At 34.3% G+C, this 72089-nt stretch overlaps 1 protein-coding gene across 3 annotated transcripts; it reads right to left on the bottom strand.

Annotated features, from left to right (window-relative positions):
- Nucleotides 1-36484: 36484 nt before the first annotated feature.
- Nucleotides 36485-71888, bottom strand: LOC149579799 (uncharacterized). 3 transcript variants are annotated; one of them, XM_089786922.1, is made up of 8 exons: nucleotides 71040-71888; nucleotides 41035-41214; nucleotides 39092-39190; nucleotides 38708-38818; nucleotides 38180-38287; nucleotides 37950-38087; nucleotides 37412-37783; nucleotides 36485-37292 (listed from the first exon to the last, which is right to left on the bottom strand). In XM_089786922.1, the coding sequence occupies exons 1-8, from the start codon at nucleotides 71493-71495 to the stop codon at nucleotides 36936-36938; spliced, it is 1821 nt and encodes a 606-aa protein (XP_089643048.1). In that variant the 5' UTR covers nucleotides 71496-71888; the 3' UTR covers nucleotides 36485-36935. The 3 variants fall into 3 exon arrangements, with proteins under 3 accessions (XP_089643048.1, XP_089643039.1, XP_089643054.1); XM_089786913.1 differs by lacking the exon at nucleotides 71040-71888 and adding an exon at nucleotides 44425-45462; XM_089786928.1 differs by lacking the exons at nucleotides 39092-39190; nucleotides 71040-71888 and adding an exon at nucleotides 44425-45118.
- Nucleotides 71889-72089: the final 201 nt, after the last annotated feature.

The raw sequence follows: 72089 nt of genomic DNA, 5'->3' as shown, positions 1-72089 counted from the left end.
TTAGAGTGCTTGGATGGGGTCTGAAAACTCAACAAAAGGGTGCTAGAACAGTTCCAAGTCTGTAGATCATGAGCTAGCATTTCCCAAAAGTGGTTATAATAGCCAATCAGAGCAACAGTTTATGAGTTATGGCCTTCGAAAGTTTGGCTACCAAAATTTCTAAAATAATTTGTCAAAGATGTATTTGGCTGACTCTATGTATTGTTAGGGTTTTTCAGCCCTAGGCATTAAGTTTGAGCATCTAGAACCTTCTTGGGTGACATAAACCTACCTATTTAAGAAAGGCCCGAGCATTGTCTAGGGGAGCTTTGGGTGATAGTTCGTAGCAATGTCTTACAAATTATTGTAATGAAGGTGCCCATTTGGGTTAGCATATTCTAATTGAGAATTCTATAATTCTACATTTGCGGCAATAATAATAAGTTCATATTTTGTTTCTCGCATTTGTTGTTGTTTTTTTTGTTTTGTTATGAGTTTGTGGTATTAAGGGGACTCCCCTACATTAAGTGGTATCAAAGTGAGAGTTCCTAAGCATGTGGATAGATCATCGAATGTGAGGCAATTTGCACCAGTACTGTGGTTTGGGCTGAGCATGTAGACAAATTGCCCATTGTGAGGTAGTTTGCACTAGGGTTTTAGTGGAAGCGCAAAAATGCCTCCACAAAGAGAGCATGATGGAAGAGTTGTAGGTGTTACACCTAAGGGTTTCTGAGCCCTCCAAAGGAAAATGAAAGCATTGGAAGAACAAATTCAAAGAGGAGCACGAAAGCAAGGATGAGGATGAAGTAGAAGAAAATGCCAAAGTAAAGGTAGTTATAAATCTAGAGGAAGAGAGGCTTTTTAGGGCCATCTCCAAGATTGGAAAAAGACCTAAGTTTGAGGTTCCCACATTTTGAAGAAATCTTAACCTAGAAGAGCTAATTGATTGGATCAATGAACTAGAGGAGTACTTTGAGTATGAAGATATTGAGGATCTAGATAGGGTCAAGTTTGCAAAGGCAAAGCTGAAGGGACATGCAAAGATCTGGTGGCAAGAGGTTCAGTTGGAGAAAAATAGAAAGGGAAAGGACAAAATCACCAGATGGGATCTAATGATAGCTAAAATGAAGTGACAATTCATTCCTATGGATTATGAGCTTGATCTGTTAAAGAAGATGCAAGGAATGAAGCAAGTGGGGAAATCTATTCAAGAGTCTACCAAAGAGTTCTACTGAGTTCTCATTAGAACTGGCCATGCAGAAGCTGATGAGGAGAAAGTTGCTTGTTATCTTAATGGGTTAAGGCCAAGCATTTAGGACGAGCTAAGTTTAGTTCGAATGAGTAGTAATGAGGAGGCATACCAATTTCCCCTAAGAGTTGAGGAGAAATTGAGCAAGAAGTTTGACAATAAGAATAGTGGAAGAGGTCATGGTGGAAGATCTAGTGGATGATCTTATGGAGGCTGTAATGATTATCAAAAGAACAAGGATGAGGCTAGAAGTAGAAACCAAAACCAAAGGGGAAATAATTCCAATCATTTCCATGATCAAAACAATAGAGATTAGAGAGGAAGAGGTAGAGGACAAGGATCTAGAAGAGGAGGCTTTTGAGGAAAATGTTTTCACTGTAGAGAAGAAGGGCATAGAGCATTTGAATGTACCCAATGCCAAGGAAGGACAGATTGAAGAATAGAAGGTTAGGCTAGAGTTGCACATGATATCCTCATATTCTAAAGATGCTAAAAGAGGAGAAGTCCTAATTAACAGAAGATTCAAGCTGAGTGGTGAGAATGAACCTGATCAAAGGAGTTTGTTTTGCACGAGGTGCAAATGTGAAGATAAGTGTTGTGATGTAATCGATGACAGTGGAAATAGTAAAAATTTGGTGTTAGAAATGAAGGTCACTAAGTTGAAGCTGAAGAGGTATAAACACTCGCGTCCATACTATATTGCTTGGGTGCAAGATGACCACAAGGTCATGGTCAATGAGTAGTGCTCAGTGAAGTTCAAGATTGGAAACTACCAAGATAAGGTACTATGTGATATGATACCTATGGACATATGTCATATGTTGTTGGGTACGCTGTGGCAGTTTGATAGGCATGTTGTGCATGATGGGCGAGAAAATACCTACACTTTAACTAAGGATGGAGTGAAACATAAGCTGAAGTCATTGAATGATAAAGAAGAAAAGGTATGCAGTGCTTCCAGAATATGTTTTGTTGATGGAAAAGAGTTTCTTAAAGGTATGAAGTAGGAGCATATGTGTTTTTCTATAATCCTAAAGATAATAAGGAAGAGGTAGAGGAGGTACCTACAAAAGTTACAAATATGTTGAGAGAGTTTTCTAATATTGTATCAGATAATGTACCTAATGGATTGCCCCCAGTAAGGAAGATCAATCACCAGATGGATTTGGTTCCAGGAGCCAGTTTGCTAAATAAAGTAGTGCACAGAATGACACCAGTAGAAAGTGAAAAGTTGAATAGGCAAGTTCATGAGTTATTGTAGAAGGGTTCGATTCAAGAGAGTATGATTCAATGTGTTGTACTAGCAGTATTAGTACTAAAGAAGAATGGAGAATGGAGGATGTGCATAGATTCTTGCACTATCAAAAAGATCAAAATAAAGTATAGATTTCCATTACCAAGGATGGATGATATTATGGATTTTTTGAGTGGAGCTACGTATTTCACAATGATAGATCTGAAGAGTGGGTACCATTAGATTCATATCAGAGAAGGTGATGAGTGAAAGATTGCTTTCAAGACAAGGGAAGGACTGTATGAGTGGTTAGTCATGCCTTTTGGGCTAATCAATGCACTAAGCACTTTCATGAGGCTAATGAATGAGGTACTAAAGGAGTTTCTAGGTAAGTTTGTCATTGTTTACCTAGATGATATATTAATCTTTAGTAATACATTGGAGGAGCATTTGATTCATATTCGTAAGGTGTTTGAAAAGTTGAGGGAAGAAAAGTTGTTGATAAACTTGAAGAAGTGTAAGGAGTTGGTGTACCTAGGATTTGTAATTTGAGGAGAAGGTTTGAAAATGTACCTAGAGAAAGTGAATCCTATCCTTGAATGGACTACTCCAAGGAGTACGATAGAGCTAAGATCTTTTCATGGACTAGCTACATTTTATAGAAAGTTCATAAGAAGTTTTAGCAGTATTTGTAGACCCTTGACTGAAACAATGAGAGGAGATAGGAAAGAGTTTACGTGGATTGTAGGAGCAAATAAGAATTTCAATCTGTTGAAACAAAAAGTTAATAAACAACCTATTTTATCACTTCCTGATTTTAACAAGGTGTTTCAAGTAGACTTTGATGTAAGTGGTACTGCAATAGTAGTTGTTTTGAGCCAAGAAGGTAGACTTGTTTCTTATTTTAGTGAGAAGTTGAATGATGTAAAAAGAAAATATTATGTTTATGATTAGGAATTTTATGTTGTAGTTCAAGCATTGAAGAAGTGGAGATACTATCTTCTTCCTAAGGAGTTTTTTTTGTACACTAATCATCAGGCTTTGCAATATTTGAATAGTCAAGGAAAATTGAACCAAAGGTATTTAAAGTGGGTTGAGTTTTTGCAGAGTTATACATTTGTTTTGAAACACAGAAGTGGGAAGTCTAACAAAGTTGTAGATGCTTTTATTAGAAGACAACTTTTGCTAACAAAAATGTAGATAGACGTGGTTGGGTTCAAGGAACTCAGTATTTTTTATCTAGATGATCCTGATTTTGGTGAAGCGTGGAAGGCTTGTACAGAACCTATTACACTTCACAGGACAAAGTGGTTTGATTTCATGATCTAGGATAATATGTTATTCAAAGGAAGCCAGTTGTGCAATCCCAAAAATTTAATGAGAGAGAATCTCATCAAGGAGAAGCATAGTGGAGGATTGGCTAGACATTTTGGCAGAGATAAAACCATAGCTTTGGTTGCTAAAAATTATTACTAGCCATATTTATAGCAAGATGTGACAAAGTTTGTACAAAGTTGTCAAGTATGTTAGATGACAAAAGGAGTTAAGTAGAATACAGGGTTGTATCAACCATTACTTGTACCAAAGAAGTCATGGGAGTATATCAACATGGGATTTTTTCTTGGATTACCAAGGGCATGGCATGGGCATGATTCTATTTTTGTGGTGGTTGATAGGTTTTCAAAGATGGCACATTTTATTCCTTGCAAGAAGACTAGTGATGTTATTCATGTAGTAGAGTCATTTTTTAGAGAAGTGAGATTACATGGTCTATGAAAGAGTATAGTTTTAGATCGAGACACCAAGTTTGTTGGGTATTTCTGGCATACATTGTGGAAGAAGTTGAAGATAGATTTGAAGTCCAGTTCATCACATCATCTGCAGATTGATGGATAGACAAAAGCTGTGAATCACAGTTTGGGAAACTTACTAATATGCTTGGTTGGAGATAAACCAAAAGGATGGGATATGATTTTACCACAGGCAGAATTTGCATATAATAATTCTGTCAATAGGAGTACTGGTAAATCACCATTCCAGATTGTATATGGGAGTAGTCCCAGAAATGTTTCTAAATTGAGGAAATTGGATAAGGGAGAGATAAGTAGTGCTAAAGAAGAAGATTTTGTTGAACATTTGAAGAACATCCATGAGGAAGTGAGGAAGCACATCATAAAGATGAATACATAATATAAGGCTAAGGAAAATGTGAAAAGGAGATATAATGAATTTCAAATTGGAGATGAAGTCATGGTTCATTTGAGAAAGGAGCATTTTCTAGTAGGTACATATAATAATTTGAAGATGAAGAAGTTTGGACCATGCAAGATAGTGAAGAGGCATGATTCTAGAAATGCATATGAAGTGGAGTTGCCTACTTAATTGAATATTTCACCAGTATTTAATATTTCAGATTTGACAAAGTATTATGAAGGAGGTGATGGAGATGAAGTTGCAGAAGTGTAGTGGAGCATTCCAACAACTAATTTGGCTACCAAGGAGATTGAGGAGATACTAGATAATCATATTGGAAAAAGTACTAGAAATAGAACTTATGTGGAATATTTGGTCAAATGGAAAGGGAGACTAGTTGATGATTCATCATCACTAGCAAAGGAGGAGGTCAACCATCTTGGTTTTCCTCTGAACACCTAAGACATGATGGGGTTACTTCTCAAATTACCCTAGGTATCTAATGTAGGAGCATCCTAGTTGTAAGGGCAATCTTGCATCACCCAAAAATATTTTATTTTCAGCCTTTTTTATTTTAATAAGGATTAGTAAACAGGGTGGTTACTATTTATGAAAATTTGCTATTTTTAGTAAGTTTTTCGTACGAGCTCAAAATGTTCTCATTTTCTACAAGAAGGTTCATTTTAGAGATATAAGTTTACCATAAAAATCTCATTGCTCCAGCTTAATTATCAGAGAAGTTATTGCAGATTTTCGGTGCAAAAAATTGTAGAAAAATCTTCAAGCTCATCGTTGGAGGCCTTAGAGTGCTCGGATGGGGTCTAAAAATTCAATGGAAGGGCACTAGCATGTTTCTAAGCTTATAGATCATGAGCTGGAATTTTTGAAAAGTGGTTATAATAGCCAATCAAAGCAATGGTTTGTGAGTTATGGCCTTCAAAAGTTTGGCTACCAAAATTTCTAAAATAATTTGTCAAATATGTATTTGGCTGACTCTATATGTATTTTTAGGGTCCATCAGCCCTAGGCATTAAGCTTGAGCATCTAGAACCTTCCTGGGTGGCATAAAACTACCTATTTAAGAAAGGCCTAAACATTGTCTAAGGGAGCTCTAGGTGATAGTTGACAACATTGTCTTGTAGATTATTGTAATGAAGGTGCCCATTTGGGTTAGCATATTGTAATTGAGAATTTTTTAATTCCACATTTGCAGCAATAATAAGAAGTTCATATTTTGTTTCTTGCATTTGCTGATGTTTCTTTGTTTTTTTATGAGTCTATGGTATTAAGGGAAGTTCCCTGCATTATAGAAGAAGCTAATCACATGGTTAATCATGTTGATTATTAACCTCAATCTCTGATTTCACTTCCATCTAAACCTAAACAATCACCTCCTATCACCTTTAGTCATTCATATATATTTAAGGAACCTAATGGTCCTCTTTACATAACTACTATGGTTTCTCATAATCCTTCTCGTGGTGTTTTGATTGATCCTTCTTCCTCTATGAATGTGATTATTAGAGATGCTCTTAATAACAAAGGGTTGCATAAAGATACCTATGACACTTCTAGTGTGTGGATTCAAACTTGCAATGGTTTTCTATATCGACCTCAAGGTTCCATCACTCTCTCTATTTAGAGGGAAAAGGGTGACACTTAAATAGGATTGTATATCTCTATCTTTTTCAAGCTAGTAATCGTTTCAAATATGTATGTAAGGGAAAGAGGGAAATATCCACATATGATTCCTCTTTATAACCCAAATTAGATTAGCTAGAACCGAAAGGAGAAAGGACACCAATTACAAATTTGAATTATAAAGGAGAATGCAATATAAGGAGATACACTCTTTGACCCTTATAGGATAATGTATATATAGAATTGAACTAATTGCTTAAATAATGTAGATTTAAGTCCTAAGTATATCCAATTAGGCTAATTAAAGTATAAATCTAAGGTAAAGATATGAAACAAAATAAAATATAAAAGAATCACCTTGAAATATATAGTAGAAAATGTTTTTAGTTCCAAAAGTCATGAATTTGTGCATATTTTTTAATATCCAATTGCAACTTATTGAATAAAATTACAAAAGGAACAAAACCCAAAAATCGTTCATCTAGAAAAGTAGTAGAGACCAGGTCAACCTAGAAAGATGGATTCCCCTAGAGTTAACATGGTCTAGAGGCATTGTAGAAAATTCAAACCAACTTCTCCAAAAAGCTCCCAAAGATTTATTTCCAAATCTTCATGTGAAATTCTATTATCCTGCTCCTTTCTTAAAACCCTTGTCAATGAGGATTTTATTTTGTAGTGTGTTGTAGATCTTGGTTTAGGTAAAGGAATGTAGGGTATCTCCACATTTTCCAATAGATCTACCATAATCCAATCATGGTGCCATGGATGTAATTTTGCATCAATGTAGAAGATAATAAATGCTTCAATGTAGATCTCCTCCCATGATGGCCAACATTAAGCTATATCTTGAAGAGGAAATACCCAAAAAATGACTCTTAATGTTTGATAAAAATATCCCTTGCTTGAATGCTTGAAAATGCTTGATTATCTTAAATGCTTGAAATCCTTGAATGCAAAAGATGGAAATTGGACTCTTGTGAAATATTCGATGGTGATGGATTAATTGATATTGAAATAAAGCCTCCAAGTCTCCTTATATATGAGTTTTCGGGTGGGAAAATAATACAAGTCTGCTTGAGAGTAGAGTTAAACCAATTAAATGCTCAAGGATTTTTGGGCCTCGAGCCTCGCAATCTCTGGGGACAAGTTGAGTTGGACAAGGTCAACCTAGGTTTACCTAGTCTATTTTAGGTTGACTTAGCTCAACCTAGTCCTAGAGGTTAGGATAAGAGAGCCACAAAGAACTCAAGTAGTTGCCAAAAGGAATAGAGAAGAAAGTGAAAGAAAATAGGAAAAAGAAGACATTGAGCACAAGTTCATCCATGGTCCAAGAAAGGCATTATGGAAAGGGTGTTGAAAGGTCTTAAAAGGGAAGTATATCTATTTTAAGACAATACACTCTCTAATAGAGTTATCTAAACTATCTTTGTTATCATTCTGAATTCTGATCAATTTCAAGTTAAGCTTGGTATCCCATGGCTTTCTTCAATGCAATTTGTAGCTTCTCTCATTCTTAAGTACATTGAATTTCCCTATAATAGATAAATTGTCATTGTTAATCATTCTCTATATAAGCCTTTGTGTCCTCAAGATTGTGTTGAGATTGTTGTATTGGCCATCTCTCCCTAAAAAACTACCTACTAACCCTTATCACCTTTATCTCTTCTATCGAAAATGCAATGTATCAAAGACTCTTGATCTTAGCCTTACTAAAAGTGATCCTCCTATACCTATCTTACCTACCCCATATGTTCCTATAAACTACTATTTTTGAACCTATTTTACCTTTTCCATCTATTTTGTCAACTACTCTTTATGAACCTATAGTTGTTCCCTCTTCAAAACCTATGGTAGTTGGTCCTAATCCTTCTAGTTTATCTTGGAATACCATTCATAATCAAAATTCCTATAAGAATAGAAAAAATCGCCAACCTAATGCTAAGGCTCATTCTCTTTCTTCTCATCTTGCATCTTCATCTCATCCTTTGCCTTCCTTTGATCAACCTATGCTTGAGACTTCAAAAGAAGTTAATCAAGGTAAAAGTATGAAAATGGATAAATATGATGATTTTATTTATATTTTAGATGCTATTAATCTATATATGGAAGATAATCTTGATGGAAGATACTATTGATGATGAACATGTTAGTAGTGATGATTAATAGATTATGATTTTACTTACATGACTTCTATGTAGCTTACAACCACTTCTATTAATGAGCATAGTGACTCCCACTAGAGTCATTTCTTGAAGTTGGTTGTGATTCCTACTATGTTGGATGTTGTTCCTCTTGTGAGTCACCATCTATCCCATTGTGTTTTAGACTGAGATGGGGAGGCATGTATCTAATACTTAAGGTGAACTTACTTTAGCATGGTAGTCTTTATGTTTTTATGTTGTATTTTTTCCTATGTTGTTCTTTTCATTATATGTTATGTTTAAATTTCTTTAGATGGTCCTTGTTTCTCTATTGGAATAACAAAATAAAGTAATCCAACCTATCTTATACATTCTTCTATTTTGTATCTTTGTTCTTCTATATGTTGTTATATGTTATGTTGTACACATGTTATTATTCATATTTATGCCCGTGTATAGTCTTCTTGGTTTCTTATGATATGGTAGCACTGATTCTTTTCGGTCTCCACATTGTTGGCCCTAAAAGACTCTTCTTTATAACTCTTACGACTATTTTCCTCCATTGTGTTTTAGTTATACTTCCTTTTGGGAATGATGATATTTCATACTTGATATAATATTATATATTATCATTTGATCATACTGACCCCAAATTTGGAAGAACCCTTTGCGGTATCTCTCTCTTTTTATCATGTGTTCCTTTCCCTTGATATGTTATCTCTCTTGGGGACATCTCATTGTAGAAACATCCTTAATGGATGTATGCTTTTCCTATGTTAAAGTTAGTTCTCTCATTAATTTGTTTGCAATCACTTTAATGTAGGTCTGTACTCTCCTCTCATCTTTTTAATCATAGAGTAGAAAATATGGATTCTGAGTATGGCTTGGAGTATGTTAGCCTTGTTTCTTGGTATTATTTTTGGGTTATCCAAAGATCTATTCTCTCTCTCTCTCTCTCTCTCTCTCTCTCTCTCTCTCTCTCTCTCTCTCTCTCTCTCTCTCTCTCTCTCTCTCTCTCTCTCTCTCTCTCTCTCTCTCTCTCTCTCTACTATTGGTTTCCTTTGAACTAGTGAAAATTCGTGGGAGCTTAGTTTTTATTATTTTTTCTTTGGACCACTTTCTACACTACTAATAGTTTGGGAGGTTGGATACTTGCTTGCGGTCCTTCTTTGGACTATCAATAGTTCAGGAAGCATGGTCATAATTTTGATTCCTTAAGGACATTCACATCCTTATGCCTATTTTATTTTTGTGTTCTTCTTGTTGGGACATGGATTTCCCTTGAAGTTGAATCCTTCGATAGATTTACTATGATGCCACACACATTTTCTAGAAAATTCAATTCATCTTCAATGGGTTGATGGTTATGGCTCAAACACTTGCTAAGCTAATCAACATTGTCTCCTATACCGACACCCTCATTTTCTTTTTCTTTTTCTTTTTCTTGTGTGGTTCACAATAAGACACACAAACCTTATTGGGTGAATGACTACAACCCTTTTGTAGCGTTATATATCTTATTGTGATTTTAGATATGATGAAGACTCAAGTCTCTTGGGGGCTTGATGGTTTATTGTTCTCCTAAGTCATGATAAGATCATCTCTTTGTGTTTTTTCTACTTTACCATTATTTTAGGGAAAATTATACTCTCGCTAAAGTAGGGGATAAATGTTTCATCTTAAAATGGGTGCACCCATCTTGTAAGACCTTTTAGCACCCATCTATTAGATTAATTATATATTTCCTAATTAACTCTAGTTTGCTTAAGCTAAACTTTAGGCATCTAATAATCACTTATTTAATTAATCATTATGGTGCAACCTAGGTTAGCCCTTTTTAGGGTTTTGATCTCCTTTATAAGGACAATCTCTCTTTGTAATTATTAACTGATTCACTTTTGATAATAGAAACCTCTCTTTTTTCTCATCAAGAATGTCTCATCTATGGATTTGAGAATTCCATCCTCCATAGCTTTTGCTTCTCTCTTTCTGTGGTAGGTGTTTGCATGTAGGTGATTCTTGGGAGTTATGGGGTTGATCTTTCATCAACTTCAACACTGTCTCATACTAACTTCTCAGACCATAGATGGATTTGTGCTCGATATCCTCTTTCTCTTATTTTCTTCAACCTTTTCTTGATTCTATCTACACTCCCTCTAGGATTTCCCTAGGAATTGGTTGACCTCTTCCTTGGTGATTATGAGGCATAGGGCTCAAAGTGTCTCAATGTTCCAAATATTAAACTCCTACTACTCAATCGGGTTGTATTATTTTCCTGCCCAAAAATTAGTATATAAGAATATTTGGATGCTTCATTTTGCACATGTCATGCCTAGATTTATAACGAAAGACACAACTACAATTTTTTTTAATATATATTGAAAGCTGAGCATAGAAACTACATATTAATATGTGCATGTTGTAATTAGGTCTTTAGTAATATAGGCGAATAATCATGTTAGGTGTACCTATAGGAAGTAGATGGATTTAAAATCTAATTCTAGATTAATTGACACTATCAAGTGATTTGTTTCTTAGTACCCAAAAATTAGGGGGAGTCTTGCTTTATGTAAGGTTCCACAATTCTTTTATTTGTTAGAATCTAGGTTATAACATAAGTACCATATGATGATAGGATGTAGCACTTGTAAGTTCTCAACCTAACTAGTGACCATGTTGATTCTGTAAAGCATCGCGTAAGCACATTTCAAAATGTAAGTTTGCATTAGCATTGCTTCAAGTGGAAATGAATCCATGATTGTATTTTATCTTGAACATTGTATATAAGTGTTGTCATTCATTCCTCATTTGAATGATGTTTACATTAAAAGATAATATTAAGGTATATAATATTTTGCATTGAAAATATCCTATTCTAGCAAATGTACCTACACCCGTGGTGATAGTAGGGTGATAATAATTTAGTGGTTGGTTTGCCACACACTAAAACCATTTTATAATTAAATAAAAATATATTAACTTTATTTATCAATGATCTTATTTATCTCTTAAATATTTATTACCACTAACTATTTATTACCACTAATCCCTTTAAAATCTTACTTGACTATTCCATGCCCCCATAATTCAATTTACTAATATACTTATCAAACACAAATTAGTTCCTTACCACTTATAATCTGACATCTATACCACCAATTTATGTTCCTAACACTAACTATTTTTTTTTCATACTAACTTAACAAAACAACTTAATTTATCTACTAATTAAATATTTTAATTAGTAATAAATCCCCACTAACTTTATTTCCTACCCATACTCCACGTGACCTCCTCCTAACTAAACCAAAAACCCCCTTTCCTAACTATTCCTTCCCTAGGCCAACCCCATGCTCCCTTGATCCATGTGCTCTATGCTCTCCCATGTCACCCCTCCCTTGACCCACATGGCCAAATTCCTCATGCCTACCCCTTTGGCCATTTAGGAGTGAAGGTTTGAGTGCCACTTTTATGAGTGTGGGCCTTGGGCCACGAGCCATGCTGGGAATAGAGAATGGTCAAATCCAACTTCACTTGGTATAGCCCCCTCTTCCACACTTTCCCATCATCTCTTACTCTTCACCAATATTGAGCTTTAGGGCCCGTTTGGTTGCAGCGATAGGAATTGAGAAATGAGAATTGTTATTCTAAAAAAAAATATCAAGAATAGGAATTTGTTTTCTCTATTTGGATAGACAAAATAGAAATTAATATTTGAAAATAACAACAACCACCAGTAGAAATCTCACTCCGACCCAATGGACATTTCCAATGGCATTCAACACTGATATTGATGTACTGTGTTTATCACTAGAGGAGTTTGATATCTACATAATATATAACAAAAAAAAGATAAAGTTTAAACCAAAATTGCTTGGAACACCTCTAGAGAAAATTCCTTTCAACTGTGCTAATTGTTGTACAACTATTCTTTGCATAATTATATCCTATAATTTTCTTCCCCTTCTTAGCTCTTATAAAGAAAAGAGGAAACAATAGACATAGAGGGAATATCACACCTGGGTTGAAATGACTCTAATATTTTTTGAGGCTTCTTCTAAAAATGAAGCAATGTGAGATGGAGAGGGTAGATCTACTCGTACAGAAGCCAACTTGGCCTTACTGGTTTGTTTCCCCTACAATTGAAACCTCATCATCAGTTTGAAAATGGCCATGATTTTTCATTTTGGGGAGCTCCAACAGAAAGTTATAATGAAGTGGATCTATAAAAAATTTCAAATAAGAAAAAATCAAAATGGGAATGGGAATAGCAATTCCAATTACAAGTATTTTGGAGAATGGACATATGCTCATTTTGGGGCAAAATGGGAATTCATATTCCTATTCCCAATTCTGATTTGGCGCACCAAACAAAGAATTAAAAATGAATTCTAATTTTCTATTCCTATTCTGATTGTATTCTAGCAACCAAATAGGCCCTTAGAGAAGTGGGTATGCAATGTTTGACAAGGAGGCAGAGACCTTCCCATGTATAAGGTGAGGTAAATTGCATCAATGTTGGGGTTGTTTGCCTATAACATAGCATCCCCTATTTATTGATATTTTTTCTTGTTTGATGTGTTTGATAAGATGAGGACCACTCTATCTTATGTAAGCCTCCTATTAAAGTTTCTCTTTACTTTGTTCTTTTAAAATTGATTTGAAAAGTGGTTTTATACAAAGGGAGTTGATTCCTCAAGATATTTTATTTAATTTCATGTTGTTAGAGTTAGGCAACTTCACCACAAAACACGCGATTCTCTAGGCTCTCCAAGGGATGTCTAGGATAAGTACATTCTTTCTAGGTTATTATTTTTTTTTGTACTAGCCATGCTTCAATCCTTTAGATAATGGCTTAGTGTTAACATATACCCTAGAATTGTTATTTTATTAGTATTCTATTTATGAGATTCTAGGGCATATTCTTTCTGATTATTATATTAGTCTGTAATAAGTAGAGATTTAATTTCTCATTCTCATACAAATTCCAAAGAACAATTACACACCTACAAATTGGTTTGTTATGCATTTCCTTCAGTGCTATGTTTTCTACTTAGTTTATTTTTCTCTATTCAAATCTTAATTTTGATGATTAGTTTGATATCATTATCTACCACTCTAATGAGTATGTCAAGATTGACAATGTTGTTAAATTCACTTGAAAACATTGGAATATAAGCTTACATGGACTAAAATTTGTTCATATAAGTTACTTGCTAGACTACATCATTTTCATCTATTTCATTTAAACAAGACCCATTTAAACACACCTACCAACACAATACTTATAATGAAACTTTATATGAATATACTTATCAAGCTAATTACATAATGGATCTCCTATGCATGAGCAATCATTATTGAATGTATTTTCCATCTATGATTCAAGGATGGAAATGACTCAAACAATGTCTAACAATTCCTATGAGGTTTAAGAACACTAAACTATCTATTTGAAATGAATTATCTTATAATCCAATCTATATCATTACAATCATTACATTTCTAATATGAAATAATACTTCAACAATACAAATACGATGCAAATTCATCCATACAATGCAATGCACAAATGACAAGTTCTCTTTCATGTGACATCATCACAATAAGCAACTCCAAGCTTTTCCCATGAAATCATTGAGCACAATATCTGCAAATACATCACAACAAAACAACAAAGACCATGGGTACTCTCCTTCCAACCATAGGCCTCCAAAGAGACCACCCCCAAACTCGGGGAACAAGGCTTAATCAGGGTTTTCATTCCAATGTCACAATGCATATATATCACATTACAACACTTGGACAATTCCATCCCAATGATATTTCACAACGGTTCACCAATGGAACCCTAAACATAGGGTGAAGGTGTGCTTTTCAAATGGAGACTTGCCATATCAAACAATATCTGCAATAAACAAATTTCATGCCCTTTCAGGGCTTTCACAAATCAAAAAATTACATGCCCTTTTGGGGCTTTCACAATCATCCTCCAAACACACTACCATCAATTGTAACTTCCTTGGAGCCCATACTCCATAAACTTCTTTTCTATACCATACTCCCCTTATCACCCCCAACAAGATATGAATGATTATGGCAACACAATGGAGCCCATACTCCAAGGTTCTCAAATACATTTTCAAGCCCAACTAACCCCTTCACCCTGGACATCTCTTCCCTTCTCAAAGGGTGAGTGAAGTCCTTAAACCCATAAACAACATATATAACAAAATGGAGAAACAAAAAGAAAATCAAATGCAACTACACATTTCATCTCAACCCAAAAAAATCACAATCTTCCAACAACATGAATCACATTCATACATTTATATGCATACTACATCACAATCGAATACGATGAAAATCTACTTACAATATGAACTCACACTCCTTCATGCTCATGAATGCAATGCCATTATGCAAGTTTGAAGAAAAATACTACATGGGCAAGAAGAACCAACCTTGAATCCTTCTTACAAAAATGATAATGAATGGTTTTATAAGAGCTCCCTCCCTATATTCCAAACCCTAAAAGTCTCTAAATTTAGAGAGTGGGTAGACACCCAGTAATTTGATCCCAAGTCCTCTAAAAATGATCCCAAAATTCTCACTATCTAAAAATAGTCATAACATAAGCTTCCTTTACTTACACCATTGGCTCTTTCTAAAAATTTAATCTTGAACAACTAAAAGGTTATGGAAGGAGTCATGTGACACTCCTAATTTTGAATTGCTTTGAAAGTGATCTAGGCCTACTAAAGGTTAAATTAAGACCCCCAACCCATACTACTATCATGTGAGCACTTATTTTTCACCAAAATAACACCCTAGGACCACTTTTTTTATCCTTAAAAGTTAATAGGAAGTTTGAATTCGAATTTCCCTTGATGGAGACTTCTCTTAACGCTCTACCATAAGGGGTTAAATTGGGTATTACATTGGGTTAGGTTTAGGTTAAGTGACTTTTGCCCAAAACCCTAAATGACAAGTCATTAACACATGGACAACACAAGTGTCAAGTGACACATAAAAATAACACATTACATTTATAGTGACATACCTCTAATTATATATGAATTAAACTATTACACACCCATACAATTCACATTTACAAAAAAAAACCCATTACAATGAGGTTTGAATCTTTTCCACTGATTCAACCTTGGCTATGTCATGTTCACATGGGCTTGAGCCTTGGTTCCCTGTTAAACCCCATGGTTAAAATTTTGCACACTAAACTTGAGCATCATTAGTCCAAGAAAATCATATAAGCAATATATAAATAATTGCAATAAATCGCTTTCACATTCAACATTAAACTTGTGTATTTCATCATTTCCAATTAACTTTACCATTTCTAATCATTTTCATGTAAGACATCATTCAAAACCTTAAGATATCAAAATCTGCATATCAATATTAACCTTTCCCTATTACAACCAAATTAATATTCACATTATATTCCATTTTCTATCATGGTGATGAAAATTTGAATCTATATTGTTAAGTCAACCGTCATGAAAATTAGTTATGAATACATATCTTAGGTCAAAATCACCAAAATGTAAACATCATGACTATTATCCTTTGATTCAATATAGTTTTATTACTAATAGTATCTCATAATCACTATGAGATAAAACACATGATAAGGTGTATCAGTTATGTCAGGAAAATTAGGAGGTTTGCATAGCCACATAGTTCTTGAAACAATCATAGAATATATCTATTACATTTTATTGAGCCATAAAATAGGTCCTCATGAATATCAACATATCCACCTAATACTACTTGTACAATAATTGTCATATTGCACTACATCATACTGAGTTCTACCGTGGAGACCCTTATCCAATTTTGATAACAATTTTCATTTGTGACTAATAGTAATGTTCACAAGGTTGCATAATGCTTTATCTTTATAAAATTTCATTATTCTAATAGCCCATACAATATCTTGAACTCGTCAACATAGTTTCCAAGTTATGGTATCTCAAGCCTTTATTCCATAGGTCTTAGCTTATCAACCTAGTGTAATTCTGAATATGATACTTAACACAACAAAGACTAAATTGTATATCAGTCCCAATAAGATCTCAGGCTCCTTATTGATAGGAAAAATTCCAATCCATGCATACTTAGATCCTTGAACCTTCTTACCATTTCTCATTCTTAAGGTATAAGGTAATAGTGCACAATTCACACTCTACACACAAGGCACAAAACATGACCTCTCATCCCCTTACACTTCCTAGCTCTAACTATATTCGTGTTATTAAGTTTTTATAATAGGTTACTAAGGAAGGGGCCTTATAGCACAACACACATACATGCAATATATGAAAGATATACTTAGACTTTTCAATCAAGGAATTCAAGGCATTCAAGCATCTCAAGAATTCAAGTAAGGAGTTTTCATCAAGCATTGAAGGATTCTTTGTGAGTATTTCCTCTTCAAGATCTAGCATATTGTTGACCATTAAGGAAGATCTGCATTAAGGGAGAATATCTACATTAAGGCATTAACTATATTCTTTATTGATGCACAGGGATATCCATGGTTCCATGATGTGGTTATGGTAAATCTATTACAACTTGTGGAGATATCCTACATTTACATACTGAATTCAACATCTATAACATACAACAAGGAAAAATCCCTATTGAAAAGGGTTTTTACAACCAAGGTGAATACTTACATTTACATTTTCATTCCAAGGTTGATTCCTCAATCTAGGTCTTGACCATGGAAAGCCCTCATCCACCCAACAATAGAAACCCCAATTTTTGGTGTGTAGGAGAAAGATAGTAAATTTGTAATTGCAAATTTGGAAATAACTCCCTAAAATACTTTTGAAAAATCTTGGACAACCTTGTTACAATTCACCAAGAAGACAATGACTCCATAGAAATCCTTTCGGAAGGATATCCACCAAGTCAACCTATTCTTTGAGCCTCAGTCAAAAAATCAATTTCTAGGTTTTTCTGAGTTTTTTTTTTTCTTCAAGAATCTATAGTCAATTTTTTAGTTTTGAGTTTGAATTCACACTTTTCAAAGAAAAATGACATCTTCCTCTACATATTATAAAGTGAATCATTTATCTTTAATTTCCATTCATAATTTTAGCAAAATTATGTGTCTTAATTGGGTTGATTGTATCCACTTGACATCTAGATTTATATTTCTTAGTCAATTAGTTGAATTTTGCATACATATTATCACACATGGGCTAAAGAGAGTGTTTCCTTGTATCATATTCCTTTCCAAAATTCAAATTTAGTATTGGCATCCCTTCCTTCATTTGGGACTTTCTAATCTAATTTGGATTCAAGAATGAATCATTTTTGGAGATTCTACCTTCACCTACACACATATTTTGAATGTTGTAGTGTGTAAAGTGGGTGCCTACATCCTATTTTTCTTCAATTATACCCCTAAATAGATAGCTTATGATAATGAAAAATGTGAAAAATAAAGATCACAAACCTCCTTTTATACTAGTTTTTGGGTTGGAAAAATAATGCAGGCTAACTGGAGATAAAAATAAAGTAATTGGAAACCTCAAGGCCTCTCTCCCTTGAGGAAGAGGTCGACCAAATTGACCTGTTTCTAGGAAAGGGATTGAAAAGAGGTCCAAGAGGGAGTGTAGACATAATTAGTAAAAGTGGAAAGAAATATGAGAAAGAGTACATCAAGCACCTATCCACCCATGGTTCATAGAGGTCACAATGGGATGGATGCTAAAAGGTCTTCAATGGTAGTTTCTTCTATATTAAGATAGTACACGCATCATCTTTGGAATGCCATTGGTATGTTTGTGAGCATAATTATTAGAAACACATTCATTTGTGCAATGAAAAGGTGATCACTCCAAAGAAGTAATCGGTGGTGGGTTTATAGATATCTTTTAGATTATTCCATCCTCTTATATACAATTCTTAACAATATTTGATCAAAAGGTTTATTTGTCATCAATGTTGATTAGGATGACAACTATGTGAACATGAATACTATCATTTCTATGAGGTTGGGAAAGTGAGAAATGTCATTTTGGGGTGAGGTGACTATAGATAGACTAAAGAAGATGATGTTGGCTAATCATATCCTAATGATTCAAGCTAGCATGAAGATTATTAGGGTGGGGATTTTCACGAATGGAAGATAGATAGAATACTATTATAGAGGTGGTGGGAATGCTTATCACTACTGTAATACAGGTTGAAAATGACAAAAATATAGTTGAGGAGTTATGAAGGAGAATTTTTAAAAGAAATATATTGGAAGATTTGGATACGATTATGGAAAAAATTGATGATAATAATTGCATTCCTTACATGAGGCACTATATATAGGGCTACAAGAATTCCAATTTTGATATACATGGTCTTGATTATTAAGAGCCTCCACTAGTATGAACATAGAATTCCAACAATTAAAAGGAATCTTGACTTCTTAATGAAAATAACACATATTAGGATGAGTGTGGAATAAAATTGGATGGATAAGTTTATTTTGGAAGATAAAGTGAACCATAGTGATACAGCCTTCAATTTTTACTGCACTGAATGGGAGCCCAATTTTGATCCAAGAAAACACATCCAAGATAAAACTCTTATATGGTTACTATTGTGTTTACACAATGCACGCCCCATTTCCTAGAAAAATTGGACCCCCTATTTTGTTTTTTGGCTTTTGGACGCCTAGTTTGGGATTCAAGCCATTTTTTGGTTTCCCCTAGTCCCCTAGGTCATGTCTAGGTCTTGTCAGAAAAATCCTTAAGGTCAAAAATCCAAGACAATTTAAAGAAAAGGCTAAGTATTAGGAATTTCTAGTGCAATAGGTGCACCTAAACAAGTGTGCTAGTGTGCCCAAGGTTCAAAAATAGGCTTTTAAGCTGCACAATGGTGCACCTACACCTATACCAACAGTCACATCATGTATTAATAGGGGGGTCACCCTCCTTTTTCACTTTTATTTTTGCATGCATTATCGCCCTCTCATCTACCACACCGCATCTCCAATTCTTTGACCCCACACCCTCTAAGCAGAACATCCTTTCATCCTTCAACTTGCAAAAAAACACAAACAAAGAAAATGAAGTTAAAACCAATACCAAGTTGGGTATGCATCAGCACACCTTACTGGGTGCACTGGTGTGCACCCAACCTCCATTTTCAAATCATGCGAAGTTTGTAAATAAAAAAAAAATCCACCAAAGTTAAATTTTAGGTGCACACAAGCCCACCTAACATGGTGCGCTAGTGCACACCCAACATTGTTTTAAAAAAAATTAAAAAAACAAAATGAAAGACAAACAATATTCAATGCAAAATTTTAGGTGCGCACTAGTACATCTAACTTGGTGCGCTAGTGTGCACCTGAAATTTTGAAAAGAAAAAAAAATAAAACATAAGGATTTTGTGTACTAAGTGCACCTTCCTGGTGTGCCTGGTGCATTATTTCTTTGTTTTAGAATTTAAAATTGTTTTTTCCATGTTTTCAAATAGTTTCATTTTGTGAATCTCGTGCAACTTAACTTTAAGATTTGAATGCATCAAAACCCCTTCAAATTCTAAACTAATGGGTGTCTTTTTGTGCAAATATAATGGAATCCTCATCAACTTCTCTTGGCAAGAAAATGACACTAAAGCTTGTCATCTTCAAGTTCCAAAGCATTCCCACAAAGTCAAGGTTTCAAGATGATGACTCGGAAGTTAAAGATACTAAATTGGGGCATATAGACTTGGGGGAATTCCTAAAGATTTGCAACAAACCTACCAAGAGGTCACAAATGGTTTCTACACTCATCTAATCAAGACTTGTCAATGCAGCTTCACACCCAATGTTGATACAATCTTTAGAGTTGGTCATGACACTTTCAGAACACTTTGTCCCTGAGGAGAGGGTTGTGAAGAGTGTTACAGGAGAAATTGTTCTTGATCTATGCCCAAAGAATATTGAGAAAGTATTCCATCTCCCTAGGGCAGATCAGTTTATCAGGATCACATATGAGAAGCAGAAAGGTGGTATAGGAAGCATGTTGAGGAAGCCTCAAAGATCATTCAATCATCGTACCTCATAGAGAAGACTCCCTTAGGAAAGAAAACTGGTAGAGTGGATATGACTAGAGGATACATGATTGAAGACATTGGATATTTAATCATACTTCTTAGTAGAGTTATGGGTTTACCTATGGTGGGACATCTGAATATCTTCATGGTGCATTTTATTGAAACAATCAAGAAAGCAGAAATGCCACTAGATTGGGCTTCCACTTTGAGTCAGAATTTGTGTGAGAAGCTAGTAGTGGGAAAGAGCCAAAGGAAGTTTTATATGACATCATACCTAGTACACTTGTTAGCCACAAGAGCAAGAGACTATCTAGGGCTATACAAGAGAGGCAACATGCAAGATCCTAAAGCATTACCCTATATTGTCTATTCTCAATTGGTGAAGAAGGGACTCTCGGAGTAGAGAAAAGAGTATAGAATTGTTAATGTGCATTTATATTTACTATAATAAGAGTTATAGAAGGGGATTATAAAAAGAGTTTATTTGAGGGTAGCAGGTACAACAATGAACCCCAAGAAGCTCCCAAGGTACCTTTGTGACAGACTAGTTCTCTTGGAGATTTCTTGACAAATCTTGTCTGCCTATGACGGGGTCAGAAGGCAACATTAAAAATGTTGGACTTGGTCATTGGTTATAGGACCCTTTTGGGTAGATCAAAGATAAAATATCCCCTCTTTTGAGTGTGAAAGGGATCAGTATCCCTTGGAAGAGTACAATTCTCCATTGCCATGTTTTGACAACATCCAAAGAGTACAGTATTTAGTCGGCAAAACATTTACCGATGAAGAAGCTATTGAAGACCATTGGATGAATGCAACAAATGACTATGATATCCAAATAAGGGATTACTGTAGAATGACTTTGTATCTGGCAGAAAAGGGCTTAAAAATAAAAATTCCTTTAAAGATATTATAGCAAGATTCTGAGGAGTTTCTTGATCCTGTATTTAATAGGGATAGGATAGGTGATAGGCCTATTATGAATGCTGAGGTTGACAGGGAGGAGAATTCAAATATCAACCATCGGGAAAGGAACATCATTAAAATGATGCAGGATTGGATCAAGAAATCATATAAACTTTATCCAATACCTGAAACAGTAATCTTTCATGCACAAGCCCATCCAACCAAAGGTAGAGGGAAGAAATTCACCATCCCTACCATTGTAGCTCAGTCACCAATGGGCCTGAGATAGTGCATCAACTTGATAGGTCGGTGGGATATTATAGAGATCAAAAGAGTGGAGGCTAAGGCAAGAGGAAAAGAAGTTCCCCTCAAAGAGTTGAGCTAGAAGAGGATAAAATCCCAGCACCTCCGCAGCAAGGAGAAGAAAATGTGCAAGGGTCAGAAGATATTGGAGCTTCACAAGTCTAGTTAGACCCTCAAGTGCCACCAACTACACCTTACCAAGAAAAAATAGAGGTTGAAATTCAAGAAGTTCCCCTCCTTGGAAGATAGAACAAGCATACCCTTTTGCACCTAAAAAGGGAAGAAAAATTAAAACTTTGGTCAAAAAGAGGCAAAGGGTGATCAGGAAATTATTTCTTATCCCATCAATCCCGAAACCCATTCTTGAGGAAGATGAAGAAGAGGATGATGAGGATGATGTATCTTTGAATAGGAGAAACTAGCTAGCTAGAGCCATGGAATAGGAAAGAAGAAGCTCTATGGTCATGCCCCCATTAATCCCAAAAGAACCTCTGCAGACTACCACATCGGAGTATGAAATGCAACAATGGATTGACGAGCAAGATGTTGAGGGGACTAATGTCTTTAAGATGTCATATTTTGATTTTATGCCCATAGGAACTGAATTAGTTGGGGGTAAGATCTGAGATACACCAACCAATCAACCTCAACAAGAGGATTGGACTCAGATGCCCCTAGGGTCACAAGGACTTGAGATAGTTCCTATATCCACATGCTTGTTACAAGTTGTGGTTTGTGTTGACAAGGGATCGATTACTCCTCCTTCTCCAGGGACAAAAATGGAACAAGTCCAAGTAGGACCTGAAAGGGAGCCACAACAAGTATCTACCGATAAAGTAATGGAAGAAGGATGGATAGGTGAGCAACCTCAACAAACTTCCTAGGACATAGAGGTGAGAACTGTGGGCTCGATTGAAACAGAGAATGTAGGAGAGACATCACAAAGGGAGAAAACCCTGGAAAGGAGTGATAAGGGAAAGGGGGTAGCTGAAATGACTTCTTCATCCTCAAAAAGAAAAACATCCATAAAATAGATTCCAAGATGGTTGTGGAAAGAAATGATGAGAAATAAGAAGAAGCAATTCAATGCAGATGAGAAGGACAAGATAGAATTGATTGAGGTTCTTTAGAAACCTAGGTCTCCACCCAAAGAGGCACAAACATTGGCTTTCATCAATAGTGACCAGAATCAAGATTTGTTTGCACAAGTGGCTATTCCTCCTCTTGATACAGAATTAGAAGATTTGACTACACAAGACTATCAAATTAGAGAGGTTATGCTTGGAAAGCCTACATTGGATTTAGCAAAGCTAATGGTCACTATGGGAATGAAAGAAGTATTCAGAAGTTTGGAACAAGAAGGGGCAGAACTAATAATTCTTCGAAGACAAAATGAAATCCTAAAGGAATATTTAACCGAAGTTGTTGGTCCCTTAGATCCTGAACACCCCAAGGAGACCCTAAATGCAGCAATTGAAAGAAGAGATAAGGGAGGGGTGCAATTAGATCCATTTTTGAATGTGTGTCAACAGTGGCAGGAAATTTTTGAGGAGAAAGGTGTTCTTATCATCCAAGGAAATCTGAAGCTACTTCATGTTATGCAGGATAATGTGGATAAAATGATAGCAATTTTGAATCACGATTTCAGTCTTATGGATGAAGTACATAGTTGGCGAAAGCATTTACAGGTGTTTTAGGTAATAAAAGCTCAAAGATATAGAATGCTCATGGATGTATTTACTACGAAAGAATAAGATTTAATTGATGATTGGATAGAAAAGATAGCAAACAATAATAAAGTAATGGAATCATTACATGTGGAGATCCACCAGCTCAAGGACCAAGCTCGAGAGAAAAGTTTGGAAGTAGAGAAACATAATAGCAATGCATGTCTGGACATTTTTGAAGACAATGAATGGGAGAAGTTGATACCTATAGAGATAGTAGTCCAAAGATTCAAAAAGATTTTTGAAGAAGTTTCTAATGATGAAGATATTTGGTAAGCATTTAGAACAGAAGAAGCCTTGCTAGAGCTAGATACAAAACTCAAGGATTTTGTTGAGACCCGTATAGAGGTAGATAATTATTGGTAGAAGGTCAAAGATAAATATAATGCCTCAGATTTATTGGATGTAGAAAATGTCACTGAAATTATTGATAAATTCAAGGGAAAGCACCCAAACATAGCTTTGGTATGAAGTGGGACAAAACCTAGATGCTAGAATTTCATTTTTGATACTCAGTGAAATTTTGCATTTTTGGACCCTTGAGGTGCATTGGTGCGCTGATGCATTTTTTGTCACAAAGTATTGGAATAATTTTGAAGAAGTCAGAGGTGTGTAGGTACACTGATGTGCTTTCTTTCGAGGTGCACTTTTTGAGAGGTGCACCTACAGTTAACTGCTAGTTCCAAAATTAGAGCTTTCCATGCACTAGAAACGCATTCTGACAACAGTTTAACTTCGATAGACACCCAGTGAAGGTTGAGTTTCTATTTTTGACACTTCCACATGGACTGAAGTCTCTCTTATTCTTATTTTCTTATTATTTCTTTTTTTTAATGACATGTAAAGGTTCATGCATCCAATTAATGATATAAAAATGGATGGAGTCCTACTAAGCACCAGTTAGTTAGTTTGTATATAATTAGTTTGTTTTATTAAATTAGAAGCATATTATTTCATGAAGATATATCTCTCTCAACACAAATTGAGGTGATGATTTCATATAAATACGGGATTGTAATATGTAATCAAAGTCATCGCTATTTTGTAATAAAATATGCTTTTGGTGCTCGCATTTGGAGTGTAGTGATTCTTGCCTAAATGTGTCATATTTTTGTGAATGTATGTTCATGGAATGTGATTAAGCTAAAGGTTTATTGCATTATTCCTGGTTGTATGATCTTTTAATTATGGTGTTTGCTATGGTTTTACAAATTATGCTGACATATCTAGTTTGAGGAGAGAACATCCATTTTTTTCCTTCATAGTTTTTTGTCTCACATGAGCACACTTTTCGTGGCCTTGCAATTTGATGAAAAGTAAAATATCTCACAGTTGCTAAAAATTCCTATCGATGATTGCATCAGTGGAATTAAGGAAGCGTTGCTCCTACTTTCATTGGTTACCCACTGATTTCTTCAAAGGCTTAACTTGCAAACGTGTTGTTTTTGTAGCTTATGTCTATTAGGATTTTGCTTTCATGTTATTTTCTTAAGTTTCTTGTTACCTTATCTTTGTTATTTGCTTTATTAACCTCTTGTTAGATTAGGAACTCATATTAGTTGCATTGTTAGATTACATTCATTGAAAAATACAAAAAATATAGTTCTTTTGCATGTTTTTTTTTAAAGCAACAAATAGATTTTAATCATATCCAAGATCATCCAAACCAACAAAGGCCTCCTCATGAACAAAAAACTTATATTCAACTGAGTAGATTCTAGTAGGTCACAAGATCACCCAGAACCTTGGAGTTGATCCACAAAGATTGACTTTTCAAGAGAGGAGTTTGAAAGGATTCCTGCCATTAAGCATCGTGCAAAATGATAGCTCAACAATTACAAATAAAGAACTTTCCCTTAAAATATTGAATGGAAGCCCTAGAGAAGATAGGAAATGTAATTGGATCCTTCATTGAGGTAGAGGGGTTTTTTGTCCTTTTGAAAGATGGATGCAAATCAAAAATACATGCCAATGTGGATTATGCTTTTGACCCCATAAATCATAATAGAAAAAGGTATATGGTTTCAATTATCCACTTATGTTGATAATCCTAAAGGAGGACAGTGCAGGATAGGGCTAAGATTCCACACAAATTTCTCATAACATAAGATTTCTACGAATATGAATGAAAAGCCTTCCCCAAGTTCAACTACTTATGAGAGCATCCAAGAGAAGGGAAAAGAGATATTAAAAGGATTATAAGAGGGAAAAAATACCAAAAGATGAAATCATTTTTCCAACCTCACATTTTGACATTGAGATTCATAATATAAATAAGGAGTTTGGAGTTTTTGATAGGGACATTAGTCTTCTTCCCAATAAAAAATCAATTGAAATGCTTATAAGAAAATTGTCTATTCTATTGAAGGAAGAAAATACACTCAAGACATAATAAACCTATAATTAAAAGAGGTGGAAAGTGTCACGATTTCTCCTAAACAAGATGGCCCCCTTAAAGGGGTGATTAAAAACTCAAAAAATATCCCAAACAAGGAGGGATAGGGATAGAAACCTCTCTAGGATAAGGAGAGACTAAGTGGAGGGATGGAGTAGAAGTCTCTCTAGCATAAGGAGAGACTATTGGGACATTTGAAGAAAGGGATAGAGCTTGTAAAAATAAGATACTAGAAGATTGGGAACTCTCAAAAATAGAGTTAATTTATGCATTTTTGAGAATCACTTGGGAAGATTCTAATATTCTTGAGGTAAAAGAATTCTAACCTTAAAAAGTGAGGCAAAGAAAACAAGTCTTCCATCAAGAACTATTAGTAGAAGGGGAGAGAGAAAAAATCAAAATACTAACATTCTGTTTGTAGAAAAGAGGCTTTGATTATATGGACTGGGAAAAGTTGAGCATCCAAAATAAATAAATCCAATAAGGTGAAACCATATTTTAGAAAGAATTTGGTTAGATAAGTAGTAAGGAAATCCCTCACTAAGATAAGAAACAAATATGGGGAAGCAAAGGGAAAAATCAAAATTATATATTAAATCCAATAAGGTGAAACCATATTTTGGAAATAATTTGGTTAAATAAGTAGCAAGGAAATCCCTCACTAAGATAAGAAACAAATATGGGGAAGCAAAGGGACAAATCAAAATAACATATATAATGATAGAAAGGAAGGGAAGACTCATTCCTAACGTGTAATGATGTTCCTTTTGTAGAAGTGTAGGGGCTTAAACACCCCCTAGAAAAAGGATTTGGGTTGAGCATAAGGTGGGCTTGACCAAGATTAAATAATTTTGTTGCAAGAAGCAAAATTCAACTCAGGAGAGATGAAAGTTTTTACCAAGATGTCAAGAATTGGAAAGTATAAACATTATAATAAGATGGGGCCTTATAAGGAATAGGAATCATTTAGAACCTAGCCACCATCGTTCCTTTCCCAGGATCATTAAGCTTGCCATATTGGGAGATGAGAACCCTGCAAGGTCTCCTATTTTAATTTTGAAAATATTTGGTTTAAGGATGCAAAATTCTTAAGCCTATAGAAGCTTGGTTGGAAGAGAGGTGATTTGTGGGTTTAAGTTGTTCTGCTTCATGTCAAAACTAAACCATATAAAGAAAAGATCTCTTGAGGGAAACACGACACATTTTATGAACATCTTCCAAATGAAAGATAGAAATGAAGGTTTGAGTGAACTAAATGAAGAAGTGATTAGAAATGGTATGATTACAGACAACTATCTAAGAGAATATGATCTAATGTTGAAGTATGAAAATATGCTATTCAAAGAAAATAAAAATTGAAAACATGAATCCAATTAGAAAAAGAAGATGGAACAAAAAGATCCCAAAACTAGAGAGGGAATATGGTTCTCAAATTTATGATTCCAAGGAAATAATGAACAAGATTGTAATTTTTTATTAAGATCTTCTAAAGAATTGAGATGGTTCATGAATCTCTACTCAAAGTGAGATCCTGCAACATATTGCCAAATTAATTAGTGTAGATCATAACAAATCTTTGAGCACTCGCTTCACTTTAGCAAATGTTGAAGTTGCCCTTAAAAAGCTTCAGTTGAATAAGACCTTAGTTCAAATGGTTTTTATAGTGGATTTCTTTCAAAAGTGTTGGGATCTTTTTGGTCAAGAATTGACATATGCATTAGAAGCAACAAGAACCTTTGGTAGGTTTCTTACAAGGTAAATAAAAAATTGATTGCCCTCATTGCAAAGAGAGAAAGATTCAGAATTCATAGATTATAGGTTTATACCCTATGCAATACATCATACAAGATCCCAGCCAAGGCTTTGGCAGATAAACTCAAATCTCTATTTACTAACATCGTCTCACAAGAACAAACTAGGTTTATTCCTGTGAGATTGATTTTGGATGGGTCACCATCACCCAAGAGGTGATTCATTCCCTTCAAAATACTTGAGATGTTGGAATGTTGATAAAATTGGATGTTTGGAAGGAATATGATAAGGTTGATTGGAGTTTTCTCTGCAAGGTTTTGAATACCTTTGATTTTAGTAGACAATGCACCAAATGGATATTAGAATGTATCTTGGGTCCCAAGTAATCTGTTATGGTAAATAGCTTTCCAGAGGGATTTTTTTTTTAAGGCTTCAAGAGGCATGGGGCAAGGGGCCCCAATCTCTCTCTTCATTTTCATTCTCTTGGCAATGACTTTAGGAAGTGTTGTTAAGAATAAACAAGAGTTTGAGCTATTAAAAGGAATTGCAATGACAAGAAATGCTACAATCTCACCAATAGTTTTTCAATGAAACCATGCTCTGTGGAGCTACCAAAATGAAACAAGATTGTTTTAATTAAGTAAAAACAGGTTTTGAAAGGACCCGAAACCTTGTACAAAGGGAGGAGAAAGATATAACAATGAGGACCATAACATAACTGTGGAAAACCACTCAACAAACTAGAGGGACATAACCAAGTTCCTACAAGAGGGCAAATAGCCCAAGAATCCAAAGACCATCAAGATTTACATTTTGGTCCTGACTTTTGAGAACATAAAGCCATATCAAATGAGGGTTTGGTGGAATTGCCTTTTTTTTCCTTTAATTGATTTCCAACCATTCTCCACCTTCCCAGTAGCCTTTTGCCAATCCCCACTAACCCCCAAAAGCCTAGCTACAAGAAAATCACTAGTCACAGAGTTCTGGCCAAAGTTAGCAACAGAAAAAGGGCCAACATCAACCTTCTCACTCAAATCTGCCAAAGGGACCGTAATTGGATCAACAAAGTTAGCAGTAGAAGAAGAGCCATCAACAAGAGAAGTGACAGCAATCGAAGGGACAACATTCAAATCACTAAAGACAGTATCTAAATCAGCAAGAGAAGAGCAATCTGACTCATCTACCTCTGTGGACACTTTCTAAAATGTATAATGATCATCTGGAACCCCCAACCACCAAGAAGGTGATTTCTTTGAACGAACTTTGTCAGAGGAACAATGCATCACTAGATGGCCAGTCATATGACATTTCCTGCATCTAAAGGGGATACCCTTATAATCAAGAAGTTGAATCCAAGACCCATGAGGAGAAGCCAACTTTATCTTTTCTGGAAGCCCCTTGGAGACATCAATCTCCACAAGGATGCAAGCATACATTGTCCTATAAATGTTGGTGGAAGCCACATCAACCATCAAGAAATCCCCAAGGGTCTCCCCCACAATCTCCAAGACTGAATCTAGTCAAGAGTGAAGGGGAAGGTCCAGCAACTGAACCCAAAGAGGAATCGTATTGAAGGTTCTAGTATTTGGTTTAAAAGTCAGATACTAAGGCTTAGTCATTGGGGGAAACCTTTCCTCCCAAGAGAAGCCACATCCTAGGATGGAATTTCTATCATCAGCATTAGCAAATTTCACAATAAAAAAATCCCTTGCCACAGAGTAAATTTGACTATTTTAGATTAAGGTAAAAACAGGTTTTGAAGGGGCCCCGAAACCCTTTACATCAAAAAGAAAGATATACCATGAAGCACTACCAAGTTTTAAAAGGACCTAAAACTAGCTGAACATCTAAACTAGGTTTTACAAGGACTTGAAACCAATAGATGTATCCAGAAAAAGAAACCAGAAAATACACTGGAACCTAGAAAGTAAACAGATTGGAAGGCAAGGCAACCAGTAAAACCTCCCAGACCAGTAACCAACGAGCCAGAGCCACAACCCGCTCACCATCACAAAAAAACCAATCAGAACAATGGAACTTAAGATTTTCCTTTTGATTTGAAGTTTCCCTTACGCAACCAAAGGTTCATATCTAAAGGGGGAGCAGAAGGCTTAGTTCGCTTACTCTTTACCACTATCCACCCGTCCTCAATCTTCGCAGCCTCAACAACCCAAGCCTCAGAGGAAATAGAACAGTGTAACCCAAGGGGCACTGAAGCCGCAACAATCTCCCTATGAGAATCAGTTGACAACTGGCCCTTAGGAAGAGCATCCGAAACAGGGGAAGAGACCAAAGAGGGGACACCCTCCTCTTCCGCCGGCTCCAAATGATCGCCAGGAGAGACCTCAACCACAGAATCCACAGGAGCATCTAAGGATTGTTTCACCGTATAGTGCTCAGAAGAGGCCCCTGACCACCACGAAGGTGGTCACCTTGATTTAGACTTCCCAACAACACACCGAGCAGCAATGTGACACATCGAGCAGCAATGGGTAAATTTGACTGTTAATTCTTGAATGAGTTAAAATTGCATGCCTCAACTTGAGGACAAGAGATCAGCCATGATAAATTAGAAGATTTTTTTCCTAATAACCTCAAGGAAAAAAGTGAAAATTCTAAATACACTAAACTTGAAAAAAAAAAAAAGTGTCCATGCTCCTATATTTCTTTGTCAATAGAAAAAAGATTTAGAAATTCCAACTATGAGATCCTCTAAAGGACAAATATGACAAGAGAATGAACTCATGGAAAGGGTAGTGGTTGCCTTCGGTTGGTAGAGTAGTGATGCTGAAAAGTATTGCTTCCTCCCTCCCCATTTATCATTTTTTCGTACCTCAGTCTCACTTTCATAGGTAATACATCCTTATCTCAAAAGATGATATGATTCTTGTGACAAGTTTTGGCTGAAAAGGATAAAGTAGCCCTCATTACATGGGAAAAGATCTACAAACCTAAAGACTAGGTGGAGTTGGCCTAATAGACTAGAATGTAGAAACTATAACACTTGGGGTTAAATTGGTTTGGAAAATGCTAGAGGGGCCAAAGTTGAAATGAGCTAAATTGGTCATTATGAACCATGTTTTTTAGGATGTTCATTATGGCAAGTTTTCTCTATTTTGGGAAGATTGGGGGGTGGGGGTGGGATGGGGTGTTGGTATTTGAGCCTAGATGGAAATATTTCTAATGAGAAAACCAAAGCTTTCCTCAAATGACATTAGGAGAATAAAGTAAGGGATGATATAGCCTTTTTCCAAGATGATACTTCCTTGAGTTGGAAATGCAAAGATTTTTCTAATCTACCACTTCCACGAGAGGAGATCGCTTTTCTGACAAAGACTATTAAGAAAAGGGAAAAAAATCTAGAAGGGTTGTGGACAAGTTGATATGGGCACTAAAGAATACTCTCTATAATACTAAATATTGGTATAGAATCTATGCTGGCTTGAAGAATATGGAAAATATGGATATTCCTCCTCAATTGTGTTGGAGTGAGCACTCTATCCAAAGTAGGGTCTTTGCTTCCGTTGCTATCCAAAATAAAATATTGATGACAAAGAGATTAGGAAAATGGGTTTGGGGTCCCTCTTGGTGTGTATAAAAATAGGAATAAATGATATAGTGTTTGTACTTTAGTGTTGTTAATCATACCTTGGGTAGGTCTCCTAAGCTACTTGTGGTTCATTTGTCCCTCTTTCCTGATTTAAAAGATTTGGAAGGAATGCAATAGGAAAATATTTGATGATAAGGAGATGTCCAATCGACTCTTTTGAGGAAAAGGTGGGCTTCCATTGTGGAGATCATGAATAGAGTGTGTTCTAGTAGCAATTGGAGTAGTGAATTTACAAATTGCACTAATCTAATTAGATTCAATTGGCATGGAATCTGAATACCACCTCATGTTGTGATAAGGGTAGATGTCTCTTCCTTCGGGCGATTGCGGACAAAGTGACTGTTACCAAAAATATGTTGGTTCGAAATAAATTTTAATGGTCACTCTCGAGAAAACGCTAGCCCCTCATAACTAGGATGCAATATCAGAATATGGAATGGAGATCGAATTGGAAGACCTTTCATTCCTTCAAATCAAGTTAAAAATAATGTAGCAAAATTTAACACACTCATCCATTGGATGCTCATGTGTACGAAACTTTTCTTGATAAAGTTGAAATAGAGAGAGTTTTTGCACTTTTCATCAATGCTGTAAGACCGCCAGACTGGAAGTTGAAGCCAGTCATAGATAGAGTTTTAGAATTGATAAAATATTTGGAGGCCTTTATTATAAATCATATATTCAGTAAAGCCAACAAATAGACGAATGAATTGGCTAACAGGGCTACAAATGGAATCGAATTTGGCTCCAGTGACTCAAGATAAAATATATTTTGACTTAGTCTCATGTCCAAGGGGTCAAAAATGGTCAAAAATGTTTGTGCATTTGGCTCCATTGCCAAGAATCTATCCCACATGGAATATGATGTGGAATTTTTTATCATCAAGTCATGATTTCATTTTGCAACACTAGCTTCTATTATGTAATTAAACAACATATCTTTAAAGACGAATGAATTGGCTAACAAGGCTACAAATGGGATTGAATTTGGCTCCATTGACTCAAGATAAAATATGTTTTGACTTAGTCTCATGGCCTTGAAGGGGTCGAAAATGCTCATGCATTTGACTCCATTGCCAAGAAGCTATCCCACATGGAATATGATGTGAAATTTTTTATCATCAAGTCATGATTCCATTTTGCAACACTAATTCCCATTATGTAATTAAACAACATATCTGTTTAGCAGTAGGATTGCACACTAGGTTAGCATAAGATCAAGGAAAAGTGCCCATTAATTGAGTGGGGAGTTCTTTGAATAATGTACATTCCAACCAATTGAAAAGACAACAAGCCTTATAACAGAAATTGATATTATGAGACATTTAAGATGTTTCTTCAGGAGATGACAAAGCAACATGAGGTGTCTTTCTATAAATAAAGCCTCTTTGATAAGTAGTTGATGTATTATATGCTATAGACTTTCTTTCTAGATTCCCTTTCTTTACAATCTTGATCTCTACTTGTATCGATTAGGCTCGTTGCAAACAAAAGGCATAAAATGCAGCCTAACCTCAATATCGTTGGCTCTTCGTCAACTCCTGCTGCTAGAGAGAAAGGAAAGGCACCAATTGGTGTATAGGGGAGAGGACTCCTTACTTGAGCATGTTCCAATAGTTGTGATAGGAGTTGTTCATTTGATACCCACACTTAATGATTTAATATCTATATTTATTATCGTAATGCCCGACATTTTTGACAATATTGTACCAATAATTGTTACTTTAAAGCTGTTAGTACAATAATAACTACCCATAATTGAATGAAATGTACCCTTATAAAAAGAAACCAATGATGTGATGTCATATCAGCTCTGCAAGTATGAGAATCCTCTTTGCATGACCAATGGTCTCAATTTTTATTTGGGTTGTTTTGGACAACTTGGCAAAAAACATGCTAATGTGGCATCATAATTGATGATGTGGACTTGAAACCTTAGTTATAAGCAAATGACTTGCCAAGTAAGCTGTTGTAGAAAATTGAGATTTTTCTGAAATTTCTACACATGGATAAGCATGGGGGTGCTCAAGTACTGGATCCTCTCCCCTAATATGTCATTGTTCCATTCAACATCATTTTCTATAACTTCACAGATATATTGTCATGTACAGATCTTAGGTATTATGTTTTACAAATACTAGGACAAACAACTTAAACATCACATACTAAGGTTGATTTCTAAGCTAAAAGTGTTAAATGGTCAAAGTTGACTTATTTTTCCAAACTTAATTTCTTCCTTAGTATGTGATTTTTAAGGCTGACGATACTAGGATAGTCATTGGTTTTTCACTCATAGAACCTTGCTAATGGAGGTATTTCATATTTTAAAAAGTTGCGATAGATTAGGCAAAAAAATTGACATAGATTGGGATCCTAAGTCATGCTCACAATTTGTCGATGCAATACTATTTTTTTAATATTAATATATATCCCCCTAGCACTATTGTGTTTTATTCATTTAAAAGTTGCATAATAGTTTATTGAAGGAAAATTGGAGCCCAAGACTAAAAGAAATGTGTTCATGTGACATCTTTCTAATATGCATTACTTTCTTATTTCGAGCCTTTCTCTTTTTTTCTCAATTTTTAAATAATGACTGCTTTACACAATAGAAAAAATCAAACCAAAAAAACTTTAAAAGAATAATATGAGGATAAGGCTAACTACTCTAAACTTTGACCATTTAGGTGGGCCGGTGTGGAACCATACCTTTTTCCAATAGACGGATTCTATGGACCTATTCATTTCTTTAATATGTTTTTGTATTTTCTAACTCAAATTTAAGTCTCATCTTTATAATTTGAATTCAAACACATTTTACATTCTCATATAGAAGTTTGCTAAAATGCTTTTGGGTAGATTGTGTATCAATTTTTTTACGTCAACATTCTGGATCATACTTCATAATCCATCGTCACAATGAGAGAGTTGAAGGATGCAAATGATAAATCAAATGCTTACAAATGCTCATAAGCATTTGGGGGGAATAAAATAAATTAGATGGAAGAAATTATTTTTGCCTATCTCATGGCTATAGTATTTTAGATATTATAGTTTAGAATAATCTAGTAAAAATGTAGGCAAAATGCAAAAGCATAAATATGCTACATGAACTCTTTAACCCAATTCCTTAAAGAAATATGGTCACCTGAAATGCTATGATCATAGAATATGTAAAAAATGCTTTTGTTGAAAAGAATTTAGGAACTTCCATCAAATGCAATAGAAATGTAAATCCAACTCTGTAACCTTTTCACCATAAATAAAAGCTTTGGAATAGAGTGTGAACATCCATCACAAGATAAACAATCAAAAAATGGTGTGAGATTTTGTTGTTGCAATTGCTTTGGTACATGTGTGCAAAATGTGCAAGCATAGATGAGGCATATGAATTGTTTGACAAAATGCTATGATTGTACATGATATGCAAAATGTGGAAGCACAAACAAGGCATATGAACTATTAGACAAAATGTCAAAAAGAGGCTTGCAATTTTGATTGAAGAGTATTGACAAATGGATTTGTCGAAAAGGCTCTAGAATCTACCAACTAAATACAACTGCCATGTGTAAAACAAGACTAGAACCCTTTCTAGCATCCTCCCAACCTATGCCAAATGGGAGCCTTGGAACAAGATATAGATATCTATCAAAGCATAATATACAAATAAGTTTTAAAAATAGTTGCAACTATACTAGTAGACATGCATGCTAAATGTTACTACATATATATAATAATTTGCATGGCATACATAGTTGGAGCTAGAAGTCACCAATAAATACTGAAGAATGTCTAAGATTAAGGGGATTAAGGTAGCTCAAATAGGTTTTGATAAAGTGTACACTTCAATTAAAATCAATGAAATAATTATTGTATAGATGTGCATCATGTATATCCTATTTGTGATGTTATCAAAATTGGAACAATCTGTCTCTTTAGTTTCCACTCATAATCTCTTCCACTCATAATCTCCTTATGAGACCTTTATAACCTCCCTATGAGACCTCATTATCTCTCTAATTTTGTTATCCCTCACATCACATCTTCCCTTACCTCTTTATGAACCTTACTTTAATCCAAAACTTTGTAATATATAACATCCACAAGTTTTTATAACATGATTAGTTAGCCACAAGATGGACCAAATCCCAATACCATATATAATATGTATAAATTTTTATAGTCGATGGTAGATAAACATCCTTATAGTGTTCAACACTTATCCTCAATAGTTCAATAAATCTTTGCCGATATTTTTTCATTGATACAAATTCAAATAACTAGTCACAAATGAAAACAATATTACCTGTTCACAACTATTCATTATGTAGACACTCTCTTGAACCCGTTGAACCCATTAGGTGAACCCATTAGGTATCATTTTCCCATCTAATTATTTTTACATATTCAAACAAAACTCAAAAATAAAAACTTAGCCTTATACCAAAACTTCTAAAGCCAATTTCAAGCTATGGTTAAATGCAATAACTTTTTTTTTAGCATAGACTACTGACTACAAACTAGTGTGGAGATAAACTAAACCACTTTTCTAGAATGGTGCAAGATTAGCACACGTCATAGGATCTTCCGATATCACACTTAAAGTTGATAAAAAAATGAGTACCTCATTTTCTAATACAAGCTACGGACCTTAGAAGTCTAGCTTAGCAATTTATCAAAACATTCTTACCCATATACTAATTCCTTAATAATTATTTGACATTCAAATCTATAAATCATCTTTTGTAGTATATTCCTTTGTCCTGTATTCCGCAATATTTTCTATCCTTCAAATCTGTTAGCCTCCTTTATGGTTGTCATACTCTTCTATTGCGTTCTCTATTGTTCAACGTTCCTCAATAAAACACATTATCCTCTTAGTTGTCTACCTCGTCCTTTGGGGTAGAATTCTATCCTCACATTCCCTTATCTATGGGTACCCCTTTAACATTTGCAATGGTATTTGCCCATAGAACCATAGTGCATATCCTTGGAATCAATCTGTATCACTTCTCTCCAACACGATTATCACCTTCTTACACTCATGGGCATCAACATGTATCCCTAGACGTCTATTTGTATGGTGTATCAAACTGCGCTACAGCCTTTCTTGACAATTAATGATCTACGATCTAAATTGGCAAAGGGAGATCGTCAATTTGAGTAGCATCCGAATAAGTAAATTGACTTTAGAAAAATATCTCAAATATCAAGGATATGCCAACCATTAACTATTATAAAGTAACAATCTAGGATGTCCTTTTGTGGACCTCATCATATATAAAATACATAATGAATCTTATATGACTTTAAAAACTCCTGAAACAATAGTTGTGGCATTAACAAACAAAATACTATTTGAATTGGTGTGTTTTGGCAATGGCTCGAGTACGTTTTAATATAAAATAATTCCTCTGCATGCATCCGCTAGTTCTTTTCTTCTTTTTTCATACAAAATATATTTTTCATCCAGCTGAACTATCTTTGTCAACTACATATGCAGAAATCAGCAAAACTGATTACATATACTGGCATCTGCACTGCTGAATATGTGCAAAAAATTAGTGTGTCATCCATCGAGCAAGAATGTGATACAAAGTTATGGCAATTTGTGAGGAATAACAACTGCCATCAACCTTCCAATGACTTGATTGCAATACATCAAAGTTAAACCACTGCTGGACTTCATTAGCGTTGTAGACACTACTTCATCATGAGATGTTTCCGATTTCACAAAAGATTTGTACAAAGAATAATTCCTCCAGATTGTATTCGACTTTCAAGCTTCAGTTTTTCCATGAGGATAGCTTCATTATTCACATGTAAAATATAATCATCCTCTTGATATGTAGACTTCGCAAATTTACCATGATTATGTAGCAGCTTCACAGAGCCCTTCAGGCTGCTGCTATAATTCTGACTTCGAATTTCTCTGGAATTTCTTGTAGAAGACAAGTTGAGACTGGTATCAACGCTAGAGCATTTTTTTGAAATATTACGCTGGTAGTTGCTATCAGGGGTCCAGCTTGCACTAATATAATTGTTGCTTGTAAGATTGCAATCAGAACTGCTATTACTTCCCACTTCCTGGCATGCATGTTTCAGATGAAACATAAGGCACATAAAGTAAGACGAGAACTTTAAGTTTGAGAATTTTTGTGAACATTTAAATTAAGAAAATGTTCAAGCTTGGGACCAGAAATTACCTCGGGAAATTTATCTTTAATGGTATTTCCAGTCATAACTGCTTCCAAATCTGCTCTGCTAAATTGAGGTGGACTATCAGGATTGGTTTCCCATTCTAACCAAGGAAGAACCACACCATCATCTTCTCCCAATAAAGGAACATGTTGAGTGCTGTGTGAACATTTCTCTGTATTTTCAACTTTTTGAAGTGATTCCTGACATACTCTGGTGTCTTCTACCCTTCTGCCATGAGAAGTGGCATTATACTGCTCTTCTTCAAAGGATGAGGAGAATTCAGAGTCTTCCATATTCGGCATAGATAAAAATTCATCAATATACTTCTGTGCTTCTTCATTCAAGGACTTTGATAACTGCTTCCTATCTGCACTATTCTGGTGAGGAATGAAGGGAAACCAGTAATAATTGTTTATCAATCTTCCAACTACAAATCAAATTAACTAGCTTATTCTACAAAATCAGCAAACAACTAATAACAGGAAAGTGGATGCAAACAGTAATAAGCTTTGATAAGTAAAGAAAGAAAAAATAGATGTTTACTCTTCTCCGTCGTGATGGTCTTTCTGTTTGAGCCGGTTTTGGTCCTGAAAGCAACTCTTTCAGTATTTTTGCCAGTTCCTGGCGGCGTTGTTCTTCAACAGCCATCTCAGTTCGAAGATTCCTTGTCCGCTTCTCTGACTGAATACATAATTTTCTATCAGGGATCAAAAAACATTTCAAGCAGAGCCAACAAGTAGTGTCTAATGTAAATTTTGTTATGAAACAACCACCTGCTCTAGCTTGGATGTATAATTTTTCCTGACATCAGCACTCTTTGGCTTAGGTAAATCATTGAAACCCTTTGAAGTAGCTGACTGACTATTCTTCTGTACACCAGTCTGTAAATCCAGCCACATAGATGATTAATATATATCAAAATACATGATACTGCAAAAGTGAATCTACAAAGAATCTATTGCACAGCTTCTATTGATCCCCATTAGAAACATCAAAGTTAAAAACGCAACTCTACAAATCTTGACAATAAATGATTGATCATCAAAGTAAGCAATAAGCAATTTGCTACTTTTGCACCTAGATCCTACTTATGTTCTGGCTTAAAGACTTGGCTTACAACAACTTGCATTATTATACATCATCAATCAGTGAGGATCAATAGCTCTGAAATATAACAACAATACGTAGTTCTAAAACAAATTACAAAATTGTCAAGAATGGCTGTTTTACTCTCTTATATTTTGGCCAAATAACTTAAAACTCAAAGCAGGATCAAAGAATTTTTACCATTCTAAACTTACTTGTTTTATTTCATTCTTAAGTTCAGCAATTGCATTCCTTACTTCCGATCGCATAGCTTCTAATAAATCAGCAGCATCCATTTCTCCTGTTGGATGGTCACTCCGCAAGGACTGCGAGTAATGACAATTCTTATCAGAACTATGACAATCAGATTCACATCTAAATGAAAGAACATCAAATTACATAAGATATAAATCTAGCGAGCAAGAAATTAAAAAAATTCACATAAATTTCTTTCATAAAGGAAAAACAAAATTAGATAAACGCAACGCATGCCGACAAGATGAGATGATATCGTGTGAACTTAAATCAGACATAACTCTCCTCAAGTATAGACCTTTAACTCTTTTTGATAAGAATAAAGGATAGTTCAAAGTTCAAACCTTCATTTGAGCATACACTGCTCTTATTATTTTCTCCTCTCCCTGATCACTGTGCGTCACATCCAGACCCTCATCATCAGTCAGTGACGATCCATAGCTCTGAAATACAACACCACCACCATCACATGTGTCATGGTAAGGCACTTGTGAAAATTCTTAGATACAAATACACGTGCAAAGTTCTGGATAATATGGTCACATTTTGATGGGCAAGTTTAAGATGTCAAATGTTAATATATAAATGATGTCTTCCGAGAATCATAGGTTCATATTATGACACTACTTAAACAGATCCAACCATCTAAGAAACCGTCAGAAACTTGTAAAATAAAGCCATTGTTTCAAAACTCTCTTATGCTGTCATGCAAGATACACTAATCGGCATAGAAATGACAAGCAATATCCACCATCTTAAAACTTAAAAGTCTTAAAGAACACTATAAGAAAATAAAGGTCATCCCAACTATGGAAAGAAATGGCCTATTTATCTTGACAAAGTGTTTGATTGGTCTGTTATGTTCAGTTTTTCCTCATGCATGAGCTCAAATGCCTCTATTGAAAGAAAAGTGAGACATATAGTTCTTAGCAAGGCATGATGCCTCTTGGGATCCTCAGGTATAGAATGAAACCATGAATGACTCCCTATAGGCTATAAGCCTATATATAGTAGGTTTTGTGCAAAAGCATGAACCAGAATCCCTATCATCTATATGGGTTCACCATCCTTCCATCCAATCCGATCAACCAACTAAATCCCTCATATTACCTTATATAATTAGGGGCAATTCCACATATGAGCACATTAAGCCTGAGCTTTCTGCGACACACCTCCCTACCTCAGCTGGAATTATGAGAAAACTGCAATCTTTGGAGAAACAGCTGCCCCCAATCATATCTTTTAGGTTTTAAATTTCATACGACTTCTGGAAATTTGGACCAGGACCTTTATGTAACAAATGAGGAATATTAATCATCATCTATAAAATTATGGAAATCTGCCTCAAAAGGTAGGCTAGGTAGCTAAACTTAAGTTTGTAAATACAATGTTATTTCCAAATTGAACCACAGTTACCAGGAAATCAGGACTGCTACACATAGAGGAGATGGGCATAGATAACATTACATCATTATAAAAAAAAGGGTTGGAAATGGAAAAAAATTTTAAAAATGTCTATGTATCATATACTTTACATTAATACAAATATAACAGTAAATTGTGTGCACTTGAAAGAACAATAAATTTAATAATACTTGCTAATATTTTAAAATATTACAATAGAGATCAACAAAATTAAAGATTATTTATATTAAGTAATAATCATAATAATGGATGATTAAATTCTAAACCATTATCATCTAGAGATGGCAACCAGAGACTGAAAGGAGAATACCACCATTTTAAAAACACAGTACAAGGGTGCTCATACAGGTTAAATTTTCCATCAATTGATAGAACTTCAGTGCATGTACACTTAGGCTTCTTATTGTTCTCTCATATGAGACCATTACGACATTCCTTTACTTCTTCAAGTTCTCTTCTACATATCTGCTATATGAAGTTTTCCAACTTTCAAGGAATGCTTTCAGAAGACACACAAGGTCAAAAAGAAAATTCATCTAGAGTCTTCTACTGTCTGCGGTCTGTACACAACTCCAAGTAGCTATCATTAATTACATTTACCAGCTTATGGCTTGACTGGTCCAACTCAAATTGGAGACAAAATATTTGTACTAGCTTTGTTGTAAGTATCAAGCCAATATAATATTCAATGCACTATAAACAGAATCAGAAAGGTCAGTTTTCTTGGAAATGGCCCATAGAACACATGGGACATGACCTCAATTATAAATTAGAGATATATAACACATGAACAAACAGCTGCTAGATACCTATGAACTAGTAACTGACATTTTTCAAAGCAAGTTCAGTTTGAATGTCTTACAGGATCATTATTATAAGGTCTTGATAAATCTGTCTGACTTGAGCATCTTCTTAATCCTCGTTGAGGCTTAACAATATCCCTTCCTGATAACTTCTCAGAAATGTGTCTTTGACCATCAACAGCAACATTACTTTTCGGTCTGTTTGATGTAGCCCACTGGTATGTTGGATCCATGTCACTCTGAAATGACAAAGTGGGAGAAAAAAAATCATAGATAGAAAATGAGGCATTGTAAACACTTACATTAGAAATTTGAAAGAACCAAAGAAAATCAGCATCACTAGCACAGGAACAGTATAAAGAAATTTGTCACAATATCGTAATATCATTTGGGAACTATAATTTGCTAATAGCCAATTTTGAGAAAAGTTGAATTTTAAATTTACATAATAGTTTTTAAAAATTCTTTGATATTTCATGAAAATACTGATCAATGTTTGACATGCAACTAAAAGCATATGAAATATCAATCAACACCAGATGGGTTTTATTATCTTATATTAACAAGCTCAACAAAAATCAAGGGTCTCATTTTGGACAGCCAGAGAGATTGTCGACAGGTTCAATCCAAATTATAGACCTATTTCGGATGGTAAAGAGAAAGTGTGAAATTATATATACAATTGATGAAAGAATGAAATTAACTCATAGCAACAGCATGTTTTATATCTTACTACTTAGACATAAAAATAGCAGCAGGAAATAATTACAAATAACATAGATGCAGTTTTTGTCTTCTTAGGTGATAATGAATAAGATAAAAAAATTCAACATTGGTAAAACAATTGATCAAAATTGTAAAATGCATTGTTCAACATCACTGTCAACATTATATTGATCGAGTACTCGGTAAAACAATGCTTAACTTTAGACTGTGAGGATTAGACAAATGATATGCAAAGAAGAAAGAGTGCAGTCTCTAACATTGCTTTGCAGAAGTAACAACGATTGAGTTGAAGTTTAGCACAGAACATCCCTTCAAGGGATTGAATGTGTTCATTATTTCATACTGCCATGTGTGGGAGCTGGGAACTAACTTACAGGGAAATTTAGTTGATTAAATCCATATCACATACAATGTTGTGTGAATGTACGGACAATTTTTGACTGATTTTTTTCTAGTTTAATTCTAACAAGTTGCTTATGTGCTGGATGCACGTATAAATCATGATGCAAAAGGATGCATTCAGGGTTTAGGTTTATTGACTTTGCCCTAAGAAATCACTTATGCTGCAACATAAAAAGTAAAACTATTCCACCTTTGGACATCATCAATTAAAAATAGAGCACAGGAAAAAAATTCAAGAGCTCTAAAATTAAATTATAATCAGTAAAGATTCACCTTAACACAAGCTAACGTGGGAAAAGAGCCACCAAAAGGCTTAAAATGCCAGGACCCATAAATTTGGACCAACATAGTATAATTAAAGTTGGAGCTGTACCATATCACTTCTATGTTTAACTTGGTTATGTTGTCAGCTGCTCGATTACTCATACATTTAACCCAGGCAATTTGACAACTATCAACTCATGTTACGAGGGGTTCATCCTACCACGGATGTGCCTTTCAGCACAAATAAACTTAAAGAGTTCAGATGCATAATAAATGATGTTATAGACTCAAGAGGCTTATGCAGGTTCTGCTATGTGCACACGATGATTACACCTTGTACAAATGTAACACACTGAAGCAGAAAGTAAGCCATTGAATGATGTTATAGACTTAAGAGCCGTATATATGTCCCACGATGTGCAAGGCAGGCAATCTTAACTTATTACGTAGGTGAACCACTGAATAAGGAGTCGGGATATCAATTAAAATAATATTCTGAACCCTTTTGGTATTTGAACAAGTTAGTTCTAAATGTAACACACTGAAGCAGAAAGTAAGCCATTGAATGATGTTATAGACTCAAGAGCCTTATATATGTCCCACGATGTGCAAGGCAGGCAATCTTAACTTATTAAGTGAACCACTGAGTGAGGAGTCAGGATATCAATTAAAATAATGTTCTGAACCTTTTGGTATTTGAACAAGTTAGTTCTAAATGTTAAGAAAATTAACAAATGCAGAATCCTAATACAGAACTGGATATATGTTTTCATTTCATGTTTATAACTGTATCTATTGTATGATTATTACAGTGCACCCATACATCATGTTTAAAAATTATTAAGTGTGACCAAAAAATAAATAAAATTCGGCTCTTAAAGACCAAGTGTAAAACTAAAATCTTCTCTCTGACCTACTAAAACTTGCTGCACATCAGTCACCATTTTGAAGAACGAATCTTATTTGATTATATACACATCCAGAAGGTTTTAAGCCTACATAAAAACACCGATTTGTCTATCACAAAATATACCAAAAATTTGCCCCAAAACTCCATATATTCGGCTCTCAAATTCTCCAATTCAAAAAATCAAAGATTAGTTGGGGGCTAGTTAAGCATATTAGCATATGTGTTGAAAATCACAGAATAATTCGTATGATCATCGAAGTAGAGTACACATATAGCACAAAACTTATTGAAACTCAAACCCAATATACTACCACAAAATATGCATATCAACTTATATGTTGAAATTTATTTAAATTAAATGAAAATAACTAAGGCGTGGCCATAAATATGTGGAAATAATAAATACATATTCGAATATTGGACCAAAAACAAATTATATTCAGCTCCTAAGAATTATGCAACAAAAATTCACTCTATGCCTAGCTCAGAGCCATGAGCTAATATGATAATTAAAATACAGTCATTACAATAAAATTGGCTCAAACCCAGTTAAAAATGTTAGCCTATATGTTTGCAATGGGCAAATATCGTATACTCTAATCCTGGTTTCAAGATACCGTGAATCAAGCCCAGTGAGATCTGGCAGCTCCAGCCGAATCAGAATCAGGAAACTTCACTACCCAATATAAAAACCCGTGCAGGTGGTAAACTGCAATTCTTTCCTTCATTTTTACATTTAAATTTATGTTTTGCCATACCGAAATAAGATTTACATAATGCCTGGGACTCGTTGTAGTGATTTTTGTCAATTTTAGGCGAATTTGATTCTGGCTTGCAATTAATATCTAGAGTTAAAGGCTCTGCCGAGTCCTATCTTTGAATACTAAGCTTTGTATAACCATCAAACTGCATCCATACATCTAATCTAAATATTTTCACTTCTGCCCCAAATATCGAAGTTAAAAACAGTGAAAAACTAGCGGCAAGCATATTAACGTCTCTCCTGCCCAATAACATATGCGATCATAAAAAAAGAATCCAAGCACTTCACACAAAACATTGAAACCTTATCCCCTTTAGCTCAAATGAAGCCCTAAATCTATTAAAATCTGGCTTTATACATCATTTTCTTTAAATCAAATCCTACCTCAGAAGTGGAGTCACTGTAGTGATGTTGGCGAACCACAGACACAGAACGCTGCCTCCTCCTTCCATTATCAGAAGTGTTTGCAGTGTGATTAGAGGCACCATTTCTAATGACTGACCGGCCTCTCCTCTGCAACTTTTCCACCTCGGAATTCTTATCAGAAGCTATATCCGTCTGGTGACGCGAAACTGACCGCCCCCTTCTCGTCGCTGTGACAGGCGGGGAATCAAACGGTGCAGCGGAGCCACGCACCGTATTAACGAAGCGCCCTACATCACAGCCCCTGATGGGGCTGACATTAGAAGAGTCAGAGCGCTTATCACTAAGCTCCTCATCCTTATTGTCAATGTCAATTTGGCGAAGAACAGAATAAGCGGAGGAAGAAATCTCAGAGCTGTAGCGGCCAAAACGGCTTAAGCTCCTAGACCTCCTGTGACCTCCCGCTGGCTTGTTGCCCGACTTTGAGGGATTAGTACCTGCTCCTGAGCTACCGCTATTTTCCTGTGAACCGATTTGGGTTCTCTTTGTTGTGGATTTAAATGCGGCCGTCGCCATGCCCAAATAATCATACACCTCTTCTAGTATTCATGGATTGGTACAAGAATTTACATTAATTCCTCTGTCTCTGTTGAATCGATTCTTTTGGGGAAGAATGCCTAATATCGGTTCTTTCCTGAAAATCTTGAAAGAGACGGGAGTTGGGAATTGACGTTGAATCCGGTGAGCGATTCACGGGCAATTGCAGAGCATCGAAAGGAGTCAATAAATATGATCGCTGAGGTATTTGGTAGTAATGTAACAGAAGAGAACGCTTCGCAGTTGTTTCGACGTGCTGTAGAAGAGCCAATTTAAAATTGAGAGAGATGTGGGGCCGTATAAAGATAATGAACAATGGTTACTTGTCAGGTTTGAATGAAGAGAAAGAGAGGATGGTCCTATGGAAGAAGCTTGCGGAGTTACAAAATGTGGAGAATAAATTTGAATCCTTTTTCTTGGATTGAACGGTGGTGATGCGGCCATGTTAATCAAGGTGCTAAGGATAAGGTCCTTGGGAGTGGGGCTATTTGATAGAATTTAGTGGGCGTTGTTAGATTTGTTTGTTTTTTTTTTGGAATATTTATTCACTTGGAGGTTTTATAAAAATGGTAGTTAAAATTTTTAAGCTTCTCAGCCTTGTAGGAATGTAAAATAGTATCTTGTGTTTTCAGGAAAATTTGTATATATAGGAAAAAGATAAATTGTGATTTTATTTTTATTTTAGTGAAGTTAAAAATAAGTTTTGGAAAAAAGTGGGGTTGGAAATAATGATCACATGTTTAATACAAAGTGATATTTGATTTCATACATTTCTTTTTCTTCTTTGTAATTTCACATAGTTATTTTTTTCATTTTTATTGGTTTGTAATCTTATTTTCAAAATTTAATATAGAAATCATTATTAATAACGGCATTTAAAATTAAAGTTTAAAATGATTAAACATAATTAAATATATATGAGTGGACCAACTAGAGTTGGAGAAAGGGCATGTGGAAAAGGTGAGAGGTTAGAAATTATCCCACAAGTTTAGGCTTTTTCACTACTATTTGTCAATCTTTTCAAACTTTTCATTTTTTACCAATTTGTTTTATTTTATGTGTATTTATTGTTTGCAAGTGAATTAAGAATGTCAACACCAAAAGGAGAGAGACTTCCACAAGAGATCAAGTGTTCAATATGCAGGGAAAGTCCAAAACAAACAAAAGTGTTTTAGGATTATCTTAAAATTATTATTAATCTTCCAATGACAACAAAAATGTATGAAAAGAAAATTGATAATTATCATCAAATTACCTTCCATAAACTTAATTGATTAAAAGACTAACATAAGATTTTTAAGAAATGCCAATAATAATAACCTTTTACAATCTACAGTTTCAAATTATACTTTTTATTTTTATTTTAAATGTACATTTAATAATTTTCAATAAAAAGTTCTAATTAAACATTTTTATGATTTTCTATATCTTAATTTTTAATCTAAATTCAAAAGTATAACTTTGTTTCGTTCATTAATGTGTTGATTATCACTAATTGTATAAAAATGTAATCTTGTGATTTGTTATACCTTAACTATTAATCTAAATTATATATCATAACTTTATTTTTTATTACAAAAGTAGCAAGAGGGTGTTGGCTCATGGAACAAACAGAGAACAAGCCCAAAGGGTTGCCTCTAGTCACCATTAAAAGCACATTAACAACAAATAATCAATAACTAGTGACCAAAGATTGGGTAAAACAATACCTGAGATCTACCTCTGTCAAAGACAAAGGTTTTTATGTGACTAGACCACCAAACATGATCAACACTTTTAGAGATTATCTTGGGACAAACCTCCACTAAAGCTGCAAACTTTAACCAAAACCAAAAACTAAGGAGTAGAGTGTTCCCTTTAATATTGCCAGCATTCACCTAATCAAGGGATAAAAGAACCTGAAAGAGAGGTGCCCTTTTATCACAATTGCTAGAGAGGTAAATGACAACACACTAATAGTCACCCAAAACAAAGAGCTCAAAGAAACCATCAGGGAGGGCGTGTAGTGCATGCCCTAGTTTACATTTTGTTATTATTGTTGAACTCTTTTAGGCCAATTTATGGTTGATGATTAGTAGCATTATCTTTCAAATTATTATGTATTGTTTCATATTCAATTGATTTTATGATGAGACTACTTGGTACTATCTACTTCTTGTATGCATGATTATACCTTAATGATAGTTATTTTAGTGATTTCAGTTATTTGATGATGAGTAGATAGATGGATTATTATACATGTTTTCTTATGGATACTTACCCCTTACTACATGTGTATGGTGTGCATATATATTTTCTTTATGTATGAAGTTTCTAATGTGGTTAAGGAAGGGAGTCGTAGTCACCTGCTAGTCGGGATCTACACTATGCATCACCTCTTGTCATTGCCTGTTTAGTTTAGTATATATGTGTTTGTACATGCGTGGATTTTATGCAGATTGCAGGTATCAGGTATCGACTTCTTGAATTGCCACAATGAGCATACCCTATTGCATTATCTCAATGGTAAGAGAGGGGAGATAAATTCTTGAGTCCAAATCCTAACCTTTAAACTCATTTGTCCTAGAAAATTAGGACAAGTAGCTGAGATGTTTACCCTTTAGAATTCATCGTATGACGTAAATTCATGATTATAACCCTTTATTTTGATATTTTATATTACAATAAACGTGCATGAAAACATAAAAGAAATATAATAAAGAGTTAAAAAGTTGTGAGCAAGGAGCCCTCTCAGGTGATTGTACAATTAGTGCCCCAAATTTAGGAGAGAACTCCTTATCAGCATTTGAGGGTTCATTTTCGAGGGACCAAGAATTTTGGAGAAGGATTTTCAGAGAGAAGGTTTTGAGAGAAAAGATTTCTCTCACAATCTTTTGGGTGTTTGTGAATTGTAGCATCAGAACCAGGTAGATTCTTGTGTTTTCTTCACCCAGTTAATTATGTTATTTAAATATTTTTGTCTTCTTCGTGACTATGAAGTGTTTATCCAAATTTCTTTGTGATGAATCTTTCAATATTTCAATTTGAAATTATGGGTATGCATGTTGTTTTCTTCTGTATGCATGAGGGTTAAAAGATCAGTGAAACCCTTGTTTTGTAGATTTAAGAAATTAGTTTTAAGCTGGGAAGGGTTTCAAACAAAATGAAAATTTTAAATTAAAAATTTGAATGGTTAATCATATTTTTCCTATCAGACTGTATTTGCAATGTTTATTAAAAATATATATATTAAAAAAAATTATATTGAGGGAGTTGTTTAGAAAATGATTTTTATTTATTTATAAAAGAATATATATATATATATATATTATAGAGAGGGCGGCGGTGGGGAAACCCCACACCACCCCCCCTTACCCCACTATCGCAGCCTTTAGAGTTGTGGCAACAAGGTAGTCTATTGCCCACAACAACAGTGTTATTGTTGTCTACGGCAATAGGTAAAACTGTTGCATGCAACAACAGTATGACATTGTTGCCTGCGGCAGCAACAAAGCATGCCGACGTAGGTAAAGGCCAGCAGGCCTTCAAATAATCGCAATTTTTATTATTAATCAAATGGGTTTAAAATGAATTAACAAAATATTGGTACCACAGAAAGTCGCTAAGGGGTCAGAGGATTAATAGACTAGCTAAGTAACCTTAGAGTTAACTCATTAGTATGCCTTGTTAGTACGAAAGCATACTATTGCCGCATAGAGTCACTAGGGGGCCGGAGGATTAAAAGACTAGCCGGGTAACCCTAGAGTTGGTTTGTACGATGACACTTGCCCACTAGCAGTATAGATTTCCTACGTGTTTGTGTTTGCCTCTAGGTCTAAATGTCAATTTATCTTGGAACCTTTGAGTTAGATTACTTTTAGGGTTTCCTTGACTTTGATATTACTTTTGATTTTTTGATTAATATCCTATTTGGGACTTGAGACTATCTTCTTAGTGTGGTGGGAAAGGGCCTTTTTGGGTTATTACGTGGTCAAGTAGTAGTGTTTTTTACTCTTACCATTGAGATCCGTTCATTGTTGTTGTGGCTAGAGTTTCTTGTCTGTGTTTCCTTTCATTCTATCTTTGTGTATTATGATGGATGGTTATATCTTTCTTATGGATGGTTATATCTTTATGGTGGATGATCTTTACTTCTTGTAATGTAGTTTGTTTCATAGATCTTAAAGGGATGATGTAACCTGTTTTAAATGTATATTCTTTCAGGCTTTCATACCCTGTGACATGTACAGTGGATGATTGAGCATTCTGAATTTTATTGTCAAGAGGCATTTGAAACAAATGTATATTATTTAAATGGACTTGGGCTTATAATTATTCTTTCATGTGGATGTGGTAATTATTAGACTTAGTATTATTTAAACTTAAATGTGATTCAACGTCTTGGGATCCTTAAGGAATGTAATATGTTATGTTTGCTTCTGTATGATTGTATATTATTGCTTCCGCTACTTTATGTTTGATGTGTATGTCATTCTTCTTCTTCTTTTTAAAAAGTTTGGCAAACTTAGTAAAACTTTAGGTTAATTCTTTTGGATCCCTTGGCAGGGCGTTACAGGGCGAGCCTGACAAAGATCAACTTCTACACAACAACAACACCTTGATCATCAATCCGAGAACCAATTGTAATCTCCCTTTTTCTCCTCGATAGCAAAGGGGTCCACCTTAGTAGGAGAAATGAGTCGATCAAAAAGTTCACCAAGAAGTCATTAAACTTCCAGTCATCAACGTGATTAGTGTAGCAAGCTTAGAAGATCTCCACCTCAATAGGAGATAAATCAAACTAGATGCAAGAAATCTTACTCATCACAACACGGTTAAGAACTTAGGTTGCAAGGAGCCTATCAAACACAATAAACCCCATAAGTATAGGGCCAACACCAATCTTAGGAGCCCAAGAGAGCCAACCCAGAACATCTCCACCTCAATAGGGGACTCATCGACCTCCATAGGAACTATGGAAGGAGAAGTTGTCAAAATGTAGCAAGTCCACCTCCTACAAGACAATGTATTGTACAAAAGCAAAAGGCTAGGAGAAGCCCCCAAAATGGTAGCAAGCCAAACCCAAAGATACCATCCAAGATTGAAACTTTGAACACTATCATTATTCACCCAACAACCATTGTCCAAGAAAGTAAATAGATCCAATTGACACAAAGAGGAGCAACAATAAAAAAAACTTCACCCATCACAAAAAGGAAAACATGGGGAGCATTGAAACCTAGTGTACCAAAACAAGGGTGGCGTCATGTGCTCTAGACAAGAGTGTCCATCAAAACTCTTTATCTTGAGTAGCTAGACCAAGTCACTGTTAGTTCCCAACCATAACTACACAGCCTCTAGTATCAACCAAGCACCAAACTTGGGGAAAAATCTTCATAAAAGGCATACTTCTGACAAGAGTGAAAGATACCTCACAAGACAGAGCATGCACCCTCCCAGAGATAGTACACAGCCAAGGGGAGAGCTAAATACGGGAGCTTGTACAAGATAGCACACAACTAAGGTGAATGCAGAATCAAGTAAACCATGGAAGACCCATCATCAAAGTCAAGGACGAAGTGCCAACTATGATCCATGTGACCTCACATAGCCTTCACCCACTAGAAGAAGAAGGGAGAGCCTTCACACCAGTAGAGTACAGTCACCCTTCCCCCTAATGCCACCAATGTTTTTCCTACTGTACTAGTTCTAAAATTCTCTTACAATTTTGAAATTTTGAAAATTAAAGAATTCAAATATTTAAATCTAAAATGCTATTAAAATAATAATTGACAACATAAATGATTATAAATTTTAAAAATCACTTTTCCTCTCATCATGTTTAGGAAAAAAACTATAATTCTACTATGTTAAGGAAACGCAGGGACTAACAATTTATGTATATCCCAAATGTATTCCTAACTATGTGCCCAACATAACCCGACCCAATGTTATATTGTCACATGTCTTGGATTTTGGAGATTTATAATATTAATTACTTATTTGGTGAGTTGCATAAAATTAAAAGGGACAAAGTGATTATTGGGTTACCTACCAAATGGACTAATTACGAGACAAGAAATTCGATCCCATTTGTGGGGTATCCATAAATCAATTTACTCATGAAAGACTCATTTTGCATCTTTCTTGGGTGAGATAATATGTAACTATGAAATAATGGCATCTACAACAAAAGTAAATCATTATTTCTTTTCTTCTTAAAATATGATTATCCCATTCTTTTCTTGGTAAATGGGTCATTCTAGGCTTTTATATAATTGCATCTTAAAGTGGTTAATACTAAATTAAGACCCATTTTAAGAGGATATTGTTGATAAATTTATATAAACAAGAAGTATGGAATTAAGAGATTTAGTTCTTGAGTGGGGATAACGGTTCCCTGATTTTAATATGTGATTTTATTTTAAAATATTTTTAATTAGATTTTAGTGTCTTAATTAAATGGTTTTCAAATTCTATTTTCTAATAATAAATTATCTTATAATTATATTCTATTGTAATCTAAGTTTTAGGAAAAGAAAATCATAAATTAAGATCTAATTTAACAAAATATTGTTATTGATGAAATCATGTAGACAAGATAATAAGATTGAGAGATGCCATAATGGTCTACTATTTAAGTGAGACTAGTGGGGACTAGGTTGTGTGACTTTAAATCCGATATGCCTAATAACAATTTAATTTAATATATTTTAGTGTAATATATATATTTTTTTAAAAATCATATATAAAGAATTTTACTAAGCACTTTTTAATTGTGATAATTTGTTTGGGAGATTCTTATTTAATACAATTTATTTGCAAAGGTATTTGTTTTATCAAAGTCTTTATCAATATATGATTTTTGTATAGTTGCAATCTCTTATATTTTCTATTATGTTATAATGATTTAAATATCTTCTCCTTCTTTTACTATATTATGTTAAAAGGTGTCTTGTCTATTATTAGTCTATTATCCACTAATATTAATTACAATTTTGCCACATACTCTCAATGTTGTCTCGTATATTTCTAGTAGTGCATCCTCCTTGTAGATCCATTATCTTATCTTCTTGTATCACCTAAATCTCCTTATTGTCTCATTGTCTCATCATCTTGCATTACCTATACCCATGTTTTATATTTTGTGTCATCTTCTTACATGGCATACACATTGTTATTGCTACATGGTCTCATTGTCATATGTTACCCACAAGTCTATTTCATGCTTTCTTAACTAAAGTAACAACACCACTTATACACACCATTCTAATAGTATGATATACCTAAATAAATTTATATTAGTTTCAAACACAAAAACCAAATAATCTTACCATTTAACTATAACCCTATTAATAATATATTATACATATTAAAAAGAAAACACTTCAATTTTAAATTTGAGGGTTTGCATTTTTTTGATTGATAATAAGAGTATTTGTTTTAATATTGAAAATAGAATACATAGAGTTGTATTGCTAATTAGAGGCTAGACAAAATCCACTCACACCATCATATTCCCTGACCCACCAAGCTACCCATGCATGAAAGATTCATTAAAATATCACCATGACCACAACCCAACTAGACTCAAAATGTGATCATACATCGAAAGCCCAAAAACCCCTAACACAAACATTTAGAACCACCAAGACCCACATATCAGTTGAACCAGTTGGTTGCATTCTCTCAAGTAAAGTTGGGGATTTCACCACTCAAAATCGAATAAGTAGACACACTATCGCTTGTAGCAAAACCACTTGACACCTTAGCACGATCACCCAATAAAGAAACATCCACCCTCATGCATACCTAGCCGAAGAAGAAGATCCTCACGTCATTCCACCACCATGGCCCTACTCAACCAACAAAGAGAAATATGCCCCTCAGGTATGTTAGCACTGCCTGAACCAGGCATGTCAGCTCCTTTAACACCCATCTTGTGATGTTTTAGTGGAATATGCCTTCGAACCAACAAGTGACCATCCTCTCCCACCAGAGGTGAAGATTTTACTAGTGTCATTTTTGGCTTCCTCGTCACTCCTTCACTTGACAATGCATGTACCTCTTTAAGGGATCAAAGGAAAAAATCCAATTTGCACCACCCCATATGAGCTATTGGGAGGTGAACCTTAGTAGGTGTGTTGGAAGATCATATCAATAGGGGATGCAACTCACCCATATCACCACAAATCATCCTCTATGGTTGCTGCCCCATATGGATACTAACCCCCAATTTTGCCCTACTCACAACATTTTCTAGACCTACACCCTATTTTGGCTCTACATAGTCTCTTGTCATGCTTAAAACCTCTGGCTTAGAGTTAGCTACCATCAAGGCAATTGCCAAAAATAGAGAGGAGATGTTGAGATTTGACCTAGTCCTCCAATCAAACACTGGGTAATCCTTGCCAAATAACAGCTTCAGAACCTCCTAGAAAAGCTCATCGTCAAGCTTGTAAACATTCTGCAACCATTTCACTATTATTAGACCTTCAAACAATGGAATTTTACCTGTTGTTCTCAGCAAAAAATTGGCTTCCATCTTTGAACCACCTACACTTTGCTCTAAACCCATATCACTTTATTTTTGACAATGCATGGAAAGTGGGTCAAACAAGTTTTTACAACCGTCCACCAAAGTCACAAAAAGATTCATTTTCTAATGATATCTTCCATTGTTGCGCAAACTAGCCTAAAAAATTCACACATGCCAAAGACACGAAATCAAATTCATTTTATGTCAATCTCGCCTCCATTTGTACATGGGGCATGTGCCAAGGACACTTAATGCCTTGGTGGATCAAGATCACATAGGGTGATATCCCTAAAATCTTCAACAAGTACTAAGTTGTCCTCATTTACACCTAGCATTGATAATTTATCTACCACATCATTAGACTCCCTTAACATATGCATAATTATGAAATCATCTAAGTCTTCCAACAAACACTAAATTTGCCTAATATGCTTATTCAAATACCAAGTTTCCATCTCTCCTTTCGCTAAACCATTAACAACCAATTTTAAGCCCCCTCCACATCAATCTTGTGTGCCTCAACTTCAGACCCAATAATGCAACTTCTACTACCGCTAAGCATTATGTTTAGTTATTCATTCTATTTGCAATCTTTTTTGCTACCATTGCCAAAATGTTACCATCTTCACCTCTTGCTACTGTACAAATTTATGAAGCTCCCAAGTTTTATTTTGAAGCAACATCAAAGTTGATTTTGATCCAACTTGCATCTGACGACTTCCAATGAACCATTTCTTTGACATTTAGACAAGGATTAACCCTCAAAAACACATTTACGAGTAAATTTTAAAGGTTTACAATTAAACTAATACTAGCATTATACTTGATGTTTACAATATTTTGTAATTATTTCTTTTAATGTAATTTATGAATTTTAAAGTATAATATAATTATATTCTAAATGAAATAAAGAATGGGTTTATATATAAATTAAATGTATTTTAAAGAGTTAAAGAAAATTGGAGAGTCAAAACACATATTAATAGGCAAGTAATTTTTAAACCATATAACAAATGTGTCCCTCTCCAACATCAATTGAGAGACAAATATTGTTGTTGATTTCATAGCAAATCAAGCTATTGACCAAGATTAAAGCAATGTCATATGTCATAGTATCAATGGGTGGCTTGGCTTCATCGAACTTATGAGTAAGGATTCCCTAAAGGATAGTGCAAAATGATCTATACCCATCAATAAGTTCAAAACCATCATAGAAATTGACAAAAATCTATGATGAAAAAAAAATTGATTCAAAGATGCAACCAAATCACAAAAGTAGAAATGATGCAGGAGCATCTTGGGTGTAAGGGGAATCTTGCATCACGTAAAAATATTTCTACTTCCAACTTTCCAATTTTATGTTTCCAATAAGGGTTATTCCTATGCAGAGTTGCTATTCATAGGAGCTTGCTAATTTTAGTAAGATGGTATTATGTACTCAAACTATTCTAATATCATATGTGGAGGTTTGTCTTTGACATATCAACTTTCCAGATGCGTTTTATTGTCATATCATATGTATTGGTGAAGTTATTACATATTTTTGGTATGAACTTTGGCTATCCAAACTTCAAGTTCAGCAATGAAGGCCTAAATGAATATGAAAAAAGGTGAAACCATTATTGAAGGACACTTCTGTAATTCTCTATCATAGACTTCTAGTCGAGGATTTCAGAATGGGGTTATAATAGCCCATCGGGTCAACAATTTGCCAGTTATGGTCTCTAGAAGTGGACCCATCCGAAAAAGTAATTTGTAAATTGTTTGGAGACAATCCTATGTGTTTAAGTATAAATAATATGAGGTTGGTCGGCCTCAAGGGTTAGGGCTTAGTGTCTAGCACCTTCCTAGGTGGTAAAAAGTGTCTATTTAAGGAAGTCTCATAGGTTATCTAGGGTAGTTAGGGTGATAGTCACAACTCTAGTTTGCAGACTATTGTAAGGAAGGTGTCCATGTGGGTTTGCATGTTGTAATTTTGTAATTCCATATTTGCAAAAATAAGAAGAAACCCATATTTTGTTCTCTCAATTTTTGTTGTTCTTTGTTTCTATCATGCGTTGTCATATTAGGGGAGTACCCTTCATCAAGAAACAAAGCACAACATAATCTTGAAGATGTAGATTTCTTAAAGCTAGCATAACACCCTTGAACACGGAGTTGTGTCTATCTTCTAGAGGCTTTAACAACCACCTCTCAGATTCCTTAAGAGAAAACAATATGATTTATATTCATAACAAAATGGCCAAAAAGACTGGTGTTTGTTGTAAATGCTCGAAGGAAACACCATATGTGTGTTTTAATGGACTACTTAAACATCTAGACAACCCACCAAATTAGGCAACCAACATTTGGACCCAAGAGAAGGGGCGTGTGCATTATGGAAAAATATATACGTGATTATTTACCCTTATAATACAAGTTATGGGAGATATTGTGTAGGGAGTAAACATTAGAAGAATGATAACTTCCTAACTATCTTATGAGGTTGCGTTGAATAATGCTCACCAAGTTCAAGTGAAATTCCACATTGAGGAATCCAAGTTGTTTTCAATCTTGAAGCATAATACAAATAAGCGGAAATTAAATAAAAAAACATGGACCTTATTTAAGAAAGGAACTATCAAAGCCAACATGTTTGAATTGAATTACTTCTTGGCAGAATAATAAGATCTCTTTTCTTCAACTTAGCTAGCAAGGATTATTGAGTTCAACAATGGAGTCAGATTATTATATCACCAATTGTAATATTCTAAGGATCTTTTATTTAATTATATATTAATAAAGGGAGCGACCTCTTTATAGTCACATTTTCTTGAAAAAAGAGTTGAAGATAATAATTTAAATTTAATTTTCTTTTATTATTTAAAGAAGTATAATGCTCTTTGTCAAAACTATTTTGAAATTCTATATTTAAAGTTTTAGAGTAACCGAAGATGGGAACACTTACACACACACACACACACATATATATAACTTAACATTCTTGAGAATCCAAACATGTCAAGTAGACCAACACATCCCTTGGTGATACCATATTAATTATGGTTTGGTTCCAATTATAAGAATTTCATTTCACTTTCAATTTGCATGGAATGTGATGAAGGCCAAATAACCACTACATTTGTTAAAGTTGATTTGTTGAAGTCATCAAACATTTGCATATGCATCTTTAGTCTAAAAATGTCTAAACAAAGAATTATTTAGGTGACTATCAATTTTTAGATCTAGTTCAAACCCAAAATTATCATATCATTTAGTAGATGCATCTTCTTACTAAGTCTCGTGGTATGACTTACATGTGCAGTAAATATCTAGAACCTTGCCAAAACATTATTCTTTTAATCATTTCCCTGAGATCTTATATCTTAACTACCCCTTGTATTTACATTACTATACTTCAAAATATTTCATAATTTATCTTCTTGTTTTCTCACCTTATATCATCACTATTTATGGTATTCCTCATTTTTTTAAGTTAATGGATCCTCTTTGTGCAATGCTACTCCTTTATTTGCCTCTTGAAGGCCCCACTATGATGTTGCCAAAATAGTTTTCATAATAACTTCCTCTAAACAAATGTAATAATTTTAAAATATTTATTATAACTTATCAATATCTAGATCTCACTTATCACACAACTCAAAGAAATTCACTAACTTGCAAACTTAGGAATGAATTAGAGAGATCATAATTTAATCTCCTAAATGAAACAAATCTTTTTTTTGTTTTATACCTTATATACACAACTTCTAAGACTCTAGTATTGGTTGTAATGAAATAGCTTATACATGAGATAATAACATAAGAGATACTTTTCTACATAATAATTAATTAGAAATATTAAGTTGATTTGAGGAATGAAGAAGAACACAATTCATAATATGATCATCACAAACTTAATTATCTATGTATGATCATATGAATTGTCATGGATAATTTAATTAAGAGTTAATCTATAGCTACAAGTTGACTACTCATACTCCTGCAAGTTATACGATTAAGGGCCTAGTAATTTCAAACAAATTGGCAAGATTGTAAATCAATATTTTCAAGAAAGATGACATTATCTTGGGCACACCCATAGTCCCCAATCTCAAAATTATTGATTCAAAGTTAACAATCCTAATGGTGAAAATTTTGGTTTCTCATGTTAGGAGTACTATTATGATCTTTCAAAATGGGGAGCAAGCATAAATTGTTAGTCTAAAGATGGACTTGAAAGTAACTATTTCCACATGTGACAACAATAAAGCTAGGCGATCATTGGTAACAATGAAGTAATTAGAACAAATTCACATCAACTACCCCAAAATTCCTAGGCCAATTATGGCCCCAAAGGAGGAAAGTCCAGAAACAATCTACTATCAAACCTAAATCTTTAATCATCATCAAAGATGTTATAAGATCATTGAGAACAAGATTCAACCTATGCTTATCTCTTAACATGGAACATCAAGGCCCTCAATGCTCGTAATAAGTGATACTTTTCAAGTATCGATTATACCTACAATAAACTAATTTTGTATTTTGTATTATTACAAGAAACTAAATCAAGATTATATGAACCTACAAGATTCATTCAAAGGTGACATAAAAGAACTTATGGAACATGAAGTTTGAACAATTTGAAGGTGCTTCAAGTGGTCTAGGAATTATTTATTTTAAAGATGCAATGAGTATACAAATATGAGGGAAAGAATCTTATTGGCAATTGTGCCCAATTAATTAAAAAGTCTCTCTTTGAATTTGAAATTCTTCTAAATGCTTACGATCCCACTAGGAAGAAACTTAAAAATATTATTATGAGATCATATCTCTATTATCTTATATTCTATAACTATGAACTTTTCACTAGATATGCAAATATTTTAAAACTATATTGAGCTCAAATGATAAAAAATGCAAATTCAAACAAACAACATGGTCTCAAATAGATTTTATATTTTTATTTACATATTTTAAGGGTATTTTAATCTCAAATGACAAAAGATGCAAAGTCAAACAATCACCTTAAGATGATTAGTGTTGAACTAAATAATGATTAACTAACATGAGAAAACCATGTGCTAGGTGATTGTAACATCCTAGAGAGATCTTTCATCATATGAATCTGAAAAAGAGCATGATTAGTGCATTCATATAGGCTTGAACACAACCCCCTTCAACTTTAGACCTTAGAAGATTCTCTTAATCTCACATATCCATTAGAAATGAGAACATGTGGTGTTGAGATTTTACCTTCCTAGATTTGGTAAAAGTATGTTGGGATAGGCTTTTCAAAGTAAGAGATTCAAAAACAAAATCTTTTGTAAAAAAGTGTGCACCCTAAAATAACTCTAAAATGTTATAGTTTGAACTCTTTCACAAATATTTTTGTTGAGATTAAAAGAATTGAAGAGGAGGTGTTGATCAACCCCTATACACTAAGAAAAAAAAGCACATCCTAGTCAACTTAAGTTAAAATTTAAATCTATGAAGAAACTCATTAACACGAAGAATACACAAAAATCTAGCTTAAAGAGGGTGGAAAAATACCATATGAATTATTTTATTACATGACTAAGGCTCAATGCAATTATGATAGATTTTTCCTTATTAAAGATGGCTTCAAAAAATCTTGGCATATTATTGAAACCATTAAGACTGAGATAGTCTCTTTTTTCATGTATCTCCTTCAAAATGAGGATGGTTATGATATGTGTGTTCATCATAATTTCTTCAAGCTATAGCCAACAAATCATTAACCAAATTAGCACCCTCTTAGATGCCCCCAAACAAGGCACCCAACTTGGATCATTTATTTATTTTTTCAAATTGTGGCATACTACGTGAAAGAATATGCTTGTGATTTACCCAGGAGATAGAAAATATATTCCCTAATTTTTTAGTACATATCTTTGCCTCAATTCCCCATCCTCTTTAATGGGCCCTACAAATTTATTTAGCGCCTCTTGTGGACTTTGTTAAGGAGATTCTCTCTCACCATATTTGTATCTTCTTATGGTAAATATGCATGATTGGTTTAGTATTCCATCACACAATAGATGGAGTTGGCAAGGGCCAATGTTTGTTGCGGAACTAATTGCCTTTTCTCAACTCTAGTTTATTGATGATATAATTTTGTTTTTAAAAAAGTGTTAGAAAATCCTTTAAATGGAAGCAATTATTTTTGTCTATGTTGAAGCCTCATCCAACATATAAATAAAGAAAAACAAAAGGCCTTCTTTAGCATGCGTGATTAAATTTCAAGAGTTTTCAATTTCAAAATAGGAAACATTATGAATAAATTCATTATGTTAATATTGTTCTTTAAAGCTTGCAAAACTTTAATGTGAACAAATATACATGATACTTTCTTGTCAAATTCTCCTCTTGGCATGGAAAATGGCTATTGATCATAGGAAAAATTACTATGACTTGAGGCACTTTAGAATCCTTAACATTTATCTTCTACAAATACCTTGAAGAAGTTTATGCTTCATGCTTCCACAAGTACCTTGAAATCAATAAACCATACCATAAAATAATTTCTTTAGCAAGACATGGAATACAATTAAACATGTTTTCTTTTATGGTCTCGAAGAATGTATGTTTTCCTATTACCTTAGCTAGAGATATCATCAATTTATTTAGTATTCAAAATAACACTTTGGCTACTAAATTGGTTTGGATCCCTTTTGTCAATATATTCCCAATCTTTTCTATCTTCCAATTCATAAAGTATTTGAACACGTTGGAACATGATATGATTTCCACAATATCTAATTTTCTTGGTAGAATTTGATGATGAAATAGAAACACAATAAAAAATTGTCTCTTGTGAGAAGTCAAAAGTGGTAGGAAAGGAAAATGTTAAGATGAATCATTAAACATGCGCTACTATCTTTAGGATGGTGAAGATCTCAAGGAAATCAAAACCCAAGAACACAATCTATGAGAAAACTTTGTCTTGAAGACTAGTTTAACTGCATTTGGTGGATGCATTATGGCTTTATAAGTGGAATGATTTCTCCTCCCTTCTTTCTCTTTAGTACAAAGATATTTATGTTAAGGAAATTATCTTCCAAAAGGATTTCATCATCAAAGGGGGGATCAATTATGCAAAACATTTTTAAAATGTGGCGTGGACATGCTTAAGGAGATGGGTTTCCTCAATGATTTGGATATGTGAACCTAATTAAATTACAAAAAGGGAAGCTTTGTTTAGGAGCACTCTAAGTGATAGTGGGTATGATTGTTTGGAAATTGGATTGTTAGACAAGTAAAGAAATTAGTAATTGAATATAAAGGGAAGCTCAAAACCTAGGTACATGTATGGTATCTTCTCTTAATAATAGAAAAGAAAATGTTGAATTAATGTTTATGGAATGCCAAATCAAAAAGGAGATTGATGGAAGAGAAGGTATATGTATCCCTCTTGTTAATGTCTTAATAATCTCTTTTATTGTACAAATTACTTTCCAAGATGAACAAAAACAAGTAGAGAACAATCAAACTTATTATGATATTGAAAGACTCAAGAAAGTAGTTCATATTAGCTCTATAATTTTTGGGAGTGCAATAAGGACACTAATTGGAAAATGATCTCTTGAATTACTTTCCTTAACAATTTATAAGAATTCATTTTTTTGCATCCAATTTAATATAAAGGACTTCCTCCAAGATGCTAGTAGCATTGAGGGATTTTTAGCAAGCCACATTATCTCAACTTACCAACTAGAAGTAGGGATTGCAATTGAGACTTTTGCACATAATTATCCCAAGATCGAAGTAAAAATCTAATTAATGTTGATCGAATGACAAATCATCATGGAGATGTGCCTTCCCATTTGTTGGTGTCATTCCTTCTCCAGTGGTCACATGGATTCTAATTGTGCTCTTCTACATCAGAAGGGTTCTACTACTCGGTGTAAGGATGCTTGTGAGGATCATTTGATAGTCCATGCATCAAATACTCTTTTTGATTCTTCCTTTGAGGATTCTTAGGCTATTGATGGTGATGAAACCCTTTCTAAAAATTAGTACGATGTCCCTCCTATTTGGGGTCTAGCTTATGAAGCTAATATGAGTCCTTCTCCTACTGCAACCATGGATGTTTCACTTGCTTCAGGTGCAACTCCCTCCCGCCATGAGGATCACTCTACTCCTATTGTCAAGTTTATGTTGACACTGCTTAACTTCTTTAGCACTCTAGTCATTGTGTTGGCACCTTGCCTAGCAGTGTTTATTTTGTTGGGTAGCCTAAGGATAGTATCACCAAGATAGTTGTCTAACATGATAGGAAGATTTGTTCTTCAAAGTCTCATATGTATTCTCTTGTGGTGTGAGATTGACCTTTCCTTTGAAGGGATCCTAACCTCTGTGCTTTGTGTTTGGTTTTCTAGTAAGCATTTTATGTGTTGTTGATGATTTTTTTTCATCTTTGGGCTTGTTTTTGTAAGGGTTGGCCCCCTTGTTGGGTTTCTTAATTAATCATAAACATAGAGATTGTTGTGAATGAAGGTACATGTATCCCTCCTTGGTAGTGTCTTAAGAAACTCTGTTGGTGTATAATTTACTTCCCATGATGGAAAAACAAGTTGTTTGTCACACAAGAAGTGGTCGGAGGGATTAATCCAACCTATCATAATCTCTAAAGACTTGAGAAATTATTTTTCATTGGCTCTAGAATGGTTGAGTGTGCAATAAATAATAAATGACAATGAGCTCTTGGATAATTTCCTACGTCAACTTCTAGGTAGTGGTATTGTATCTACTTCGAAATCCAATAGAATGGGCTTTCTCCAAGATACTACTATTAGTAAGGGATTGGTAGAGGGCTACATTAGCTCAACTTACTAACCAAAGACAAGGGGACGCAATTGACTAGTACACTCAATTAAGTAAAAAAAAAAGTCCTTAGAGGAAGTTGCTTGCTTAGCTAGAGGGCTAGGTATCCTTCAAATGACCAAGAGAAGCTCGTTTAAGAAATACTAGAGATTCTCTAGTCATTTTCCTTTTGTAGATGTGAAGGGTTCTAGTTAAAGGAAAGCTTTGAGAAAGTGAAGAATAATGTAAAGGTCATTGACTACAAGAGGTGGTTTTGAGACCACCATTCCAATAAAAGCACTTTAGAAAACTTTGTGTTTGATAATAGCCTATTTTGCACTTTCTAATAGACAAAAAAAAATATTTGATTTTGTGAATGAACCAAATCCTTACATAAAATCCAATTTAAAAATGAATAAAAAATAATTACATAAACTTTTTAAAAAATCCACTTACTTTGTCTAAATTAATATATTCAAAAGGGTAAAGCAGTGAATGGGACCTTGGTCTATTAGTGAAGTTGAATGGCTCACAAAGAGCCCACTAGGGATCAAGTCTTGTTGAGTGCAAGACTCCGACATTATAAGGAGTGAGATCAGAATTGTGCCCCAAGTGATTTTGACGGTGTAGATGTACTTCAATCCTTAGCTCTAAGTTGAAGAAGTGCAATTCTTCAATCCTCCGTAAGAAAAACCAATAAAAAATAAAATACACTTTTAATGCAGTGATCTACTACTAAAATATTATATAAAAGTTTTAATAAATTGAAGTGGGGTTTTCCTTAACCATAACCTTCTATCATTCTTTAGAACCCATTTTTCTATTCGGAGGGAAGCTCCCAAAGTTTGATGTTTAAATATATTATGTTCGTCGATGTACCAAAAAAGTAAATAGCTCAAAATTAAAGTGTTGCAAATGATGACTGAAGTTCAAATCGACGAGGGAATGGGCGCGTATAATTTGAATATGGACCACAGCCATACATTCATCAAAGTTTGAACTCCAAAGCAAACGACAAATTAAAGAATCCCTTGTTCGAATGACAAAGGCTTGTCGTCCTGCCCTTTATTTCAAAAGGTTGACTTCCAACTTGGAGCCCATCGACGTACAAAATGTCCCTCGCCTGGTTACAACTTCTCATTACGTATGGTGGGTGACATTTCATTTGTTTAGGTCAAATATAATAGAAGATGCGTGGAGTCGTACACAATCACAACATTAGTAGTTAGGATGTCCCTCACAATTCATTCCATCAACAAGGACATTTATTAACTTTAATGAAATGTGGAGCCACATATGAGGCGAAGATCATCTGGGTGTTTTCATTTAAAATTAGGAAAATTAAATGTAGGAGCTTCTCATATGTAGTTGTTGAAGTGATGATAAAGAAATGGAGTTTCTATTCTTTCATGAAATTTTTATATGATTATTGTTTTGAAAATTGAACATCTTTTCTATTGTGTTTTATCATGAGTGGGATTGGAGAGAAGTTTGATTTGGTCTTAGCTTGTATAATGATATCATTGTTGGTTCTATTAGACAAAGACAAATTATTTTAAGATATATATGAAAGGCAATATGTAACATTGTATTTTAAGATATATACGATAGGCAATATGTAACATTGTTGATTCTATTAGACAAAGACAAATTATTTTAAGATATATATGGAAGGCAATATGTAACATTGTATTTTCTCTGTGACTTGTTTTTCCAGCCTACAAGTTGGTTGTTATGCATTGTTCTTGGGTTGTATTTTGGTTTACCAATCTGCGAGCTGGCTGATATAGTCTTCTAGTATTGAGTTACTCCTTAACATTTTTTGCAGCCTATTGCTTGTTGCTCTCTCTATTTGTAATTATTAGCTTTCTTCAATAAATAAATAAATAAAAACAATATTTTTAAGAAATTTGTATTTTAATATTTTACTTCCACATAATTTTTGAGGCACAACTTCTAAACTTTTCAAAGATGTATGTTTTAACTAGGGCTCAAATTTAGCAAATTAAACATCAAATAAACCAATTTCATAACAACTTTGTCTATATATAACATTTTTAAAGTAGGTTAAACAAGAGATTCTAATATGAATTCTTTAATGTTTTATCAATTAAACTCGATTTTATTACTAATTAGTTTCTAGATTTGATTGTGTGAATGATTTTTATCATCAATGTTTCGGATCACACTATATGATCCATCATCAGGATGTTCATGCAAATGAAGAGAGCTAGAAAAATGAGTCATCTTATTTGACAAAATTCGATGATGACTTATATTTACATTCTTTACGATGTGATCTTAAGAGCATTACATGTATGTATTATTATAGTGATCGAAATTGTATATGCTACAATTTTGCACTTCATTTGACCCTATCACTTCTACTAAGTTATCCTTTATGCAAAGATGTTTAGATATACAAATGAAATGATTTAGGAAAAGGTTGATAAACATCTAGAACTTAACTAGATCTAATTAGTAGACACTCTTAGGGAGTCGTCAAACTATCTAATTTACCCATTTCCCATGTCATGTCAAATATGTGGGCATGGAACTTAAAATTTTTTTTTTTTCCAGAATTGGTTTCTTATTAACTTCCTTTCACTAGTCTTTATAAGTCTAACTCGATCCAAAACCTATTATTTTTTCTTCTAAGATGTCGTATTCAAGGGGGGAAGTTACATTTCAAAACCATCAATATATATCGACATCCATTCAAGTGTTTTGGGTCTTAAAAACATGTCTCCAACTACTAGAGGGATGAATCCACTTCAAGGCTTGAGAAATATAATTCTTGAAGGGTGGATAGATCAACTCATCATAAACAATTGAGTGATAGATAAGTCAATTATTGATGGTGGATAATCTATCCTTCACTTTGGGCTTCATTGGATCCAAGAAGATGTTCATAGATGTATTATTCAACAAAAATTAATTACAAGTAAAAATTAGATAAATTTAAACGATTGTAATAGTGTCCTATGTATGACTCATCCCAAAGGATCTAACTAGATCAAGGACTCGACGCATATGACTTCTACTCGAGCTAATGAAGACATTAGTACATAACTACACGATGTGGAGATGGAAGACAAGTACCTCTCACATTAGAATCATTTCTAGGATCACTATAGATGTTTCCCTAGTCAAAATATTGAACCATGGCTCGTATATAAAAAGTAACAACACTACTCCTAAAATAAAGATGATATTGTTTTTAAATGTTTGAAGTATTAAACATTTCTAAGATTTCAAGAAACTCATGAACTACAATGTCAAGATGAAAAGTTCAAAATCTTGATAAGATAAAGGGAAAGTATGAGGGCTAGAAGAAAGACATGCAAAGATGGAAAAAATTGAAACTTTAATCTTTTTTCTAGTTAGAAATTTTGTACATTTTGTGTGATTTATAGCATATGACAACGGGTATAGAGGATGAAAGGTAACGATACTTATACATAAATTTGACTCATGTAGACCCATATAAAGATATCTCATCTTAATTTTAAGAGATGGGTAAAATGGAGTCAAAATGTACAGAGAATATGCGACTAAAATATACTTATGCAATGTTAGATTAAGTCTCAATGTCGAGAATCATAACATTATCATTCAATCACATTATTAAACATTACTATTAGATAAATTTACATCAATGTTGTAAGCATCATTATACATGTTTTCTTCTGATCTTTGATATTTTTTGCGAAATCATTATATTGTGTCCAAAGAAAATAATCATAACCTAAAAATATAATATTCATCAACCTGATCCTTTTATATACAAATACAACAACCAAGACAAACAAGTTGAAACATTAAAATCAACCAAAAAAAAAATGTACTAACCAAATTTATATCTTTGATTAAAAATAAAGTCCACAAATATAAAAGATAATTTTGTGATCATAAAAATAAACTAAAACATTACACAAAAAAATTACTAATATAAAAGACATTGACAAAACTTTAATAAAATATTAAATTAATTTTTACATTTAATATCATACTATAATTTCATTAAATCTCAAACTAAATACTCCAATATAAGATTTGAATATTTATTTTCATTACATGATTCATTATATTATTATTACTTAATCATTTTCTTTACCAAAGTTGTCGATAATCCTATTCAATTATACATAATAATATAAATAAATAAACACACTAAAAAAATGTCACTCCTACTTTAAAGTGAATATAAAATATATATAACCAACCATCAATTGTAAATCCTTGTCATCCATGTCATCTCAATAAAATATATTCAAGGTAATTGGCCCCTCAAAAGAAGGGAAGTCCCTCATATAATTGAAAACAAAAACAAAATAAAACATATAATTTTTAATATATTTCATTATATCCTTAGGCAATGCATATTTTTGAATGGTAAGAAACCTCAACTTAAAGTTAAGGTAAGAATGAGGGGTCGAACTTTACATAGTAACACTTGTGCAATTATACTCACTCTTCGGTATTGTTCATTCATGGAAAGAATGTTCTTACAATGTCTAGTATTGATTATAGTTAAAATATGAGTGATAGAACGAAGATAGAATGAAATAATAATCACTTACAAGTCAAAAGATTGAAAAAAAAAAAAAAACAACAACAAAAACAAAACAAAACATATAATTTTTAATATATTTTATAATATCCTTAGGGAATGCATATTTTTGAATGGTAAGAAATTCGAACTTAAAAGTAAGAATGAGGGTCAAACTTTACGAACTTTACATACCGACACTTGTGCAATTATATCTCACTCTTAAATAATGTCCATTCATGTAAAGAATGTTCTTACTGTTAGTGTAGTTTTTTATTTTTCCTATTTTGCTAAGTTTTTCCTACACTTTTAATAATCTCGCTTAGGTTAATAAAGCATGTCTTATTAGGTGAATGGTTGTGAGGTGTCACCTTCCTACATGTGAGCATCCATTAGCTATCTTGGGAAGATATTTTGCTATCTTTAGTCCAATAGATGGTTGCTCCTCATTGGTTGGTGTTGCTACCTCCTCCCTCTTCCTAGCCTATATAAGCATGCTACCTGGCTTGTATTTGTATCTCTTGTTTTTGCATCCTCTTAATGCTATTTTGCTTCCAGCATTTGCATTACTCTCTTGGAGACTAAATCTATGATGCTATTTTGATTTTGTATCATTTGCATTCATAGTTTAGATATTTACTCTTTGCACTAGTTTTCTGGGTTATTAATCTTTTCAGATTCTAACATGGTATCAGAGTTTTTCTATGTGCAAGAGTAGATTTTAGTTTCCTTATTTGAGAGATTTGGGGGGGGCAAATAAACTTTATTGTAATTTTTTGAAAAACGAAGTATGCTCTTCTCTTGCATCTTTGGATGATCCTGAGAATCATAAAAGTTTTGACAAAAACCGTTTTTCTCTGGGGTTTCAATCTCAAATCTGACAACCAACTTGCATATTTGGAGTTTTCAATCAGTTTTGCAGGTTCCAACATGCCATTGATGGACTTAGGAAGCTGATCCAACATTTGCATGTCATATTTTGGTTGTTGGGGTCGTTTTTTAATTTTTGGAGCCGTTTTTTACTGTTAAAGGCGTCTAATTTACACTACATCAGCATCTTCTATACATCAAAAAGAAAAATGCTTTCTAAGTTTTGTTCGTAGCCCCGAAAAATCATCTGGGTATCTTTTAGATTTTGCATGCAAGTTGTATATTTTGCAGAATCGAGCATGCAAAGCTACAGCCATACCCCTCTCCGTTGGCAGTCGCAGATTTGAACGCAGTTTTCAAATGTCTCGTTCTTGCTCATACGAACTTCGATTTTGATGATTCTTGTTATGAACTTGGCTATTTTTTTGTGCTCTATCCACTAGTGGAGTTGTTTTTTGATTTTCATGCATGAATTCTTCAGAAATTGCAGATTCTCAGTCGTGACTGTGCACAATTCTCGTTTTGGAAACTTCGAAGGATCATAACTTTCTCATACGACCTCGTATCGAGGCGATTTTTTTTTGAAAGTGCATGATTTTTCGAGTAGATCGCAGTGGTGCTATTTTTTTCCTTGATTATTGTGCCCAAGTTTCACTTTTAGCATATGCTCTTCATGAGGAGGCCCTGTCGATTTTTCTTCCGTAACTTGAGCATACAGACGTATTTTTTCGATCCGAAAAATGCGTCAAAAAGCTAGTTCTAAGATGGAGATGATGGTACAGGTTTTTTTTATTTTTGCTACAATTTGGTTGCCTGTTTTGGCAATCAAAGCCAGATGTTCTATTTTGCCTTCCGAGAGCCATATCTCGCTCATTCGGACTCTTTTCTAGGCTCGCCAGACATCGTTGGAAATTTGGTTCTGTGAGTTATTCAGTTGCAGAGGTCTTTTATCCAGATTCTACTCTAGGTTCTTTCTCCTTCGAGTTTTGCACTTTCGCACTCTGGCAGATTACTTGGATTCTATAGGTCCTGGAATCTCTTTTTTTGTTCTTTTGGCTCACTCTTCTTTCTGACTTCTGAGCATTGTATGCTTCTATTCTGTTGCATTCCTTTTTCTGTAAACGCACTGAGATAAAGTGCCTGCTTTTGCATATCTAAGATCTTGTACACCTTATGTTTGTTTGTACTCGCACTCAATTATAAAGTGCCATGGGGGGTCATGATGTTTTGCCATTTTGTGCTCATCCACCTTTGTCAAGTGAATTTTTCTTCCATGACATTAGCCCATGCAGTGTGTCGGTGACACCGCCCTTTATCCTGTGCTTGTACTTCTATTGCACTATTGGTGTTCCTGATTCTTCTTCTTGCAGATATTTTTGGCATTGCATTTCAGTGTTCCTGTCACCCCTCTCCCTATTCAGCATTATGGGGGGGTTCACCTGTTGGCTCTATTGCTTCTTTGGTTTGGTTGAGTGATCTACGTATTCAATTTTTGTTCCTATGTACTAGGCGGATGCAATGGCTAGGAACCTATGCATTTCGGTGAGATGGTTCATCTACTATATAGACACTCATTCATTCCTACCTTTGGAGGTCACCTCTTCGATTGATCAGCTCTTCAGACTTTGTCTTCTCTACCTGGTCATGCACTATTTCAATGGGGGTTCTAGCAGTTTCTTCTGACAGCGTTTGCAGCTTCATGCTTCGGAGATGCTTCATGCTCTTTTTTGTTACTCTCTTTGGGACATTTCCTAGATTGGAGGCTTAGTTTCTTTCATCTAGTTCTTTTTCTTGTATTAGGTACCTGATCAGGCCTTGTTGCCGGGACCCATTTTCCTGCTTTCATAGCTTTGCTAGGTTAGCATCCACCTAAGCTTCCTTTATGGGGGGGTGTTAGTGTAGTTTTTTATTTTTCTTATTTTGCTAGGTTTTTCCTACACTTTTAATAATCTCGCTTAGGTTAATAAAGCATGTCTTATTAGGTGAATGGTTATGAAGTGTCACCTTCCTACATGTGAGCATCCATTAGCTATCTTGGGAAGATATTTTGCTATCTTTAGTCCAATAGATGGTTTCTCCTCATTGGTTGGTGTTGCCACCTCCTCCCTCTTCCTAGCCTATATAAGCATGCTACCTAGCTTGTATTTGTATCTCTTGTTTTTGCATCCCCTTAATGCTATTTTGCTTCCAGCATTTGCATTACTCTCTTCGAGACTAACTCTATGATGCTATTTTGATTTTGTATCATTTGCATTCATAGTTTAGATATTTACTCTTTGCACTAGTTTTCTGGGTTATTAATCTTTTTAGATTCTAACACTTACAATGTCTAATATAGAGTATAATTAAAATATGAGTGATAGAATGAAGATAGAATGAAATGGTAACAACTTATAAGTCAAAAGATATATATTGTAATGGCAAAGTTCATATTGTAGACACTTAAAGAGTACTAAGTTCAAATATTTATTTGTGTGTGTCCCTAAGTGTTAGAATGGGCTTAATTTGAATCATTTAAGAAGTCTCTATTGCACTAGTCCCAAATCAAGACTAAATCATCATTCTCAACACATTACAAAAATATCTATCAAACTCATTAGATATCAAGAATTCGTGATAATAGTAGTAAATAAATTTTAAATTTGAACAACTAAGTAATTTTTTATTTTATTTTTATCACCCTATTATCAAATCAATCTCATATTTTTTATCTACTCTTAGCCAACTAAGTATCATCTTTCTACACAATTAACTTCGAAAATTACTTACAATTAACAAAAATCTATGTTAAACACATTACAACATATTGCCATTTATCTTTGGTGGTCGTTTAAAAGTTGCTCAATTGATACATTTGACTAAGGGAGAATACTCCTTGTCTACCATGCTCCTAAATCTTTGAACGAACCAATTTCTTTATTATTCTGACACATGACTAAATTTTTTAAGAAATATATTGAACAAAGCTTGAAAGTTACAACAAAAGAATAGCAATCCAGATTGCACACAACCAAGCTTACAACGAGCTTTAGGCTACCCAAACATAACATCACAACTGATCTTATGACTAAAATTTTCAAGACTTTTATTACAATTAAACATGAAAATCTAAATACCAGTATATTAAAATTCTAATTTGTGAGGTGAAGATTCCCAATTTGTCTGGCACAAATGCCGCCACACATCCAAAAAGCACCGAAAATTCATCTCAAAATCAGAAGATCAAAGGCCTTTGAAATTCACAAAAATATATAAAAAATTTACCGCTTGCAGGGGAAGAAACATACATACCTCGGAGGTGGAATCACTGTTCTGATAATGGCGTACAACTGATACCGAACGCTGCTTCCGCCGTCCTTCAGCCGTAGGATTTACCGTGCGCGCAGGGGCGCCATTTCTGACAACTGACCGCCCTCTCTGAAAATTCTCTGTCTGATAACGGGAAGCGGACCTTCCCCTTTGCGTAGCGGATCCTCGAATTTCTGTCACAGGGGGCGAATTGAGCATTTCAGAAGAGCCGCTGAGAGGGCTGACAGGGGGCTTATCAAAATCCTCCTTTTCCTTTGGCTCAATTTCAATTTGGCGGAGAAATGAGGAAATCTCAGAGCTGGAGCGGCTCATACGGCTCAAGCTCCTGGACCTCATGTGACCGCCCGCTCGCTTTTTGTCATGGCTCTTTGAGCTGTCGTCTTCTTGAGCGCCTATTTGTGTGCGCTTTGTTGTGGATTTGAAAGCGGCCGTCGCCATCGCCTAAAAAATTGCAGATACTAACATATTTTGAGACGAATTCAGGTCGTCAATTGTCGGATTTTTTGCGGGGTTCTAGGTTTAGGTTCAGCTGTTTTTGGTGTAAATTTAGTGCGAGGAGTTTTAGCGGAAGTCTTGGCGGAGGAGAATTGCGCAGGTGGATTAGTTTGAGAAATATTCAGGGCAGATTTAATGGAGAATTTGGAGGAGAAAATTGTTCCGGGAGGGGTGTTCAGATGAAGAATGAGATTAATTGTGGGGGTTGAGAGTGTCGATGTTTTTCACAAGCCGGCCATAATTGATAATTTCTGTTCTGTTTGATATTTCTCTTTGTTATTGACGTTGCGTTGGAATTGCGATGGCAGCAGGGATTTGGCTTGATGCAAATTAGACGATTTTGTCGAACATCAAATAGAACCTTTATCGGGGTAAAAGGGTAGCGCTCTAATTTTAGGGAAAATTTTCAAAAGACATCAAGCGATGTCATTTTAAGATGTTGTATAATTTTGTATTTTATTATTATATAAATATTTGTTTAATTTAGCCGATAGGTTATTTGTGGAAATTTAATTAACCAGAAAATTTGCAAGTTGG

The sequence above is a fragment of the Cupressus sempervirens genome, chromosome 1 (assembly GCF_028749045.1).
Source record: "Cupressus sempervirens isolate cs-2001-9-10 chromosome 1, ASM2874904v1, whole genome shotgun sequence".
Lineage (NCBI taxonomy): Eukaryota > Viridiplantae > Streptophyta > Pinopsida > Cupressales > Cupressaceae > Cupressus > Cupressus sempervirens.
The sequence above is the reverse complement of the archived record's forward strand: the minus strand, read 5'-3'. Positions and strand labels throughout refer to the sequence as shown.

Excerpts from the sequence above, each read along its gene's own strand:
- LOC149579799 (XM_089786913.1), bottom strand. The coding sequence starts at position 44,979 with ATGGCGACGGCCGCATTTAAATCCACAACAAAGAGAACCCAAATCGGT. Across the intron at positions 38,288-38,707 it reads TTAAGAATGAAATAAAACAA|ACTGGTGTACAGAAGAATAG; the intron begins GTAAGTTTAGAA and ends CTGGATTTACAG. Across the intron at positions 38,088-38,179 it reads ATACATCCAAGCTAGAGCAG|TCAGAGAAGCGGACAAGGAA; the intron begins GTGGTTGTTTCA and ends TTATGTATTCAG.